The 72,089-nt window shown below is 39.7% G+C and overlaps 1 protein-coding gene and 1 pseudogene across 1 annotated transcript; both read left to right on the top strand.

Annotated features, from left to right (window-relative positions):
* Window positions 1-30,836: 30,836 nt before the first annotated feature.
* Window positions 30,837-33,745, top strand: LOC107829168 (uncharacterized). Its single transcript, XM_016656631.2, has 3 exons — window positions 30,837-31,056; window positions 31,197-31,302; window positions 33,420-33,745. Exons 1-3 carry the CDS (start codon window positions 31,024-31,026, stop codon window positions 33,590-33,592), a joined length of 312 nt encoding a protein of 103 aa, XP_016512117.1. The 5' UTR covers window positions 30,837-31,023; the 3' UTR covers window positions 33,593-33,745.
* Window positions 33,746-39,939: 6,194 nt separating this feature from the next.
* On the top strand, window positions 39,940-40,974 carry LOC142180645 (uncharacterized; annotated as a pseudogene).
* Window positions 40,975-72,089: the final 31,115 nt, after the last annotated feature.

The following is a 72,089-nucleotide window of genomic DNA, read 5'->3' as shown; positions in this document are numbered from 1 at the left end:
TTAGCGGAGTGGATCCATGGTCGACCCAACAGTAAATTATAGGAAACAGCTATATCCAGCACCTGAAACTCCATTGTGAACTCAACTGGCCCTATCGTCAGCTCCAGCACTATGTCCCCAACTGAATCTTTACTTCTGCCATCAAATCCCCGCACACAAATATTGTTCTTATGGATCCTCTCATCTTCTATTTTCAACTTGCTTAAAGTGGAGAGAGGACAGATGTTTGCGCTTGACCCGTTGTCAATCAATACCCGGGTCACCACAGAGTTTTCACATTTTAATGTGAGGTAAAGAGCTGTGTTGTGCTCAGTACCTTCTACAGGCAATTCATCATCATAAAATGTGACTCTGTTTGCTTCGAAAATTTTGTTGGCTATTTTTTCCAAGTGATTCACGAAGATCTTATCGGGAACGTGTGCCTCATTCAAGATCTTCATTAAAGCTTGACGGTGCTCGTCCGAATGGATCAGTAATGACAATAGTGAAATTTGAGCGGGCGTCTTTCTTAATTGTTCCACGATAGAGTAGTCATACAGCTTCATCTTCCTCAAGAATTCTTCTTCTTCTTCTTCAGTTACGGCTTTCTTCATTGGTGCTGGATTATTTTTAGCTATTCTTAACTCCTCGGGAGTAAAACACCTTCCCGAGCGAGTCAAACCCTATACTTCACAGATTTTTTCTTTGACTTCCTTCCCTTTGTGCATCACCGTTACCTGCTCGTAATTCCATGGAATAGCCTTGCTGTTGATTATTGGTAATTGGGTTACTGGCTTGATAATAACCCGATATGTGCGGGCTCCTTCCACGATTATGATGGGTTTGCTGGCCGCTCCCGGTACAATCACCCTTACCCCTTCCTGTTTCATTGCAACTTTGCTTAAAGACCCCTTCTCAATTGCCACAGATGGCTCAACACTTTTTTTTGCTCTGCTTGAGCACCAACTTCTCATCTGCTAATTGTTCATCTGTCTTGACTCCACTAGACCGAATCATCATGATGGTTTGTGATGGCTTCTTGGGTTCCCCCTCCGCATGCATTATTTCGATCATATTCGCCTCCTGATGGGCTGGCATCGGATTCCTTTTGATATTGGGTGCTTCGGGAGCTTGAACTTCAATTCTATTGGTATCAATCAGCTCCTGTATCGCACTTTTCAAGTGCTAGCACCTTTCTGTATCATGACACGGAGTACCAGAACAATATTCACAGCTGACAGTATAGTCAAGATTCTTTGGAGGAGGATTTGGCAGTTTAGACTGTATCGGCCTTAGCATATCTAGCTGTTTTAGCCTGTGGAACAGACTAGTGTAAGATTCTCCCAGTGGAGTAAATGTGTTCTTTTTCTGCAACCTTTCACCCTTGAGTGCTTGACTCGGCCTGAAATTTGGTCCGGGAGTGTTTTGGTAGGCTCGTGGATGTGGATAAGTATTTGGTAGGAAAGGAGCACGCCATTGAGCTTGGGCAGGAGGTTGGTTGTAGGCTTGTGCATGGTGGACGGAAAAATGAGGTTTTGGTGGGGGATAGTAGTGTTGGGGTGGATTATGGTGATAGGTTTATTGGTGGGGTCGAGGTTGATTGTAGTGGTAAGGTGAACCTCTGGATCCGGACCATGAATCAACCATTGTCGCTTCCTCTCTTTTCTTCTTCCCAATCCCTCCTATGCCGCCTTGAATAGCCTTAGTAGTTGCTTTGATATCCGAATAGCTCATGATTTTATTCGACTTGAGGCCTTTTTCTACCATGCCCCCCATCTTTACTACTTCGTTGAATGACTTTCCCACAACTGAGACCAAATGTCCATAGTAAGTAGGTTCCAAAGCCTGTAGGAAGTAATCTACTATCTCACTTTCCTTCATTGGGGGATCTACCCTTGCTGCTTGTTCCCTCCACCGAAAACCATATTCTCTAAAGCTTTCACTGTGCTTCTTCTCAAATTTAGTCAGGGATAGTCGATCTAGAATGATCTCAAGATTGTATTGGAAGTGACAAGCAAATGCTTGCGCCAGATCATCTCATGTGTACCATCTCCCATGGTCTTGGTGGGTATACCTTTCCAATGCTGATCCACTCAAACTCTGACTGAAGTAAGCCATTAACAATTCGTCTTTTCCTCCAGCTCCCCTCATCTTGCTGCAAAAACCCCTCAAGTGGGCTACTGGATCGCCGTGCCCGTTGTATAGATCGAACTTGGGCATCTTGAAACCGGCCGGTAATTGCACATTTGGGAACAAACATAGGTCCTTGTAGGCCACACTGACTTGCCCTCCTAACCCCCGCATGTCTCGGAACAATTGTTCTAAGCTTTTAACTTTCCTGAACATCTCCTCATGTTCGGTATTTTTGACTGGTTTATCAGCTTCTATTGGGAGGTCAAAGCGAGGAGTATATGAATGGGTTTCTGAAGCTTTGAAAGTGGGCTCCGAGGGGTAGTATTGGTTGTCCTGGTCCGGGAATATAGGCTCGCTAGGAGATTTGTGGAGTGTATCTGGTGGAGGTTCTATGAAGACATGAGTTACTGGTGGAGGAGGGTATGGAATTGGTTTAGGGGGTGGAGATTGTGGTGTATGAGAAGTGGTGCCCCGGTAGTGCTGGTAAATGGGAAACCTCGGGGATAGATCGGTGGCAGGATGATCCTGAGTTTGAGCCGGTGGTGGGGTGGAAGCAGGGTTAGCAGGGTAAGCTGGGGGTGATTGTCCTTTAGACCAAGCCTGATATATCTCGACCATCTGTTGCTTAAGTTTAAGCATCTTCTCTTTCATTTTACTGACGTCCAGCTCCTCTACCTCAACACTTGTGTCGACATCCGGGATAAACATGATTTCTGGTATTGGTCCTTTTGATCTGGTTTGGTAATGATAATGTGCCAGTATACTCTATATAAACTAACTGCTTGAATTCTGGAAAACAACAAACTTGTTAGTTTTTAGAGTTTAACACATATGCAATTACATGTTGGGATGCAATGCACCTAGACAATTAACCATTTTCTATCATGTATTTGCTCGGTTGCTTGTGTCATCCCAGCTTTTCTTGATCTTTCCTTTTATTGTCACCCACGCCTATCTTTATTTTCCTCCCTTTTTTCATTTTATTCCTTTCTTTTGGTTGTGGTCGAATCTTATAGAGATTGCCTACGTATCATGTCCCCGCATGAATCAGATCGTGCGTAGTTCTGGCGAAAACAATTATTAATACTCTTATTTATTTTTTAACAAACGAAACAGTACAAAGACATAAATGACATTACATCTGGACAACACTTTAAGAAAATGGTTTAAAAGACTTGACACGGACTCAAACTAAAACATGACTATTATATAAAAAGTTCCAACAACTATGACTACGCTCCACTCCACAATCTTTTGCTTTCAATTAATGGAACATCTGCTCACGGTGGGGCTTGACCCGGCTAACCTCCTAGTGTACGGTACATTCTTTCTAACTCCATTGCAAGATGACGGGCAAAAGCAGGTGCATGCTCTAGAAACCTTTCATAATCCATCCCTTGGCAGTTTACATAACTTTGAGAGGTATAAACAGCCAAATCATGGATTTGTGCTCTGAAATCTTGGAGATTTTGGTCTTGGTTTTGCAATTGCCATTGGCGAGTGGTGGCTATATCTCTTATGCGGTCTTCGCGATATAAAGCTGACTCCAATTGAGCTCGAAGTCTAGCCTGATCGAGTCTTGCCTGTGCTCTTTCCCTATCAATATCTGCGTGCTGATGTTCTCTATTGTACCTTCTTATTTCTTCCAACTGTGCATGGAGTTGAGCTTCCGAATGTATCCAATGGTCCTTCTCTCTCTTGAATTGAGCCATGTCTTCTTCGAATCTTATTACTTGGCGTTCCTTACTAGATTTGGCCTCCTCATTTAACTGTATGATTTTTTCCTTAGCTTTATCTAACGCCTTTTCAGTCTTTGTCAAGATGGAGTCATAATCTTGCATTTTTTCCATCAGATTGGCAATGATTTTCTGATCTTTCCAACTTCTCACTGGCACTTTAGAGGTTTTCTTCATATGTTGAAACTGAGCGCGGAGAGTTTTATTCTCGCTAATCAGACTCTTCTTTTCATCTTCTGCTTCTTGTGCTTGTAAGTCTTTCTCCAAATTGAGTTTCCTCAGGCTTTCTTCTAAGGCATGAATAGTTGCTTTGTACCCCTTTTTCTTTTCACCCCAAACCAACCTTTCTTGGATTTTGTCATCAAAGGTTTGAACATGCGGTCCTTTTATGGGCCTTCTAAGATCAGGTTCTGGTGCATCATCCACGCGGGATATTTTCTCAAACCACCTAGCATATCCCATATTTATCTCGCCTTTCGCAGGATCTGGAACTTGAGTATCATCTTTCAAGTATCGACAACCATTCCAAATCTGCTGGATTAAAGCCTCAGGGAGGGTGGCTTCGGGGTGTAGCTCGATCACTTGCACACTCAAATCTTCATCATCAGGCACCACTTGGTATCTCCCTAGCTGTCTTAGAACTCTCTGTGACGCATACGACTAGACGCTTCTTAAACCCAACAGCAGCAAATAACTCTTCAAGGTTGACATGTGTATCACCTCTCTTACCGGGATCCATCCCAAAGTCCACTCAATTTGACTTGCCATTAAAGATCTTAAATGGGATATTCAGGCTTCCACCCCTTCTGGAGATTTATAATTTTATTCTTTCTTCATAACTCTCGATGAAATTGTCCTTGCTTGGACCATACTGCATGAACTTGGGGTGATGTCGGAGATGTTCAGTCAACCACATTTGCAATAAAATATTGCACCCTTCGAAGAATTTTGCCCCGGATTTACATAAAGTCAACGCCCGATAAATGTCTGAGAGAATGATCGGGGCAAGGGTGTGACGTTCCTTGGTAGTGAGGACTTGTACGACTCTGGCTATGTGAATATCAATCGTCCGCTCTTTGTTTGGGAAAACCATGATTCCCAGAAAAGCCACCATGAAAGCAAAGTGTCGGTGAATCTGCCAGATGTCCTTGTTTTGTTTGTTGGTAAGGCCCTTTTCATGAATTTCAAATCCATCCGGCTTTCCGAACCTTGAATATAGGAAGTTGAAAGAACAACACGCTTTGACAGTGTTGGTTTTTCTGATTTGATTACTGATATTCAGAAGACTAAAGAATCGGTGTACTGAGGGAGCCTTTGGAAATATAAGATTCTGGTTTCTCAAATCTCTGTCAAAACTGGAATATCCATCTATTTCTTCCAATGTGGGAGTAAGCTCGAAATCAGAGAAGCAAAAGACATTGTGAACAGGGTCCCAAAAAGTCACTAGCATCGTAATCAAATCATCGCGTAGTTTAACGTTCATAATATCTGTGAGAGCTCCCAAATACTTAATGACTCATTTCTGATCATCTCCTCCGAACTCATGCCACCACATCTGAAGCCGAAATAGAAACTCATCTACATCTGTGAACGGTGAGTTTTGGATGGTGCTCATTTTGTACCTATAAGCGATGTTAATTTTAAAACCCAAAATCAAGACCCATTTTGAAAAAAATCATTAATATTAAAAAAACACTTCGATGAAGAAGGTTTAAAGGCTGTGTTTGCTGACCGGCAAAATATGTTTTGAAGAAAAACGACCAAAGGCGACTGTTCTTGCAAAAACAGCTTTCCGGCGCCCTTTTGGGGACATTCGGCATATTTTGGAAAAGAATGGCATCTCCTTACTTATGACAACACAATGACATTTATGTACCCACACTTTTAATTATTTATTATCTATTTTTTAAAAAAAAAATAGTTGGGCCCGATGTGGGTTGCCTACGTATCTCCCATCTGGCGAGAATCAAACTTACGTAGTTTGAAATAATAAAACTATTTTTAAAAGAAACACAACATTTCCTTTTCTTTTCAAAATTTCGACAGAATTTCAAAATATTTTGGAAATTGTTTTTTTTTTTCGAAAACAACCAATTTTCTTTCTCGGTTCTCACCTTGATTTTCCTTTTCTAACTTTTCCTATAAGCTAGTCAACATGCAAATCCGAAACAAATAAATGCACAAGTAGCAAGTAAGATGCATCAGGATGTCTTTTCATTTCGGGTACACCTGTCCTAGACAGACCCAACCCTTGTGTTGAGTCTCCGAAGTCAAATGCACATGATGCAAACAAACGTTCCTACTAGGGATCCGGCATGAAGCTGAGTTATTCTAAATGTAAAACCTGGGGTATACTGTTTTAGACCTAGCTTACCCAAGCGGACAGCTTGAGCCGAAATGGGGGCAACGTACCGGGAGCACGAAAGTCTACCCGGCCTAGTTACTTGGCCCAACTTCGCTCTATTTGGTATGTCTTCTAACAAAAAGGTGGGTCACGCGCACGTGTGCACCATAAACTCAGAAGACTCAGAAAGAAGAAGGGTTTCGTAACAGTTTATATATACAGTTTAGATAATATCAAAGCGGTAAAAAGCAAAATTTCGCATATTAAGCACAAACATGTGAAAAAAACTAGATAAAAATAAAGCCAAATATAACAATTATTCTAAGCTAAAATTTTTGAACCCTGAACCAGAGATTCTGGGTTCGTGTCCCCAGCAGAGTCGCCAGAGCTGTCACACCTCCTTTTTTTCTACACCCAAAGGTAGGGGTGTAAGTGGAGTTTTTCCAATTAAAGGACAATCGAAACGGGATTCGTTTATTTAAAGATTCAGAGTCGCCACTTGGGATAATTTATGGTGTCCCAAGTCACCGGTTCGAATCCCAAATCAAGGAAAAGATTGACTCTGTATTGTAGCCTGCGAACCAGAAATCCGGGTAAGGAATTCTGTTAACCCGGGAAAAGGTGTTAGGCACTCCCGAATTTCATGGTTCTAGCACGGTCGCTTAACAATTTATACTTGGCCTAATTATCTGACTTATTACACATTTTAAACTTATTGTGTATTTTTAGCTTTTATTAACGCTTTTAGCTTGATTATTTGTAATTATAGAATTGTCTTGAAACGAATCCCGCGTACGTATATTCGTTTTATTTTTTGTATGTAAGGAATCATGTCACGCGTACGTGTACATAATTAAATTAATAATATTTTTTATTATATAAAAAACGAATTTGGCCGAAGTTGCGCGTGCTTAAAACAAACTACGAATATTTGTCATTTTTTGTATGATTAAATGGTAGGCGGAGCACCTCGGACTATATGAGATAATTTAATTTAATAACCTCCGCAAAACCATTTTTTATTGAGAAGATTTGCTCGAAGTTGCGCGAATGCATACTCCGATTTTTTCTTTCAAGAAATCGTAGCCGTGTCACGTGGATATGTCCACAATCACGATAATATTTTAAACGGCCCTAAAGGTTTCTCTACGAATGTTTATTATTTTTATATCTACATTAATACGAGAGCTAAGGGAATTCGCTGAATGGCGCGCCTCGGTTTCCAAAGAATCAAGATTCATTAAGTGATGGTCATAGGTTATATGATTTAAATGTGTGAATGGCACGCCTCAAAACTATTCAACTAGAAGAATTAAGGAGATAATTAAAACTACTTTGAAATTAAAAATCACAACCACACCGCGAAAACAGTACCCGTGATTTAATTATGTGCCTAGAGCTTGATCACCATATTCATAAGTTGTTTGTTCTTTTCCTATGCTTAAGACCAATTGTATGTGTTTAAAACTTGCAAAATGGTTTACGTGTAAAGTTGAGAGAAATTTTAGCTGATATGCATACTATTTGTTTTATGAAATAACCGTCACTCCACCCGGAGCAAACTCAACTTTGTATATCCTCTACTTAAAATGCCGAAATCAGTACTCATAAACCCAATCCTCTTCTACGCATTTTATTTTTAGTACAAGTCCTAATTATTCTGTTAATTTGCTTATGACGATTGGGTTTTAGACGAACAAAATCAAACCAATTATTGTCCAAACTTATGAAAACTATCTACAACTACCAAATCTATACCTTGTAATAATGTTGACATTATTTTTGTTATAAGAAATGGGCTAATTGCACTCCTAAGTTAAAATAGGCAATTTATCGTTAAGAAAGAAAACTAGTTTACAAATTGATTTGATAGACAAATTCACACTACATATACCATGAATACACAACTGAACCTTTCAGAATACTCCAATACTTTAAGCATAATGGATTATATCAATTTACCTCTAACTTCTGGTTATCCCAATAGTTGTTTATCATACAAGATTACATACAAACAAGGACACTTATCTCAACTAGAATTAAAACAAAACTCCGATGTTTGACGAAATATACTATTGTGGTTCCTTGATATTTCCATACTACCATGCACTTAGCTAACAGGGCTTAAACACAAAATTTAACTAATGGTCAACATTCTACCAAGTTCCCCATCTCAGCAGTTCAAAAGCAGCTATAACCAGTGAGCTTCAGAAATAAGTAAAATTACTGTAGAGCTTACACTAACTTCAACAGAGGCAAGTTGACTAATAGCTCCCATGTTGAGCATATGATATGTTAATTAACTAAAAAAACAAAACTTAAACTTAAACTAAAAGATTTAAATGGGCAGAAGACATATTTGGAACTCCGGATTTCATTTCATGGCGATATCGAAACCTTGTGTGAGATAAGTCTAAAAACATATACTTCGAAATGGGAGTAAAAAGGGGTAAGATTCAGCAGTAGCAACAGCAAGACCCACCAGCAGAAATACACCAAGGAAAACCAATTTTTGAGCCAAATTCAAACCAGTAGAAAGATCAAATGATGATCAGTAATAAAAAATGCAGCCAACACTTGAACCAAACACTTGAAAACCGACAAGTTCAAATCATTTTTTAACATTTGATTATTCAGGAATTATTTCAGAAATGAAAAGCCTTAAGAATTTCAGAAATTTTAATGGAACAGTAATATTTTGTATTTTTTCCCGTATTTTCCTGAATGTTTTTCTTTGTCTTTTCCCAGTACCCCCTTTCTAACTCTTAAGCTCTATCTCTGTATCTTTTTTCTATCTCCCTCCCTCTCAGAATGTTCCATTAGAATGTCCTAGCCTTTTCCAATGTTTTTTTTTTCAGAATGCTCCACTCTCTCTCTCTCTCTATCCCCCTTAGAATGTCCTGATTCTCCCCTCTTATACAGACCTGCCTTACCTTTCAAACCTACTGCCCGACCCCTTTTTCCCACTAAAAATCTGAATTTTTCCCCTTAAAACCCACTAAAGAAAACTTTTCCTTATTTTCAGCCCTCATTCCCTTTTGTTCTCCATTACCATATTAATTTAAAGACACTAATATCCCACTAACAAAACGCTAACATTAAAATATTATCCTAACTGTTTCATTCCCAAATCACCCCTGAAACCCCTTAATATTACTGTCCCAATACGAACCATTCATCTGCATTAAAACCTTTAACTCTAAAATCTTGTTCAAACTAACAATTATCTAAAACTAATTCTGATTAATAGCTATAGCAAATTCTCCTAACAACTGAATGACTAAGGTTGAGTTCCCATTGAATCCCATGGACTGAATTTAAATCACAACACAGAACTCGACAGAATCATTATAACTGAAACTGAAAATTGAAACAAAATGAACATGAATGCAGGTAACATGAATGCAGGTTCATTGTCAGCCTATTGACAATGCCCTGAAGCTAAGTGTCCACAGATCAAGCATACACAATAACCATTTGACGAACTTATTGGTCTACAAACAAGAACGAATTAATCGACGAAAACTAATTAACCGATTGTCTACAACAATTGACAGTAATTACTCAAAAAGAGATAATCAGGCCATTCAAGTAACAATGACAAGAACATGGATTTTTAATAAAGCTTAACTAATCGACAAACTTATTTGAATTGATTATACAACCTATAATTATACACAATAAAGAACAGAAACAAATTCGACCAAATAAAAAGGTCTGAGGGAGAAGAACAGAACAATCGACAAAACTGAAAAATTAATATAACAATACTAAACACATAAACAGACACTTAAAACATCAGAAAATAGAATAAAAGAAAAAAGGAAAAATACCTTAAATGGAAAACAGAACAGACGGACTCGAATCGACTCGAATTTGAACTTTTTTGAGGTCAAATGGACCTTAATCGAGTGTTCTCAACTGAGAACACTTCGACTAAGGTCAGTTAAACACCCAAATCGCCTTAAACTTCAGACAGAAACCAGTTTTGGTTTTCTAGGGTTCTTACGTTTCGATTCGGGTTCGAGTGTTTCTAGCCAGATTCGAACCAAACCAACGGTGGTTTGGTCATGAGGGAGGTCAAGGGGTGCCAGGGTGTGAGTTCAAGGTGGATTGGGGTAGGTCCAGGTTTTGCTCGAATCTTCGATTGAAGATTCGAGAAGTTGTAGGTTGATTCGAGCAAAACGGGTAAGGGATTTGGATTGGGGGTGGTTAGGAGGTTCAGGGGTGTTATTTTGGTGGTCGGCGGCATTTTTGCCGCCGGGTTTCAGGCGGAGGGATGCTATAGCGGCTAGGGTTTGGGGGAAGGGCTTCGTCTCTGAGAGACGATGATGAACAGGGGTTTGGACTGGGGGGACTGGGTATGAGGTTTCGTTTATATAGTGGGGGGTGGTTTGATCTTGGCCGTTCGATCAAGAGATATCGAGGGTCCGTATTAGTTCACTTAACTCAAACGGTGTCATTTGGAGTAGTACTGGGGCGATCCGGGTATTGGAGTGACGAGTCGGGGGTCGGGTTTGGTCAAGGCTTTGGGACCGTTTGATCAGTTGAGATCAACGGTCCAGATTGAGACGCTTGAAACGACGTCGTTTGGTTGAGTCGCAGGTGGACTAGATTTGGGGCTGGTATGGGCTGGTTTTTGGCCTGGTTTGGCTGTAAGGGTTTGGGCTTGGCCAAATTGGCCTAACTGAATTTAACTCTTCTTATTATTATATTTCAATTTTTTTTTCAACAATGAAACTAAAAATCCTAATTAAATTGTAAAGTTGGCAATTAACTAAAAATATTGACACTTAATAATAACTATTACACGAAATTAAACATCAATAACGATAAAAATCACACAATTCGGACACTAAATGCAAAAGATGCAAAGTAAATATTTTTTGTGACTTTCCCATTTTGTAAAACACCTAATTATTAATTAATTCCCAAAATATAAAAATCCAATCCTAAATGCAAATGCTATATTTTTTTTGTATTTTTAATGCATTAATAAAATGAAACATGCACACAGATCTATGCAAACAAATAGGAAAATCGCACAATGTTTCCTAAAAATAACACATAATTAAAGAAAAGACCTAATTTTGGGAATTATTTTGGAGTAATTCGTATGAGGCAAAAATCACGTGCTCACAGTTGGTACCTCCGGAGCAATTCAAATACCATCCTCAAGTCCTTCAAGTGGTTGCCCTTCTCTCTTGATTTTACCACCAAGTCATCAACATAGCATTCGATATTCTTGTGGAGAAGATCATCAAAAATATTCTGCATAGCCCTTTGGTAAGTAGAATTAGCGTTCTTCAAGCCAAAAGGCATTACCTTGTAGCAATAAATACCCTTTGGGGTACGGAATGCAGTAAGCTCTTCATCTTTTGGTGACATATGTATTTGATTATAGCCCAATGAACCGTCCATAAATGACATTTCCTCGTACCCAGTAGTAGCATCGATCATCAGTTCTGAAATGGTAAGCGGGAACTCATCTTTCGTACACATATTGTTAAGATCCCTAAAGTCAACGCACACTTGAATCTGGCCATTTTTCTTCCTTACAGGAACACTACTTGAAACCCATGTTGGGTATTTAACTTCACGAATCAAGCGAGCTTCGATGAGTTTGTTAACTTCTATTTTAATCAAGGGAACCAAGTCCGTCCTAAAACGCCTTTGAGCTTGTTTAACAGGGCGAGCACCATTTTTGACTGCAAGGTGATGGACTGCTACTTTCGGGTCCAAGCCAGGCATCTCTTTGTAACTCCAAGCGAAGATGTCCCTGAACTCCTTGAGTAACTCAATATAAGTGCTCTCTTCATCAGCTTCTAGTAAAGTACTTAGGTAGGTGGGTCTTTGCTCTTCATCGGTGCCAAGGTTGACTTCTTTTAAGGCATCAACTATCGTCTTCACTCCTTCTTCAAGTTCAGGTGGAGCATCTTTCGCATCTTCATCTTCTTGAGTGTCCTCATCATTGAAGGATATGTGATAACACAGTGAAACATGCTCCAATTCTGCATTATCCTCCATCGAAGATGGAATACCATTCTCGCCTTATACAGTGACATGATACGAAGAAAGTACACTTTCTTCATCTTCGTCACGTCCCTTAGAATATACCACAGTATATGACTTTACCTTTAGTACTTCTTTACATGAAACCACAAGTTTTGTTTGTCGCCTCATTCTTGAAGGAACCAAACTTTGGAAATCATTAGAGATCTTTCTGATTTTGGGTGGAGCGGGTGTTCTTATGCTTTGAAAATTTCTCTGGAACTTGTTCTCCTTCTTTAATGGACCCAATCTCTCAAATACGGAAGTTCTCATAGTTGATTTTCCAAGTTGGTCAAAGACAGAAGGCCTGTTAGAAGCGGTAGATTCGTCTTCTACAGTGATGTAATTGCTACTCACCCTTCTTATTGAGATGCGCACTTGTGACGGTTGCTTGTATCCTAAACCTTCATGTGGTTGTCTCGTTGCAGCTTCTGATGGTAGCTTCCCTAACTTTGATAGCTCATTAGGATAAGTAACTATTAGTAAAGCCAAAGCTATTACTGAGGAGGTACACGCACATGTGAATAAATCTCATAAAGGGGGTATTGCATCTTATGGAAAGAAAGTAAGTTGTGAGCTCCAATATGTCCCTAAAAGGAATAAAGATGAAGGTGAATCATCTAATCTCCAAGCTAACATACTAAAGGAGTTAACTCTTCCAGTCAAACGAATTGAGGCAGTAAAGTCATCCTCAATGTTGTTTGCAGGGTTTGTGGCCCAAAATCGTTTGCAGAATGTGGCACTCCCTACAAAGTGAACAGATGAAGGTTTTGATCCTAATGCTTACAGGCTATTTGCAAAATAACAACTTTGTTCTCATGTATCCAAGGCCTTCCAAGCAAGACGTTGTATGAAGTTTTTTCATCGATCATATGTAGCAATGCACTTGATTGCATATCTTCAATGGTGATTTCTAGCCTGATCGCGCCTATGGCTCTTTGACCCCTTGGTTGAATCCTTGGATCATCACACGACTTTCTAAGAGTTCATTCATGGGAATACCAAGTTCTTTCTCATTGCGAATTGGTAAAATGTTCATCGAGGATCCTCCATCAACCAAAATTCGATTTACCTTTTCATCACGCATATAGCCAATCAGGTACAATGGGCGGTTATGAAAAGTGTCACCTAGCAGAAGATCGTCATTTGTGAACGTGACTTTTTACTCACAAGCATTAACTTCTTGAGGAGTAGACTCGATGAGATTTTCCAAAGATGGTGCCAACGGTAGGACACCACTCGTTTCTTCCCCTTTATCAGCATTGCAACAAGAGGCCTCAATACCCTCATGGGAAATCTTCGTGTGGAACCAACTTGGTAAGAACTCCTCCAAGGTCACTGGATGTCGTGGCTTTTGAGGATGGTGCACCTCCATATTTGCTTTCTTCAAATATTTAACTAGATTCCATCTCCTTGGTATTTTCACCATCATTTTCCTTGCTGGTTGTTCTATTGATTCTTTTCATGGGCTCATTTTGTGGTGCCTACGATGAGTCACCAATGTCCAACCTTCATCATCATCAGGTTGATTGACTTCGGCTTTGTCGCTCTCCAGTAATTCTTCATCTTTACTTTCTTTAAAACCACATAATTTATTCAGACTGAATGAGCCAAAGGTGATAGAGACTTGGTTTGTGCTTTCTTTCTCATCTTCAAGCACGATCTTCTTTTCGCTAGCCAAGTCCATGACTTTGTCCTTGAAGACAAAGCACTTCTCTAGAGGGTGACTTACAAGTCGGTGATATTTGCAGTAATTTGGGTCATTTGTTTTCCCAGCTTCAGTTGGTCGTTTCATCTCTGGAAGCTCAATAAGATTTAACTCGAGGAGTTCTTCGAAAATGGCTGGCATATCAGAATCCAGAAATGGGAACTCCTTCTCTTGCATTTCTTTTAGAGTCAACTTTCCACTTGGCTTATCTTTAAAAGAAGTGGATTTCATACTCTGCTTCTTGCTCACCTTCGTTGTGAACTTCACAGGTGACGTGTTGACATTCATAGCTTCTTTGCTTTCAGACATGGGTATGAACTTGCCCCACTTCCTGACTTCTTTCTTGTCATTCCCTTTGCGAGGTTCATAGATGGGCAGACTTTCATTTCCAACGGAGGCCATGCTCAATTCCATGTCATGGGCACAAGTTGTAAGTTCTTCAAATGTGCCAGGCTTGATACCTTGCAAGATGTAGCGCAATCCCCAATGCATGCCTTGGATGCACATCTCTATACCTGAAGCTTCACTAAGCCTGTCTTTGCAGTTGAGGCTTGCATTCCTCCAATGATTGATAAAGTCGATAACTGGTTCCCCCTTTCGTTGATGAGTATTTGTAAGTTCTATCATACTTACAGTACGTCTCGTACTATAAAAGCGATTGAGGAACTCTTGCTCTAGTTGATCCCATCTATCGATAGATCCAGCCTCGAGGTCCGTGTACTAGTCAAAAGCATTTCCTTTTAGCGAGCGGACAAACTGCTTGATGAGGTAATCTCCATAAGTCCCAGCATTGTTGCACATCTCCACGAAGTGTGCAACATGTTGCTTTAGGTTACCTTTACCATGAAACTATTGAAACTTTGGAGGTTGATAGCCAACAGGCATCTTCAACATATCAACCCTTGCAGTGTACGACTTTGCATATGTAAGGGAGGATTTGGCAGCAACTTCATATTTGTTCTTAATGGTTCCTTCAATGAACTCCTTCAGTTGATCGATTGGAATCATCCCTTCAGATGAGACAGGGATAGCCTTAGTGGATGCCGCTTGTCTTGGGGGAGAGTCACTCTATAGAACTTCTGGGATCTTGCCGGGTGCATGGGTGGATTCTTCTTCCATCAAGATTCCTACCCTGTGTGTTAGCTTGTCAATTCTAGCCTCTTGATTTTGCATGCATTTGGTCAAGCCAGCGATTGCTTCTATCAAGTTTGCTAACTGCTCCTCCACCGATGAAGTGTTTGTCACCATGACTTGCATGATTGTCGTAGACGACGGAGAGTAGCATGGATTTTTACACAGATTGATCCTTGATTGGCTCACGCTATGTGGTGTAAGTGGGGAGGATCCATCACTTGAAGTATCATCATCTTCCTTCACAGCTAAGTGCTTGGATCTGGAGAGGTCAAGCAGAGCAAGAGTTTTCTTGATCTTTTCAGCAACATCGCTTCCTCCTTCTGATGCGTTTGTGGAAGATCTTGCTCCTTCTGAAGATGAAGATCCAAAAACAGCCGTTGACGCGGACGGCACTTGGGGTGCTTGTTGTCCTAAAGAGCTTGATTTGCTCCTCATAACTAGTCTGAAGCTTCCAAAGGTAACAACAAGGATGCTTTCCACATTAGCATAGAACTTGGAGTTAGCAGCCTTGGTGGAAGTGGAACCGGAGTTGATTTTCTTTGAAGCCATTTCAATGTTCTTGGACTTTGATGATTGAAAGGTTGAGATGAGAGGTAGAGATTGTCCCACTGGGTGTGCCAAAATTTGTAGACAATAAATTTGCATCTAGAAAATAAAATCAAGACCGAACAATATTGCAACAATCGTAGTATTTTATTTCGAATGTTTGAGTGTTACAATCTCTATGAATCCTCTGATTCTTCTTTTCAATAGTAAAAAAATTCAAGGGCCTTTGAGCTTGATCTTGAATCTATATTTGTCGTTACGAACGATGATCTTTAACTCAACTAGCATGAACTTTGATTTGAACTCGCACTCCTTGGACCTTGATTTGTTCTTCGTTCTTGAGCTTGAACTTGATTGCTTGAAACTTGAAACTTGTGGAGAAATTTGCAGCGTTTGATCCGCAAGCTCTTTATTTCTTCTTGTTATAACTTCTGGTGTCTTTTCTGGGTTATGAAGACCCCTATTTATAGTTGTGGAAGTGAGGAGTTATGATAAGAACAAACTCTTTCCGACCAATCAAATTGAAGTGTGACATGGTCGCATTTGACTGGCCAGAACATGTCACTTGCACACGTGGCGTGATTTCATTGGCCTTTTAGTGTGACTTCACATGCCTTGTCATTTTGACACGTGGAATGACCCTATTGGCTTTTCCGTTTGACTTGGCGCGCCATATCATTTGACACGTGGCGCCAAAATGGGCCTCTAGGAAGATGACATCTTGGGCTTAATGAAGTGGGCTCATCATTTTAGCCCAATTAAATGGGCTAGCCCAATGGATTAAGACTTATTTATTTAATCCATATATATTGGACTTATATAATTAATCCAATTATATTAGCCCATAATATTTATTTGGACAAGTATATTTAAAGTATAGTCCAAATTATTTATTGAATTTAAATTTAATAAATTTTACATGCCTACAATACTTCTTAAAAATTCCTATTACTAATTTAATTTGAAAATATTGTATTGTCCTATCGCTAATTTAATTTAAGAATGTATTATATTGTTCAAATCCATTAAGAAAAAATAGATCCTATATATTATAAAAGCACAAATACATATTGATAGACAAAAATAGCCCTAAATATTAAACAGAAGAACTCATAGGAAAAGGAGTAACAATAATAACCTATTTTTTGGACTAATTACCTTTTACGCTAATTTTTTTATTATTTAATATTTGAAATTAATAAAATTTTATCTATTAAATTCTTATTAAAATATGTAGGAAGGTTTAATAAAATCAATTTCATAAGAATCATCTGTATTAGCAATACATAACCACTCTATAATGTCTAATCAAAGAAAAAATAAAAGTAATGTTAAATAGACGGCATAAACCGTTGAAATTGAGAAAAAAAATCACCACGATAATATATTTTAATATTATATTTGAACTACTTTTTTACTCAAATAATATTTTTTTAATCAATTTTTTTTGTGTAATATTGAAAAATATACCGAATATTTAAAGAACAAGTAAGAAAATATTTAAAAATATAAATGTGTTAGAAAGAAAATGTCACAACCCAAGTTCTCCCTCTGTGAATTGTCGTGACGGCACCTAGTCTCTACGACTAGGTAAGCCTAACAATTTGCGGAAAAAAGGAATTAAAGATACAAAACTAGCCAACTAACAGATAAGTATGATAAATAAGTTTAAAATGTCGCTTGGTATATACAATAATAACACTCTCGACTGAACATAACACTCCCAAAACCCGGAATCTCATGAATCACAAGCTAAATAAATACATAGTGTTCTAACTCCAAAAGTCTAAACAAAAGAAAAATACAAGAAGTCTATAACTGAAGGGAGAATAGAGAGGGACTTCTAGGTCCGCGGACGCGACATATATACCTTGAAGTCTCTGAATTGCCTCGCCTCACGGATAATATGGCTGAGCAGAAGAACCTGGATCGAAAAATATGTGCAGGAAAGGGCATGAATACACCACAGCGGTACCCAGAAAGTGCCAAGCCTAACCTCGGTCGAGTAGTGACGAGATCAGGTCAGGGCCCTTCTGGTTATACATACATACATATATATATATATATATATATATATATATATAACAAGGTAAAACAGTATGAGATATGGCAGTATAGTTAAAAATACTAACAAGCAATGAAGAATGAAATCATAGAAAGAAATAACTCAGTACACAGAGATAACATCAAGGGATCTCCCAGGATAATGTCCCGTAGTCCCAAAGATAAATGTACAGAGGATCTCCCAGGATACCGTTCCGTAGTCCAAACCGTAAATGTGCAGGGGGATCTCCCGGGATACCGTCCCGTAGTCCTAAATATAAATGTGCAGGGCGATCTCCCGGAAGTTCTGTAGTCCCAAAGTAAACAAGCAGGGGGATCTCCCGAAATACCATTCCGTAGTTCCAAAATAAATACACAGCATTCTCAGCAAGACGATCTACAGTTCTATTCAAGTTCGTATAAAAAGGCAGGTAATTCCTACTCTAAACATGCCACACAGAATTCAGTTAAAGCAAATAAGACAGTTAAGTCACATAAGCATGCTTTACTAAACTAAACATGAGGCTTCACATACTAGCATTTGCTCAATTAAAAGAAAACCATAGATATTTACTTGATGAAAACGGGGATTTTCTAACAAATAGCACGTGTACGCACTCGTCACCTCACATACATGGCATTCATATAACAACATTACCAAAATCCTAAGGGGAGTTCCGCCACACAGGGTTAGGCAAGCCACTTACCTCGAACCAGCTCAAAATCAATCTGATATCACGCTCTTGCCGCGAGTATCCAACTCCAAGTGGCCCAACTCTAATCAAATCAATTACATAACGTAAATATAGCTACAAGCAACTAATTTAGCTAATAAAATAAAAGCTAAGGCAAGAAAATAGAAAACGCCCAAAAATTCTTCCCGGGCCCACATCTAGAAATCCGACCATAGTCACAAAATCCGATAATCAACTTGATTACGAGACTAACCATACTAGTTTAACTCAAATCCGACTTCACTTCGGCATTCAAAACTCAAAAATCCATTTTATGAACTTCTACAATTTTCCCCAATTTTTCATCCCAATTCTCTAATCAAATGACAAATCCAACGATATATTTGTGTATTTTAGCCAAAACTGAGTTAGAATCACTTACCCCGATGAATTTCTTGAAAATCCCTCGAAAACTCGCCAAGTCCCGAGCTCTCTAGGTCAAAATATAAAATAAAACCCTAAATCTCGTATTTAAAGTGCACCCTCGGATTCAAATCTCGCTGACCACCAAAAACCAACGTCGTCGCGCCCCTATCCCCACGGTCTGCGGAATTCCCACCACGGCCGCGAAAACCTCCGGATCTTGGGGTCGCGTCCCTTCTTCCGTTGTCCACGCCAGCCTTCCCCACTGACCACGAAATTTCTGCCGCCCCGCGAACTTCCTCCGCTGACCGCGAGATTCTGCCGCGGTCCGCACTCCAAACTTCAGAGACCAACATCTGAACACCAGCAACACCAGTAGTTGTTTTTAACAGCTATACCCATCCGATAACTTCTTGAAAATCACCCGAGGCCCTCGAGACCTCAACCAAACATACCAGCACATCCCATAACATCATTCAAACTTAATCGAGCTCTCAAATCACATCAAACAACGCTAAAACTACAAAACACCCCTCAATCCAAAACTAATGAACTTGAATTTTCAAAGTTCTACATCCGATGCCGAAACCAACCAAGTTATGTCCGATTGACCCCAAATTTTGCACACAAGCCATATTCAACACTATGGACCTATTCAACTTCCGGAATCGGATTTTAACCCCAATATCAAAATTTCCACTATCGGCCCGAAACTTCAAAAATTCAACTTTCTCCATTTCAAGCCTAAATGGGCTACGGATCTCCAAAACACAATCTGGACATGCCCCTAAGCCCGAAATCACCCAACGGAGCTAATAGAATTGACAGAATTTTATTCCAAAGCCGTCTTTACACTGCTCTAACTATGGTCCAAATTCTAAGACTTAAACTCTCATTTAGAGACTAAGTGTCCCAAAACACTCCGAAATTCAAGACGCACCACCCCGACAAACCATAATAGCAGGAAAAGGCACGGGAAAAGCAGTTAATAGGGGATCGAGGCGTTAATTCTCAAAATGACCGGCCAGGTCATTACATCCTCCCCCTCTTATAACATTCGTTTGTCCTCGGATGATCATAGAGACATACTTGAAGTGGTGAAAAGATGAGGGTAATGGCTGTGCATATCCGGCTCGGTCTCTCAAGTCACCTCCTCGACCGACTGACCCCGCCACTGAACCTTTACTAATGCAATATTCTTTGACCTCAGCTTTCAAACCTGCCTGTCCAATATAGCCACTAGCTCCGCAACATAAGATAGATCCTTGTCTAACTGGACTGAACTGAAATCCAACACGTGAGACGGATCGTCGTGATACCTCCGGAGCATCGAAACTTGAAATACTGGGTGAACTCCTACCAAGCCGGGAGGTAAGGCAAGCTCATAAGTAAACTCTCCAACACGCCGCAAAACCTCAAAGGGACCAGTAAACCTTGGGCTCAACTTGCCCTTCTTCCCAAATCTCATAACGCCCTTTATAGGCGAAACCCGAAGCAAGACCCGCTCTCCAACCATAAATGAAACATCGCGAACCTTCCGGTCCGCATAACTCTTCTGTCTGGACTGGGCTGTGCGGAGTCTATCCAGAATTACCTTAACTTTCTCCAAATCATCCTGAATCAAGTTTGTGCCCAATAATCTAGCCTCACCGGCTCGAAACAACCCATCGGGGATCTACACCGTTTACCATACAGAGCCTCATACGGCGCCATCTGAATGTTGGATTGGTAATTGTTGTTGTAGGAAAACTCCGCAAGTGGCAAAAACTTATCCCAAGAACCTCCAAACTCTATCACACATGCACGGAGCATATCCTCAAGAATCTGAATAGTGCGCTTGGACTATCCGTCAGTCTGGGGGTGAAATGTTGTGCTCAAATCCGCCCGAGTACCTAACTCATGCAATACGACCCTCCAGAACCGTGATGTGAACTGAGTACCTCTATTTGAAATGATTGAAACTGGAATACCATGCAGGCGAACAATCTCCCGGATATAAATTTCAACCAACCTCTTTGAAGAATAAGTGGTACACACAGGAATGAAGTGTGCGGACTTGGTTAGCCGATCCACAATCACCCAGATGGCATCGAACTTCCTCAAAGTCCGTGGAAGTCCAACTATGAAGTCCATGGTGATCTGCTACCACTTCCACTCCAGAATCTCTATCTGTTGTAGCAAGCCACCCAGTCTCTGGTGCTCATATTTCACCTGCTGACAATTGAGGCACCGAGCTACAAACCCAACTATATCTTTCTTCATCCATCTCCATCAATAGTGCTGCCTCAAATCCTGGTACATTTTCACGACACCCGGATGGATGGAATACTGCAAACTGTGGGCCTCCTCCAAAATCAACTCTTGAAGCCCATCAGCATTGGGTACAAAAATCCGACCCTACATCCTCAATACCCCATCATCACTAATGGTCACATTTCTGGCATCACCATGCAGAACCTTGTCCTTAAGGACAAGTAAATGAGGGTCATCATACTAACGCTCTCTGATACAATCAAACAAGAAAGACCGAGAATCCACACAAGCTAGGACCCGACTAGGCTCCAAAATATCCAATCTCACAAACTGGCTAGCTAAGGCCTGAACATCCATTGCCATAGGCCTCTCCGCTGCTGGTAGGTAAGCCAAACTCCCCAAACTCTCCGCCCAACGACTTAAAGCATCGGCCACCACATTGGCCTTCCACGGGTGGTATAAAATAGTGATATCATAATCCTTAAGTAGCTTTAACCACCTCCTCTAACGCAAATTAAGGTCCTTCTGCTTGAATAGATGTTGTAAACTTCGGTGACTAGTGTAGATCTCACAAGGCACACCGTACAAATAATGACTCCAGAACTTTAAGGCGTGAACAATAGCAGCTAACTCGAGATCATGGACAGGATAATTCTTCTCATGCACCTTCAGTTGTCTGGATGCGTAGGCAATCACCCTACTATCCTGCGTCAATATCGCTCCAAGACCAATCCTCAAGGCATCACAATAGACAGTATAAGACCCCGAACCTATAGGCAATATCAATTTTGGGGCTGTAGTCAAAGTTGTCTTGAGCTTCTGAAAGCTCTCCTCACACTCTTCCATCCATCTGAACGGAGCACCTTTCTGGGTCAGCCTGGTCATAGGTGCTGCAATAGATGAAAATCCCTTAACGAATCGACGGTAATAACCTACAAAGACAAGAAAACTATAGATCTCGGTAGTTGAGGATGGTCTGGGCCAACTTTGCACTGCTTCTACTTTCTTCGGATCCACCCTGATCGCTTCACTCGATACTACGTGACCCAACAATGCCACTGAATCTAACTAGAACTCGCATTTTAAGAACTTCGCATATAATTTCTTTTCTCTCAAAGTCTGAAGCACTGTCCTCAGGTGCTGTTCATGATCCTCCCGACTCCGGGAGTATACCAAAATGTCATCAATAAAGACAATGATGAATGAGTCAAGATATGGCCAGAATACACTGTGCATCAAATGCATAAATGTTGTTGGGGCATTGGTCAGCCCAAATGACATAACACGGAACTCGTAATGACCATACGGAGTCCTGAAAGCAGTTTTCGGGATGTCTGGCTCCCAAATTTTCAACTGATGATAACCTGAACGCAAATCAATCTTTGAAAAACACTCAAGCACCTTATAGCTGATCAAACAGGTCATCAATACGAGGCAAAGGATACCTTTTTTCACTGTAACTTTGTTCAACTGGCGATAATCAATGCACATACGCATAGAACCATCATTTTTCTTCATAAACAAGACATGAGCACCTCAATGTGACACACTAGGCCGAATAAAGACCTTATCAAGCAATTCCTGTACTTGCTCCTTCAACTCATTCAACTCTGGAGGAGCCATACGATAAGAAGGAATATAAATAGGTTGAGTGCCCGACAACAAATTAATGCCGAAATCAATATCTCTATCGGGCGGCATGCCCAGGAGATTAGCTAGAAACACATCAGATAAATCCCACACTACTGGGACTGAATCAACTGTAGGGGTATCAATACTGACATCTCTCGCGCAAGCTAGATACACATCACACCCTTTCTCAACCATTCGCTGAGCTTTAAAAAATGAAATAACTCTACTGGGGGTGTGATCTAAAGTACCCCTCTACTCTACTCGCGGCACACCTGGCATAGCCAGCGTCACGGTTTTGGCGTGACAATTAAGAATAGCATAATGGGGCGACAACCGATCCATGCCCAAGATAACATCAAAATCTACCATGCTGAGCAATAATAAATTGGCTCTAGTCTCAAAACCACTAAGAGCAACCAAACATGACTGGTAAACGCGGTCCACAATAAGGAAATCTCCCACAGGAGTAGAAACATAAACATAGGAACTCAAAAAATCCCGAGATACGCCCATATGTGGGGCAAAATTAGTGGACACATAAGAATAAGTGGAGCCTAGATCGAATAGAACCTATGCATCTCTATGACATACCGGAACAATACATGTGATGATGAAATCGAAGGTGACAGCCTCAGCACTGGTAGGAAGGGCATAGTATCTGGCCTAGTCTCCCCCTCTAGGGCGACCACTACCTCCCCGACCTCTACCTCTAGCTGGTTGAGCAGGTGGGGTAGCGACTGGTGTTGTAATCATAGCCTGGGAACTCTACGGAGCACGCTGTGGCTGAGAAGGCTATGGAGGTGCACCCCTCATGAGTCAAGCGAATCCCTCACCATATGGCGTGTGTCTCCACACTCAAAACAAGCTATGCGAGGGTATGGCGGCTATGACTGGCTCGGGCCAGGTCTGCTGGATTGACCACTGATGGCACCTCGTGCAGGAGGCACACTAGATATTAGAGGTGCATAATAAGGCTCCTGAGGTCTAGGTGGAGCTGGAATACCACTGGCTGCTGGAAGAGCTGAATGAACGGGGTGACTCACATAACCCCTACTATGGCGAACTACAGCTAGGGCAAGGGCACAGAATAATGACTCAACTCTCGAGACCTCTTGGCCTCTCTCGCCTCTCTATCCCGAGCAAGCATGCCCTCTACTCTCCTAGCAATGCTCACCGCCTGCTGATAAGTAATATACATCTCCAACTCCCAGGCCATGCTAGACTTGATGCTGGGAATGAGCCCTTCAATAAACCAGCGAACTCTCTCATGAATTGTAGAAACCAAGGCCGGTGCATGTCTATCCAAGTCAGTGAAATGGACAACATACTTCGAAACAGTCATAGTTCCCTGGCGCAAATTCTCAAACTCCACGCGCTATGCATCCCTGAGGCTCTAAGGGACATACTCCCTCAAAAACATATCCGAAAATAGGGTCCATGTAAGGGAAGCTGCCTCAGCCGGACTATCCAACTTAAAGGCACGCCACCACCGATAGGCTGCTCCTCGAAGCTAGAAGGCAGTGAAAGAAACCCCACTCGAGCCTGATATACCCAGAGTGCGGAGGATACAGTGGCACTCCTCTAAAAATCCTTGAGCATCCTCTGATGCTAGACCACTGAATGTAGGAGGCTTTTACTTCTTGAACCTCTCAAGCTTCCGCTGCTCACCCTCTGAAGCTGATGCCCTATCTTCGGGCTGAACTGAAGCTACAGGCGGTACTAGTATAACCTCTAGGATTTGATAAACCTAAATCCGTTGCTCTGGGGTGTGGGTGGCGGGAGTCTGTGCTCCTTCCCCCCCCCCCCGAGATGTGGCTGCAGCAAGGGGAATCAACCCTATCTGAACTAAAGTGGAGTACATGCTCATGAACTGTGCAAGGGTCTCTTGGAGAGCTGGAGTAGTAGTAGCAGTAGGCGTATCAGGTGTCTGGGCTCCGGCTGGAGCTACTGTGTCTTCGTTGTAGCAGCTCGCGTGGGTGATCTAGCTGCACCACGTGCGCGTCCTCGGCCTCTATCCTGGCCCCGGCCTCTAGCAGGGAGCGCGGGTGCCTGGTCATCTCCGATAGCACGTGTCCTCACCATCTGTGAGAGAATAGAAGACAAAGGTTTAGAATTTCGAACTCAATAATCTCGCAAGAAAGGAATCAAATGAAGTGGAGTTTTCCTAACAGTTACATAGCCTCTCGAAGATAAGTACAAACGTCTCCGTACCGATCCGCGTGACTCTAATAAACCGGCTTGTGATTCATGACTCATATGAACCTAGAGCTCTGATACCAACTTGTCACAATCCAAGTTCTCCCTCCGTGAACTGTCATGATGGCACCTAGTCTCTACGACTAGGTAAGCCAAACAATTTGCGGAAAAAGGAATTAAAGATACAAAACTAGCCAACTAACAAATAAGTATGATAAATGAGTTTAAAATGCCGCTCGGAATATACAATAATAACACTCTCGATTGAACATAGCACTCCCAAAACCCGAAATCTCATGAATCACAAGCTAAATAAATACATAATGTTCTAACTCCAGAAGACTAAACAAAGGAAAAAATACAAGAGGTCTATAACTGACGGGAGAATAGAGAGGGACTTCTAGGTTTGCGGACGCGGTAGATATACCTCAAAGTCTCCGGATCGCTTCGCCTCACGGATAATATGGCTGAGCAGAAGAACCTAGATCTGCACACGAAAAATATGGGCAGGAAAGGGCATGAGTACACCACAACGGTACCTAGTAAGTGTCAAGCCTAACCTCGATCGAGTAGTGACGAGATCAGGTCAGGGCCCTACTGGTTATATATATATATATATATAACAAGGTAAAATAGTATGAGTATGGCAGTATAGTTAAAAATACTAACAGGCAATGAAGAATGAAATCACATAAAGAAATAACTCAGTACACAGAGATAGCAACAGGGGATCTCCCAGGATAACCTCTCGTAGTCCCAAACGTAAATGTACAGAGGATCTCCCAGGATACCGTCCCGTAGTCCAAATCGTAAATATGTAGGGGGATCTCCCAGAATACCGTTCTGTAGTCCCAAAATAAATATCCACTACATGGGGGATCTCCCGGAGTACCGTCCCGTAATCCCAAAAATATAAATGTATAGGGGGATCTCCCGGAATACCATTCCGTAGTCCCAAAGTAAATACACAACAGTCTTAACAAGAAGATCTACAGTTCTATTCAAGTTCGTATAAATAGGCAGGTAATTCCTACTCTAAACATGCTACACAGAATCCAGTTAAAGCAGATAAGATAGTTAAGTCACATAAGCATGCTTTCTTAAACTAAACATGAGGCTTCACATACTAGCATTTGCTCAATTAAAAGAAAAACATAGATATTTACTTAATGAAAACGGGATTTTTAAACAATTAGCACGTGAACGCACTCGTCACCTCATGTACACGGCATTCATCTAACAACAGTACCAAAATCCTAAGGGGAGTTTTCCGACACAGGGTTAGGTAGGCCACTTACCTCAAACTAGCTCCAAATCAATTTGATATCACGCTCTTGCTACGAGTATCCAACTCTGAGTGGCCCAACTCTAATCAAATCAATTACATAACGTAAATATAGCTACAATCAACTAATTTAGCTAATAAAATAAAAGCTAAGTCAAGAAAATAGGAAACACCCAAAAATCTTCCCTAGGCCCACATCTCGAAATCCGACCATAGTCACAAAATCCGATAACCCACTCGATTAAAGACTAACCATATCAGTTTCACTCAAATCCGACTTCGATTCGGCATTCAAAACTCAAAAATCCATTTTATGAAGTTTCTACAATTTTCCCCAATTTTTCATCCCAATTCTCTAATCAAATGATAAATCCAACGATATATTTGTGTATTTTAGCCAAAACTGAGTTAGAATCACTTACCCCCAATGAATTTCTTTAAAATCCCTCAAAAAATCGCCAAGTCTCAAGCTCTCTAGGTCAAAATATGAAATAAACCCCTGAATCACGTATTTATAGTGCACCCCTCGGATTCGAATCTCGTTGACCGCCAAAAACCAACGCCGTCGCGCCCCTCTCTCCGCGAAATTTCCACCGCGGCCTCGAAAGCCTCCGGCTCCTGGGGTCGCGTCCCTTTTTCTGCTGTCCGTGCCAGCCATCCCCGCTGACCGCGGAAATTCTGCCGCCCTCGCGAACTTCCTCCACTGACCGCGAGATTTTTCCGCGGTTCGCACTCCAAACTTCATATACCAACATCTGAACACCAGCAACACCAATAGTTGATTTCAACAGCTATACCCATCCAATAACTACTTGAAACTCACCCGAAGACCTCAGAACCTCAACCAAACATGCCAACACATACCATAAAATCATTCAAACTTAGTTGAGCCCTCAAATCACATCAAACAACGCTAAAACCACGAATCACCCTCCAATCCAAAACTAATGAACTTGAATTTTCAAAGTTTTACATCTGATGCCGAAACTAACCAAATCATGTCCGATTGACCCCAAATTTTGCGCACAAGCCATATTTAACACTATGGACCTATTCCAACTTCCAGAATCGGATTCCGATCCTGATATCAAAATTTTCACTATTGACCTGAAACTCCAAAAATTCAACTTTCGTCATTTCAAGCCTAAATGAGCTACGGACCTCCAAAACACAATCCGCACATACCCTAAGCCCAAAATCACACAATGGAGCTAACGAAATCGACGGAATATTATTTCGAAACCGTTTTGACACTGCTTCGACTATGGTCCAAATTCTAAGACTTAAACTCTTATTTAGGGACTAAGTGTCCCAAAACACTCCGAAACTCAAGACGCACCACCCCGGCAAACCGCAATAGCAGAAAAAGGCACGGGAAAAGCAGTTAATAGGGGATCGGGGTGTTAATTCTCAAAACAACCGGTCGGGTCGTTACAAAGAAAAAAAGTTGGTAAGAGTCAATACCACTAATGATTCTGCAAGCATAAATTATCTAAAAGTGGAATGTCAGATCGATCTTTTTACTCTTTAAAAATAAAAATTCGGTGGATAAAATTATATTACGATTAAATATTCAAAACAAGAGTTGAACTAATATTGAGAATCTGAATCAACATAAATTAAATTATTTTTGTTAAGATCAAACAATTGAATCTTTCAATTAATTATTTAGCAAGATAATCCAATTCAATTATTTTTTAAATTTATTATATGAGCAAAATTATTTTTCAAGTTAAAATAAAATCTAAGATTACATAAATTTATTCCATAAAAAGAGCGTTAATAATTACAAAAATTAGAACACAAAGTAAAAAGGGTTAGTATAATATTAAGAATCAAAAGGTCATACAAGTGTTTGAGGAAGCACAATCAAAGCTAAATTCTAAACATGAATAAGCTTTTAAGACCATATTATAAAGAGGCGACTCTGGTATAACGAGATTATCCTGTGCAGATTCTTCTGGCAGAATCGAAATAATATTGTTATGTTATGCATTACTTGAAAATGTCAGATCAAGATGCATGATATTGTTAGCAATTATAACAAGTGGTGTATCACCAACGATTTTATTTTGAGGCCGTAAAACTCACTTTAGATTTGATATACCTCTTCAAACAACTGAAATAACCATCACAAATATATTAAAACATAGAAGCGGTGCTAAATTTATACGGAGAGTAAAAATTTTAATATGGAATTAAGCGCTTATGGCTAAGCGTCAAATGATCGAAATAATTGCTCGGAATTTTAGAGATATATTATCAATGAATATTTGGTGGAAAAGTAATGTTTTAGGAAGTGATTTCTATCAAGTACTACCAGTAGTTCCAAAATTGATGAAAGCAGAGACTGTAAGAGCTAGCTTGCAAAAATTATGCTTATGGCCTCAAATGAAAATGATTCAATTGACAAAAAATATAAAAGTAAGAATGGATCCAATATTCAGTGGCTTCTTGCTTCGCCTCCAAAACGAAGTAAACCATCTAATAAAAGATTATTTGATTCTTCCAGAACATTTGGTTATCAACCCCAATGGTAATCGTAGTGAATTTAATCAGGGGGATATTTCCATCATTAGATTAAAATACAATTTGCGCAAATTACATGATAGTAATTAAAGAGCTATCTTAGCTAGAAGAAATGAATATGTTGATCAACTAAATAAAAGGTTGATTACTAAGTTTTATGGTAAAAATAAATTATTTTTTAATTTTTGACTCAGCAGAATATGATACCAATAATTACTACCTCGAAGAATACTTAAATACGTTAACACCAAATGGCCTTCTACCATACAAGTTTGTTGTTAAGTTCATTTCTTACGCATGTTAGTATCATCGTATATATAATAGACTAAGTTAAAAATTAATTTTTCGTTGCAAATAGTTTGATTTTGAAGAAAAATATGCCCGTCATACTACTGAAAAACTTAGATATGCCGAATAGCTTATGTAATAGCACACAGATGATATATAAAAATTTGACAATAATGTCATACATGCAGAAATTATGATACTGGTCAATGTGCTTCTGAGTATGTGTTTATCCTCGAATTCAACTTTCGTCTTTCGAAACTAAAGAATATCCTTTTAAATTTGTATGAAAATAATTTTCAGTATGTTTATGTGTTGCAATTATAATAAATAAAGTACAAGGACAAACATCCTAAATATTGGATTATATTTACTGCAATATATTTTTTTTCACGAACAACTGTATGTTGCACTTTCGAGAGGGATATCAATATCGACAACAAGAATTCTGGTCATGGCAGAGTAACCAAAGCATTAAAAAAAATATATACACAAAAAACATCGTCTACAAAGAAGTGTTCGACAAGATAGCATAACATTAAATGTTATTAAACTATAATACATAATTATCTAATTAATATGACCAAATTGATCATTTATGTAAGTTCTGGTGATATTCTTTTATTTTAAATTTATGTATTATGTTACTGTATAATATTTTTTGGTATTTAGATGGTTGTTATATTATTATATACAAAAAAACTATTTAAATTTTAATATTCTCATTTACCATCCATATAAATGAACAAAATTAAATATAGAACTCTACGGAAACTCAATTAAAAGGGTAATTTTAGTGCTTTATACATATTCTTTTTATATTTGACTAGCGGTATTATTATTTTGTCCGAACTGCCAAATGTGTAACGTGCCTGAGACAATTCCACGTGCCCTTGTGTGGGCTTTCTGGCGGGCCCAATCAGAGGCTGGGCAGATCCTTGTGGACCAACCTTGTCACGTGGTCTTTGGTACACATGGCCGAAAAATACGTAGAATAATCATTCCTAATCTCCATTCAACCAATCGTTTCTCTCTTCCCACGTGGGACTTAATACCCCATCCACAACCTAATGACATCACCTCACCACTAACTCTTGAAAATAAATAAATTATTCATTTCTAGTATTTATCTTAGAATAATATATAATTTTCCTAACTTTCTTTTGTCTTTACAAAAACCTACCCAACTTTGACCATAATCTTAGTCGGCGTTTGGACATAAGAATTGTAAAATTTCAAAGAAGTAAAAAGGAAATTTGAGTAAAAATGATATTTGAAAATTAATATTGTATTTGATTATGAATATAATTTTGGATCTTTTTTAAATTTTTGTTTGTAATATGAGTGTATTAAAAAATAACTTTTTGGAGTTTTTCAAATTTTTGAAAAATTCCAAAAGTTCGGTCAAACACTAATTTCGAAAAAAAAAATTATTATGTCCAAACAGGCTCTTAGACTCAAATATAGCATTTGTTCGAACCATTTCAAGGTACGAGGGTCAAATTGATAAGTTTCTTATGTGAATTTGGATACAGATTAGTTAAATTTTTTAAAATAAAATTACATATTTAAAAATAATATAAAAATTCTATAAGTCACAATAATTAACAATTCAAAATATTTAAATTCTATTTACGAAAAATATGATCGAAGAAATTTTTTTTGTTTGAGAATCACTAAATAATAATAAGTTCATACTTTTTTAAATAGATGAATGAGTCAGTAGGAGATGGATGGAAATTTTTATCTTAATTAGAGATTTCATATTAAAATCCTAAAAATGAATAAGTTCTGATAGTGACAGCTTTAATTTCGTAATTAATCAAGTCAGTGGGTTCCTGATATCAAATATCTATATTAAAAATAAAAGGAAATATATACTAGTCATAACTCTTCACCAAAAACCCTACTCTTCTTACAATTTTCTTTGATCCTCTCTTTCTTCAACTTTCTCCTATACCCTTAAGCTTCTTTTTCAATTCTTCTTCTCCTTCCTTGTCTAGTTTCTTCTCATTTTTATAAAACAAAAAGGTAGTCTTCCCTTTTAAAGATCTTTCTTTAAAGTCTATACAATGAGTGATTCTTCTTCTCAATACATCCACATGGTAAGAGTATTAATATTATTAGTAATATCTTCTTCTTTTAGTATTTCTTTTTTAATATTTATTCTTGGTTTTCCCCCTTATACATTAGTAGGTTTAGATGATTGATAATCTCAATTAGTAAAGAGGATTAATGGATGCAGGTGCATCACTTAATTGAGGAGTGTCTGTTATTCAACATGAGCAGAGAGGAATGCATGAAAGCACTCTCCAAACATGCAAATATACAGCCAGTTATCACTTCCACGGGTAAATCCGATCCAACCTTCACTTCTCTTACTTTTTTTTTCTCTTTCTTTTGCTTATTTTTACCTATGTTACTAGCTCGGACTCTTTAAAAATATTATCGAATGTGTGTCGGATCTTTTAAGAATAATGTATTTTTTGAAGGATCTGTAGAGATACGACAGTAGTTTGGAGAGTCCATGCAACATAGATTCTCACTATCTGATTTTCAGTATCGTACTCAAGTAGATTGACATGGAACATGAACATGAAATGAACAATGAAAATGCAGACTAAAACAGATGAAATTAAACAGTAAAAATCCATCTAGACGCTAGTTTGTTTTTTCCAACATATAGCTAGACTTACATCTTCAGCAATTATTCGATCTGTAAGTTTTTATTTTCTTGATGAGCTAAGAACATTTATGACTTATAAAAAACGCAGAAAAAGGTTAGTCTACACGCTTTAATTATGAGTTTTTCGTATTTTTAATTTACTAATCGGGTAGGTTATGCGAGATTAATTTTATATTAAATCATCACTTTCTTATTCTCAAATAGTAGAGTGAAACACATATGCGAGTGCATGCATCATGTATGAAACGTGGATAGAAACATAATTGTCAATTCAAGTGGGCTTAGCAGATATTCTCCCCACTTTTTCCTATTAAATTCCCAACTTTCTTCTTTCCCTTACCATCTAGATGGAGTAGTATATTTTTATAATTTAATTTTAAATTTTGCATTTCATCTAAGGTTTTATAACACTATAAACGTTAAGTTAAGACATATACGAAATTACAAAATTTAAAAGTATTATAACCCCACACACAAGGTGTTATTAATTATATCTATACTTATTTTTCACCTACATCCATAGTTTAATTTTGAATAGAAGTCATGAATATTCTGAACCCGTGACTTTTTTATTAAATCGGCTTACTGCCAAAACAACAACCGCCCTCGCAACCAATTATGTTTTACAGTACACAGCTTTTTATAGCAGTGTCCTCCACGTAAGTACAAAGTAGAAACATAACAATGATTCTAAATTTTCTACTATTCTTTTAAAAGTACTAGAATAGTGAACTTGTTATGTTAGGCTAGACCAGTGTTAGCAAAATGGTTAAAAAGAAATTATCTTTATTATTCATTAAAAATTGGTTGAATACTGAATTTTTTTAAAACTGATCAAATATGAATAAGAATTATATTATCCATTTAGTAAATTGGATAACTAATGAGTTTAACTTTTACATTTCTAAAGGCTCAAATTGGGGGTTTCTAAGTTTGAGGGACTAGGAATTCTTTTAAAAGTTTATCTATGTTTTTTGTATTACCATTTTGACATGCTCATATCCGACCCAATCTGACCCGACCTAACCGTTTGCCACCCCTAGGCTAGACTAATTCTTATTCACATCGCGTAAATTCCATTAAAAGAGGAGCACTTTCAAGGGCATATTTAGGGGGTTTTATGGGGCACGCGCACTCATGCTTTGGATGATGATATATATATATATATATATATATAGTATGTACACATATGTGCACCCTAGCTCAAAGTATCATAGGATGCAATATTATTTGGTGCACCTCTGTGATTTTTATCTTGTTGTTTTTCTAGAACTAGGTGCCTATAGGAGATAAGCATGTCTCGTGTAGCTTTTTCATATTAATTAAGTACTTTTTCTTTTTTTGGCTTATTCTTTCATAATTTTCACATATTGGAACTCCTAAACTTTTTTTGTCATTGTAAAATCTTATATAATTAAATGAAATGTATATATTAAAATTAATAGCAGTGGATGATATAGCATATAATTAATGGCTTCAACTGATCCCAATATTTTCTGCATAGAGTATAAATATAAATATAAGAAAATTACTATTAAAAAATTGAAAAATAATTTCAAAAAAGTATAATGTGTGCGATAATAAGAACTAAATATTGAACCAGTAAAATTAATATCCTGCATAATAGTGCACCTATCTTTTCAAATTTCTAAATTCGCCTTTGAGCACTTACCTGAAACCTTTGATTAAGGGTGGAGGGATTCTCGTTACTACTTTTAGTGGTGTAATTATTTAGAAGACTTGAGTTGTGAATGTACAGTTTATTTAGTTGTTATATAACAGTGTGGAAGGAGTTGGAGAAGGAGAACAAAGAGTTCTTTGAGGCGTACAAGAAACGGAGGGAAGAAGGATCATCGACAAGTACAGAATCCCAAATGGAGATAACAACACAAAGAATTCACAATATACTGTTGGAGTCATCTTATAAAGATATCAACGAAAACCACAGCACTTAGCTGATAACTACTAATAGTATAATGAAACTTCTAAATTATTGATATATGTAATTTAATATGTTTTAGAATATTAGTATTTGTTTTTAGACTGTTAATCTCAATTATTATAAGCAGTCTTGTAATATTTTTGTATAATAATAAATTAACTTGAAAGGGTCAAGTCCCATCCTCTCTAGGACCCATGATGGTCTTTGTGATATAGCATTAGGTGAGTACTATGGAAATCTAGGTCCACTTTATTACGCCGGCTCCGGCGTGACGGACAAATCAGTGCTGATATTATTTGTTTGGTTTTTGTTATTGTTACGGATCTTTTATCTATGAGCCGATAGTCTTCCGGAAACAACCTTTCTATTCCTTTGGGGTAGGGATAAGGTCTGCTTACACTTTATTCTTCTCAGATTCCACTAATAAAATTTTTACTGGGCTGTTGTGGTTGTTGTACACCTGTATTGGGACTTCTAAACAATTTTATAGTGCAAAATTAAATATTAGCCTGAGATCAATAATGTACTTAGGATGAGAAGGAGCTTATAACCACCTCTTTTGGTAGCAGCGCAAATTGTTAGATGATTAAGGTAAAGTTATTAGTAATGCCTTTCTAACAAAAAAGAGTCTTTAGGTCAGCAGCTCCACCAACAGCTTTTGACAATTGACACCATTTGTTTTGTTTCTTGTCTGTCGTTCATTCCGATTAATTTGGATTCTAGCCGCATACGATCTATCAAAGGGATAATCGCTTTTTACTATAATTATTTTTTTCCATTTTAGAGCTCAAACTCTATGTATTTAATTAAAAATAGAAGAATCTTATCCATCCCATCATAATTCTTGGTAATGACATTTGACACTTGATAAAAGGGACAAAAAACTTTTTTTTTTTTTTTTTTTTTTCTTTTGTTCGATTGTGTCATTCTCGAGCATTAACGACTGCGCAGCAGTTGCTAAGGGGTCGATGCTAAACCTAGAGCCGTCAAAATGGTCTTGGCCCGTAAAGTCAGCTCAATCCAGTCCGCTACTTAGGTAAGGTTGGGTTAGGATTTTTTAAGCCCATTTAAAACTGAGGCTTATAAGCCCGGCCCAAGTCAGTCCGATGGCCCTTAAGGCTTGATCGAAGTTGGGCCTGGGCCGGCCCGTGGGCCAAAAATTAATTAACTATTAAATATTTAATATTCAATAAAACTAAAAAGCTATTAACTATAAATCCCATTTTCTAATCCTAGATTGCTCATCTACCCTTCTATATTAACTAGAATTTAGATTTTTGACATGCATGTAATATGACAAAATTAGTTTTTCTTTTTCTTAATTAATAACGAACTCAAAAAGTTTTAGGTGACCAATAATATTTTTTTTTCAAAAGAAAATATTACTTTAAGTGGCCAATGATTAGTTTGGATTATTTTAATATATTATTAATATTTAAACCGCTCTTCAGTATAGAAAAAAGATCAATTTTAAATACAAAAAAAAATTACCACTAGCAAATTTCAGGAGTTTTAAAAATTTTGTGGACTACAATGATGAAATCAGCAAATTGTGTTAATCCTATATTAAAAAACTTCAGCATATAAACTTATTGAATCAATCCCTGAATCAGAGGAAAATGAAAGAAGAGTATTAAGAGAATATGCATGTAACTTTAAAGAAGAAGAGCTAGAGATATAGAGAGTTTACATTTCAATAACAAGATATCTCGTCAAATATCAAGATTTTTATACGCTCTAACCAAAACAGAAGTTGTTTACATGATTAATCGACTATGTCACGATAAAATATTTAAGGATTTAAAGAAATTCTTTTTAAAAAAAAACAAATTGAAGGGTCGGCCCGCCCTAGCCCACGGCCCTCTTAGGGCTGGGTTGGACTGGCCATTTTAAGGCCCATTTATGTGGCGGGCCGATCAGTCCTAGCCCACCAAATTTAAAAGCCCGCGAGGCTTAGGTTGGGCTGGGGTGGGCTTGCCCATTTTGACAGCTCTAGCTAAACCGTAAAAATTGCACGGGGCGCCCTATTTGGTCGCCTCCATTTAACCTATACCCATTTTTTTTAAAACTTTTAACTTGTACCCACTTTTTAAACAACTTCAGCCCCCTCTCTCCTCCTTCTCCTCCTCAAAGTTATATCCGCCTCTTCTTTCTCAAACTTCTCCTTCTCTCTTTTCTGCAAAAGTAAAAGGTATCAAAGAGATCGCATGAGGTCATAGATAATCCTTAATAAAATGGACTAAGAGATAGCAACGAAGATCCTAGTTGATATACAGTGTTCTAACACTGTGGTTGCACCATTTCTAGCTAGAGAATGATACACGAGATATTTGCAGTAGTTGTGTTAGATATGAGATGAAGGAGATTACAGATTATGCTATGAAGCTTTTCTCTGGTTCAGTGACACTCTACAGTAGAACATAAAACTCTGCTATTTCTAGACCAAGGCCTTATCCTGTACCTTGTACCTGTCAGGAGATCATCCACCTCTTTCCACTGATGTTGCCACTCATACACTTTCAAGTATCCGTTAGACTCCAATTTCATATATTTAAAGCGGACGATAACATAAAAAGCTTATTTTTCCAGAAAAAAATTCAGCTCTAGAGCTGAAGTTCGACAGTTACAAAACAAAAACTTCAGCTCTAAAGCTGAAGTTCGACAGTTACAAAACAAAACTTCAGCTCTAGAGCTGAAGCTACAAACTAGAGCTGAAGCTTACAAACAAAAATTTCAGCTCTAGAGCTGAAGTTCGATAGTTAAAAACAAAAACTTCAGCTCTAGAGCTGAAGCTACAAACAAAAACTCCAGCTCTAGAGCTGAAGTTCGAACAAAAACTTAAGTTCTAGAGCTGAAGTTCGATAGTTAAAAAACAAAGAGCTGAAGTTCGATAGTTAAAAAATAAAAACTTCAGCTCTAGAGATGAAGCTTACAAACAAAAACTTCAGCTCTAGAGCTAAGTTCGATAGTTAAAAAATAAAAACTTCAGCTCTAGAGCTGAAGCTTACAAACAAAAACTTCGCCAGTTACAAACAAAAACTTTAGCTCTAGAACTGAAGTTCGACAGTTACAAAACAAAAACCTCAGCTCTAGAGCTGAACTTCAAGCCCGGCTACTAGAATGCTGAAGTTTTGCGCGATTGCCTTTGCTACTTCAGCCCCGTATGCTGAAGTTATGCGAAAAAGTGGGTATGGTTGCAATTTTTTTTCCAAAGTGGACACAAGTTAAAACGTGACACAAAAAGTGAGTATAGATGCAAATGCCCGACTAAACCTACTGCCAAGGCGGCTTTAATAAAAAACAAAAAACTATTGTGCAGCTAGCGGTACAGTAATCTAACAACTAAGAAATCACAATTCAGTTCGAATTCAATATTATTCCCTTCCAATATATACTTGTATAATCTCTTCACAGTCGCAACGCTTTTTAAAATAGTGTAATATTAATTGAATATTTGCACTTGATCAACTTTGCATTTTTTTTCCTTCAGAAAACACGACACCAGTAACAGTAATTAATTCAAAACTTTATCGTATATAATTTCTTTTTCTTATCAATTTTATTTCGTTCGAACACCCAACCAAAAATATATAACGCTTTACGCGTCTCATAGATCATATTTTGAATCGTCTTACAAATTTGTTGTTGACAGGATCGAAATATTGATCATACCCACTGATTAATATTACCATTGCACCTCATCATTACAGAACTAGTCAATTAACGTCCATTACTATATAAGTGACCACACTGCAAATTCAACTTACCATTTTTAACTATGGTAATCTATCAGTATAGAATCTTCACTTCCCTTTTAAGTTTATGTAGGGATAATTGGAAAACTGCAGAGGTTAACTTAATTAAATCAACTCGAATCACTTAATAAACTGCCTTATTTTAATAGGTTTAATTTGATTAATGCTAATAGCCTGTTTGGTAGTAAAAATTGCACGGGGCGCCCTATTTGGTTGCCCTCATTTAACCTATACCTATTTTTTTTAAAACATTTAACTTGTACCCACTTTTTAAACAACTTCAGCCCCCTTTCTCCTCCTTCTCCTCCTCAAAGTTATATCCGCCTCTTCTTTCTCAAACTTCTCCTTCTCCCTTTTTTGCAAAAGTAAGGTTCTCCCTTTTTTGCAAAAGTAAGGTATCAAACAGATCGCATGAGGTTATAGATAACCTTAATAAAAAGGACTAAGAGATAGCAACGAAGATCCAAGTTGATATACAGTGTTCTAACACTGTGGTTGCACCATTTCTAGCTAGAGAATGATACTCGCGATATTTGCAGTAGCTGTGTTAGATATGAAACGAAGGAGATTACAGATTATGCTATGAAGCTTTTCTCTGGTTCAGTGACACTCTACAGTAGAACATAAAACTCTGCTATTTTTAGACCAAGGCCTTATCCTGTACCTTGTACCTGTCAGGAGATCATCCACCTCTTTCCACTGATGTTGCCACTCATACTCTTTCAAGTAGGGGTGAGCATAAAATCCGAAAAACCGAATTCCGAACCGGACCGAATTAATTCGGTATTTCGGTTTCGATTTTTTTCTGTATTTCGGTCTAATTCGGTATTGCAATTTCGGTATTTTGGTATTTCGGTACGGTCCTCGGTATTAAAATTCTGAAATTTCAGTATACCGAAATACCGATTTATATATAAGAAAAATTTCTACACCGAGGATGAGGCGCTTATGGCTTTTAACCGTGAAATGGATGCTAATTCAATCCAAAAGGAAAGAATATCTGTTTTATTGCCATCTGAATCACTAGAGACAATGTGTACGGAGACCATGCTTCTAGCTGGAAAGAAGATGAATGAATGGATGGCTGAGTTGGATGCCATTGCAAGGGAAGTTGAAGCAGAGTTAGCTCTAAGAGAAATAGGATGCAATTTGGCTGAACTTTTGGATGCAGTTTCTTTTTAAGTCAAGGGGTTTCAAGAGGTCATCTGTTTTAGTGAATTCAACGTGTTCATACCTGCATTCACTACTTAGTTGTGGACAGTGTAGTGGTATCTGCTTTTCCTAATCCAATATTATCATCAGTTTTGGTATTTCTGCAAGTCTGAAACTTCATACTTTTATTACTTAATGTTTATGTCACAATTTGAAATAATGCTTACCTTATGTGCAGCAATTTTGCTTCAACAGCTTAATTTCAGTAGTTGACAGACGCGTATGAAAAAGCAGCTTAATATTGAAGCAGAAAATTTCTGATATTCATATTGAATTCTGTTGTGTTTGCATAAATGTTAGTTATGCTTTTTGATATCTCACTATTAATCACATGTAAGCAAGTTAACAGAATCTTGTTCTGCATATGTAAGCAAGTTAACAAGGCTTGAATGTATTACAGCAGTGATATGTTTTCATATGTAAATGAGCTTCCTAGTATATATAGGAATTTCAATAGCTTCCAGTGGGTTCCAAATGCTTCAGCGTTCCAGTATACATTCTGCCAGAAATTTCATATTGAAGCAGAAGCAGTATCGAAATTTAATATTTCTGACTTTCAGTAGTTGATGTGCCTATATTTTAAATTTTAATCATTAATGTATCAAACTGAAACCGTACCGAACCAAAATAAAAAATATCGAATCGTACCGAACTATTTTGGTACGGTATTTGATATACACAATTGATAAAGAATACCGAATTACCGAACTGAAGTACTCAAATACCGAACCGAAATACCGAACGCCCACTCCTACTTTCAAGTATCCGTTAGACTCCAATTTCATATATTTAAAGCGAACAATAACATAAAAAGCTTATTTTTCCAGAAAAAGCTTCAGCTTTTGAAGTTCGCCAGTTACAAACAAAAACTTCAGCTCTTCGCCAGTTACAAACAAAAACTTCAGCTCTAAAGCTGAAGTTCGACAGTTACAAAACAAAAACTTCAGCTCTAGTGCTGAACTTCAGGCCCGACTACTAAAATGCTGAAGTTTTGCGCGATTGCCTTTGCTACTTCAGCCCCGTATGCTGAAGTTATGCGAAAAAGCGGGTACGCTTACAATTTTTTTTGCAAAGCGAGCACAAGTTAATACGTGACACAAAAAATGGGTATAGATGCAAATGCCCCTGTTTGGTACCACTGGCCCGAAAATTAAAGTAGGAACCAAAATCAACCAAACTCCACAAATAATTAATATATATACTACTTTGTAATTATATTAAACGAATATATATATTTTTTATGTATAAAAACTGAGTGTAGATGTCCTAGATGTCTAGTAAAATCATACTTGGTGTATTTCTTCCGAACTTATAGCTTGTGTAATAGGTTACGTTTTTGGTTGCCCAATAAAGCCCAAACTCTTCTCTCAATCTCTATTTCACCAAACCTCACCTAGTGGCGGAGCCAGAGTGTCAGAAGGGAATAAATGTTAAATTTTCCTGTTTTCTGTTTTCTTCGTTTGTTAAAATTCTGGCTGTGCCACCCCGTAAATTGTAATAGACCCCGATCACCATGAACACTTTAAACCTTTTTGATGCTAAAACAATCCCACTTGACAATAAAATCACCCATGTTGCACTAGGACGTCCAATTTTGCCAAAACCCTTTCCTTCTCTCTTTTAGAACCCTACCACAGAAACTCCCATTGTTGCCTTCTTTCTTGACCATCAAAGCCTCTTCCTTATTAAACCCTAAAAACCCTAACAACCAACCTTTAACCTCATTCTCGTTTTCACTTCTATCCTCATTTATCAAACCTACAATTATTGCCACTATTACAGCTACTTCCCTTTTCCTTATTCGGTTCTGTTTTAATCCAAAACCCGCCATTGCTCCCTCGCTTTCTTCCCCACACGCTACAGAGACAAATATGAAGGATTCAGTTTTTGAAGAGAAAAAAGAAAAGGCCCTCGAAGATCTCTTGTTATCTAACCCGAAAAATGTCCGTGTTCTGACGAAATTGATGAAAATTCAGATAAAGAATAGAAAACTAGTTGAAGCTATTAGCACTGTTGACAAATTGATAGAGCTCGAGCCAGATAATACCAGATGGCTATTGTTGAAATCTCTTTTGCGTGTTTACATTGGGGCCAAATTCAAGTTCAATGAAATTTTAAAAAAGATCCTTTTCTTGAAAAGACTTAAATGTGCTGCTGATGGTAGCGTCACAAGAAGATTCAATTGAGGAGTTGAAGAAAATAAAGAAAAAGATCGAGGAAGGGATAATAAATGCTTCGTTGAGGAAGAATGTGGAAGATTTTGATGAACTGATACTTGCTTGGTACTTAATATGTTGGGGTTTGATTACTTTGGATTTTGACCTCCTTGCTTCGGTCTTCTTGTTAGGGGTAGGCATAAAAACCTAAAAATTCAAAATCCTAACAAGGAGAATAACGGGAAATGAGGACCGAGTTGGCCCGGTAAATATTACTAGCCTCTATTTTATTTTATTTTATTTTGGATTGTAATATTTATACTTAGAGTATTAAATTCAATTTTTTAATGTAAATTCTTTTACTGTTAGATCGCTGCTAGCCTTTTAAAACTAATTTTGGCAGATTTCGTAATTGTTTGGCTTATTTAATCTATGAAGTCAAAATTTGTTAACTTTTTTTTTCAAACTAATTATTATGTGCTTGTACACACTTACTTCAACGTATAACAAATTCTGCAAATAACCAATACATTGTACTTCGTTGAATATTGAGAATATCGAAGACCTAATTGAAACTGAACCGAACAAGAAAATCGTACTGTATCGAACTAACTTTGGTTAAATATTTGATTGTATTACTTTGGTTCAATATTTGACACATACAATCAAAATAACGGAACAAACTATAAGTTTTCCTACGTGTGTGGCCCAGTAGGTTTACGACCCGTGATTGATATTTAATTAATGAGCAAATCTCACCCGTCCGATTGGTTACTATTGGTTCTCCCTCTACCCATTAGGGTTACCACTTTTCATACATACAATTCTATCACTGACGACTGTGAGCACGTGATTTTTGTTTCGCTGAAACTACTCCAAAAGAAATCGAAAAAGTAAAACAAGTTACCTTCGGGTACAATTTTGAGAATTTGCGTGACATTTTGATAATTATTCTGTCCGTAAATGCTCGCCTTGCTATAGTTAAAAATACAAAAATACATGTTGCATGCATTTAGGAATAAATGGTACGTTTAGGAATTAATTAACCATAATTTGGTTTTTAAAAGCGAAAATCACAAAAATATGCATTTTTATTCTATTTTGTTGTCATGTTGATTTTATTAAATGTTTTAATTTGTGTGATAACTGTTGTTAGGTGTTAATTAATATTTGTGTAGTTTAATTTTGGTTTTTATTTGATTAGGAATTGTTGTTTAATTATAAGGAAAGAAAATACCCGATTTGGGCCAAAAATTCAACTGAAAATCAGGCCCAAACCAATTACAATGACCCAGTCCAAACCAGATCTTCCAGGGATGCCCCCCCCCCCCAAACGACACCGCATAGGGCGTTTGATCTGAGTCGTCCGTCCAATCTAATCTAACGATCCCATGGCTTTCCCCAGCACCCGACCCGTTTAAACCTTAGACCGACCCAGTCTCATTTAATGGAGACGACGCCGTTTCCTATTACAAAATAGATCCTGGCCATAGATCCAACTCCATCCAACGGCCAGGGTCTAATCTCCTACCCCATATATAAACCCCTCATCACACCCCACTCCCCCAAACCAAACCCCTCTCGCCTACTGTGCACCATCGTCTCAAACACAAACCCAGCAGCCCCCATTCAAACCCTAGCCGCCACCCTTCACTCTCACCATAAACCCAGCGACCACGATGCCGGTGACCACCAAGATAACACCTTGATGCACCCAACCACCCTGAACACGAATCCGTTAGCCTCTTGCCTCGAATCATTCCCCATCGTCTCGAATCTTCGTTTGAAGGTTCGAGCAAAACCCCGATCTACACCAACCCACCCCAGATTCACACCAGTCATTACCCTGGCCTCACTCGTGACCAAACCAAGTTTGGTTGGTTCGAATCTAACCAGAAACCGTCGAACCCCAAAAACACCCGTATGAACCCTAGAACACAAGAACTTTGGGAATCCGGCCAGTTTAAGCGGAGGGTTGGGGTCTAATAGACCTTAATCGAAGTGTTCTCGGTTGAGAACACCTCGATTAAAGTCTGTTCGACCTCAAATGGTCAAATCCAGTTCAGGCCTGGGTCGTTCATTGTTGAGCTTCCACAGTGAGTTTTCTTTTTCCTTTCTGTTCTTGTTTGAATATTGTTTGTGTTTGTTAACATGTTTAGTTAATTTGTTGATTTTACTTGTATTTTCTTTCAATTTTTTCCATCTTCGTAAGACCTTTTTATTCGGTCGACTATTCTTCTGTTTATTGTTAAATACGTATGGTGAGATACATACTCGATTTGATCAGTGTCGTCGAGTGTTTCATTCATGTTGTTCCCCTGTTTTGTGCAAAGCTGCCTAAAGCCATTTGGGGCCCTGTTCGTGTTATTTATTTATCGACTGATTGTTCTATGTTATAATTAGTATAGTCGATTAGATAAACATCGTCGATTAGTTTTACAGGGCTGAATGTTCAAATGTTCTGATTCTGATAAGCCTCACAAGATTGATCGAACCACTGTAATTTAGTTGAGTGCTTGAATTTATCTGTGAATGGTTTGTAGCTGCAGTGCAATTAGAGAAATAGCTAGAACTCAGTTTAGGGCAGTTTGAGTCTGAACTTCCATAAGTTCAAATTTCAGTTTGCTGAAGCTTAAGGTAAGACAGTAATACACAGGAGTTAAAGGGGCATACTGGGGAGCTTATAAGTCTGAAAATGGTTTTGACGAGTGACCTGACATGGAGGGTACTTAGGAACTGTTAGTTTATTATTTTATCTGTTAGTGCTGGTTTGGGAAACACAAGGGCATGGGATGTTAGTTGAGTATTATAATAGGCCCATAACATTAGAGTAATAATGAAATGAATTGATTAGTATTAGTGGGGAACAAAACATAAAAAACATGGGGGATTAGTTGGTTGTTGTCAGCTGCCCATACCATTTGGGCACAAATCACCTGATAATGGGAAATTAAGGGGTATGGGCAGAGTTAAGGTCTGAAGGGATCAAGGCAGCCTGGGGCTTGCCTACTTTGCCTATAAATAGGCTCATTTAGAACAAAGCAAGGGGTTGGACCTAAGAAATTCAGAGAGATAGAGTGTTAAAGCTGAACTTCCACATTAAAGAGTTTCAGACTGCTTTTCTTGAGTGTTTGACAAATCAGAAACTACTACTTTCGTGCACCAGTCTGTTGTGCTGAGATGCTGCTGGGTTTCAGTTTAGTCTTTCCTGGGTTCTCTACTTGTTGAACACTGTTTCAATTGAGTGTCTTGGTTTTCTGTTGGTTTGAAAGTTCACTGGTTTTCTGCTTGGTTTAAATCTGTCGCTGGTTCCTCCTACTGGTTATTATTGGATTTTTCTGCTGGGTTTGCTGTTGGTAACAAAAATCTGACTGTTGAGGGTTGTGTTGCTGCTTTCCTGTTTGTTGTTGCTGTGTATGCTACTGCTTCCACTGATCATTCCTCTTCTTCTTTTGCTTTCCTATACCAGGTACACAACTGATACACTGGTCAATATAGGCTGAAATTTGAAGCATGAATACAAAAATGAAGAGTTGAAGTTATTTTGAATTCACTTTAGAAATATACTGAACATTAGTTGTATGTATGATAGTTCATTTTCTCTACTAGAACCATGTAGTTAGCTGTGATGTAACTGAACCTTTATACATATCATTCAGTTGGATAACTCTATGTTTTGCTTATAATTAAAGGGACTAATGTTATAGTAGCCATGTTCTATTAGTTCATTATTGTTTGTCAAGAAGCATGTTAGGTACCCAATAGTTACTTCTTTAAACAAATGGCCTGTTTTCAAATTGGTAGGAATATTGCTTGATTAGACAAGCAGTACTTTACATTTCAGCCCCCTTATAAATGTCAAGCATATACAAAATAAGTTAACTAGGCCCAATTGGAATAAGGATGGCCCAGGTCCAGTCCATACAATATGCGCTGGGCCTGGGCCCATAATATCTAAACGACTGCCCATATACGCATTCATGTTTCGGATTTTGCAAATCACATTCGGAACCCGACTATAACTAACTTGTAAGCATGTAAATAAAGTTGGACCGTTCTTCTTCTTTCATTATTAGAGACAAACTCAATAGAAAACATAGCCACTATAGGACGACCTTTTAAATAAAAATGAGACGAGCCTCGCCAAATAAATCACACATCGCTGGGGCCCTCAATAAATACATAACCATTGACTAGACTTTGGATTTGGCCGTTTAGTGAATTTTTCACGGCCTTTTTCTAAAACAACAATACGTAGTTTCTTTAGGACGCGTCTTAATTAATCTTACCTTCTTAAATATGGGTGTGCATTTATGTGACCCAAATTCAAATCTCAACGGAGTCGAAATGTGTCTCTAATCACGGGTAAATTGATTGTGACGTGGCTTGAGATGCATTTTCACAACGTTGCAAATTCCCCCAATAATAATAATAATAATAATAAATAACGAATGAGACGAGCCTCGACAAACAAGAATACCCAAAGTGCGGGGCCCTCAACGGATAGTTATTTCGAGTACTTAGATTCCGGGACGGGCCGTTTAGCAAATTTCACGGCCCTACCCAATATAATGATACACTAGTCGCTTTAGGCGCGGATTTAATAATGGTATCTTCTTAAACTCGGGTGCACATTTATGTGACCCAAATCCAAATCTCAATAGAGTTGAAACGTGCCAACAACCACGGGTGCATTGATGTGACGTGGTTCGAGACGTATTTTCATGATGTTGCAATTCTTGATAAAAATAATAGTAATGATAAAAGCGGTTAAAAGTTAAAATTCGCACATAGGTTCAACATGTATTAAATCAGATAATCAAGCCAAATATGACAGTTGAGCGACCGTGCTAGAACCACGGAACTCGGGAATGCCTAACACCTTCTCCCGGGTTAACAAAATTCCTTATCCGGATTCGGGTTCGCGGACTGTTAAACATAGTCATTCTTTTCCTCGATTCAGGATTAAATTGGTGACTTAGGACACCCTAAATCTCCCAAGTGGCGACTCTGAGATAAATAAACAAATCCCGTTTCGATCGTCCTTTAATTGGAAAAACTCCTTCACTCTTGCGGGGGCGGAAAAAGAAGGTGTGACAGCTCTGGCGACTCTGCTGGGGATCGAACACAGAATCTCTGGTTCAGGGTTCAAGAATTCGAGCTTAGAATAATTGTTATTATTCGACATTGTCTATTATCTGATCTTATTTTATGATTGGGCTTAAAATGTGCAAAATGATGTTTTTTACCGCTTTGATATTATTTGGACTGTATATACAAACTGTGCCGAAACCCCTCTCTTCTCTCTCTTGAGGAGTGCACGCTGGTCGTGACTTCTTTCTGTTAGTGTCATATACCAAAATAGAACGAGGATTTGGAGGAGTTGCAAAACTGGATGGCCCTTTGGTTACCGGTACACAGCTCCCATCCTCGGCTCGAGTTGTCCGCTCGGGTAAGCCAGGTCTAGAATAATCACCTAGGTTTTGAAACTTAGTATAACAAAGCCTCATGTCGGATCCCTAGTAGGAACGCTTATTTGTATCATGTGCATTTGACTTAGGGGACTCAACACAGGGGTTGAGTCCGCCTAGGAGTAGCAACCTGAAATGAAAAGATCATCCTGCTGCATCCTATTTGCTTTATGCATTTATTTGCTTCAGACTGGCATGCTGACCGGCTTCGAAAAATCTGGAATATTGGAAAATTGTGAAAAAAAGAGTGAAGTAACAATGTAGGGAGTTAATTGCCTATTTTAGAAAAGCCAATGCCGAAATACGGTCGAAATTCTGTCGAAATTTTGGGAAAATGGAAAAAGAAAAATGTTTTATTTTTTTTAATAATTTGTTTCACTCAAAAAAAAAGAGCAAAAAAAAATATATATAAAAAGAGTCTCTTATTTTGGTTTGGAAAATAGGTGGGTCATTGTTTGTTACAAAAAAAAAATCTTTGTTTTGTCTTATTTTCAAAATAGAAGAGGAAAAATAGTTTGTCGTGTCATGGAAAATGAAAAAAAAAGTATTGTTTCCAAAATTTGGATTATGTTCTCTGCCCGAACTACGCCAGTTTGATTCTCGCAGGGTGTGAGATACGTAGGCAACCCCCCATCGGGTCCAACTTTCCCTTTTGCAAAAATAGGCAAAAAAATATCAAAACCTCAATTTTTCGTCATAAAGAAGTCAGGCGACTCCATTCTTGAAAAATGGCCGAATGTCCCTAAAAAGACGCCGGAAGGCTGTTTTTGCAAGAACGCCGCTCTTGCTCATTTTTCTCAAGGGTTTCGTCCGGTTGGTAAAACACAGCCTTTAAATCTGCTTTGAAATGCTGAAAGGCCGTATTGACAAGACCGGAGTTTTATTTAAATGTGCGTCAATTTTGGTTTATTCTTTCTTTGAGTCCCACGAGTCCTAATCACCCCAAACCAACATGCAGAATGAGCACAGGTCCAAGTTTGCCGATAACAATTAGGAGCAAGATCCCTTTGGAGTTGCGCTTGTGGTGGGAGGATTTGGAAAAGTTAGAGCAGGACAAGATCAAACTGCATCTTGGAGGTCTGACCAGTTTGTTGAATGTCAGACCCAGATGCGACATCATAAAGGCTTTGGTTACATTTTGGGACCCGACCCACAATGTATTCCACTTCTCGGATTTTGAACTCACCCCAACCTTAGAAGAGGTAGCAGGCTACATGGACGTTACTGAGGGGTTAAGGCACAAATATCTGATCGCTCCGAGAGCCGTAAATTCGCACAAGTTCATGGATCTACTGAAGATAAGCAAGGGAGTCCCGTACTCTGAGTTGGATAGGGGTTTTTCTACTATGCAATTCACATACCAGAGGTACGGGCATGTAGGAGGGTTCGATGATCCGGAAAGCGGTGTTTGCAGCAGAGGGAATCGGACAAAGTGGGATGAACATAGGCGGTTCGCCTTCATGGTAGCGTTCTTGGGCATTGTGGTGTTTCCTCGGAAAGATAGAAATATTGATTTAAAGGTAGCTGGAATCGTCAAGGTCCTGATTACCAACAACAAAAGCACGCTTGCTCCTATGATAGTGTCCGAGATATACCGAGCTCTCACAGCCTGTAAAGCCGGGGCAGATTTCTTCGAAGGATGCAATTTGTTATTGCAGATGTGGATGATCGAGTACTTTGTCATCATCCTCAGTGTATGCGCTATATATCTACGAATGAAGGCTGCATTGAAGGATATAACCTGAGGGTTTCAGGGCTCAGATTACCGGAGGGGTTTGAAGACTGGGTATCCTATCTCTGTGCCATCACCGCAGTACAAATAGATTGGACATTGGGTTGGCTTCCTGTTGAAGAAATTGTGTATATGCCCGCCACTGGTCCTTACTTCCTCTTAATGGGACTCAGAGGTATTCAACCTTATGCACCTTACCGGGTGATGAGACAATTGGGAAGATGTCAGGTGGTACACCCAGACAAAGATCTTTATATTTATGCAGTCGAGGTTAGCAACGACGACCAATTTCATGAAAAGACAGTTCGTTATATATGGAGCGAATGCCAGTATTTGCCGGCAAATACTCGAGTGTGTGACCTATCCAGAGGTGAAGTCTCATCTGCTTATCTCGCTTGGCATAGAAAGAAGAGCACTGCGAGAGATGAACCAGAACGGCCAACCAAAAGACCTCACCTCCAAGATTTTGTTGAGTCATCGCAAGAACAATGGGGCTGGCTTGCAAAAGAAGAAAACTACAGGGTAGAAATATGCAAGCTGAAACAACAGGTTAGGGACCTGGAATTTGAAAACAATGTGCAAGTTGCTGCCGACAAAAGGGAAAAGAACAAGTTGGCCCAAGAAAATGGGGTGCTGAAGGCCCGAATCCGACAAATAAGAAAAGAGGCTGACAACTAACAGAAAAATCGGTCCAACGAGAGGTTGATAGCAGGGCTGAGGAGTCAGGTCAGCAAAAGCCGAGAGGACTTGGAGAGATCTGAAGCTTGCATAGCGAGAATGCGGGTCAGATGGGCAAAAGGTAAAATGGCACGGAGAAAGCATCTGAAACAAGTCATAAGGGATTCTGAAATAAGCATCGGACTATTAAGAGAAACAAACTCCACTCTTCAGGAGGGGATCTTTAAACAAGCCCGAGATGCCCAAGCTAACAGAAGGCGTTGTTATGATGTGATGGCCAGAATGGAAAAACAAATGGAGAGGTTCCAGGATCGACTCGCCGACAATGCTCAAGCACTGGGATTGAAAAACCAGCGAATAGAGCAATTATTCAGGGAAAGGGACAACATCCGAGGTAGGATTGACGAGATTGGGCACTACATTTACATGAGATGCTTAGCATGTGAGCAAATGCCTCGTGATACCCTACTCGCCTCCGTCATGGGCTACGTTCACCGGATCATGAATGAGTTGAAAAGCTTACAAAGGGGTCTTACACCAAAGCCAGCGGAAAGGCCGAACGATGCCTCGCGAGCACCTAAATCCTTAATGTATCCCTAGTTCGAGTCTTGTTTGTTGACTTTATGGGTCCATTATCTCCCCTTATGTTGTTTTTTCTTTTTTCATCGAGTCAGGTTAAGAATTTTGGAATCTGTATGTTGATTTTCTTTATTTAAAATAAGTAGTTTGTAATAGCAAATTTTGGTGATGAATTGAATGATTCCAAAAGAATTTTGTGTCTTTACTTTGTGACAGAACTACGCCCGGTCTGATTCACGCGGGGACATGATACGTAGGCAATCCACATAAGATTCGACCACCACTGAAAAGAAAGAAAAAAAAAAGAGGAAAGAAAAAGAGAGAAGAAAAGAAAGAAGAATAATAGAGAGGAAAGCAGAGGGTTCCCAAATTACTTTAAAGGCACAAATAAAGCAAGTCGGGATGACGCATGTGGTTGAAGCAAAAACATGTTAGAAATGGTTAACTGCTTAGGAGCATTGCATCCCCAACGTGCGATTACCAAATCTGTTAAACTCTAACGCTAACAAGTTTGTTGTTTTCCCAGTACCAGACAGTTAAGTGTTAAAGCGTTCTGGCAACACATCCTTATCAAACCAGATCCAAGGGACCTGTACCAATAATCATGACTACTTCAGAAAATAGTGCCGAGGAAGAAAGGCCAGTAAGCCAGTTGCTGAAAGAGGCAATGGAGAAGATAGAGAGGATGGGATTGGAGATGAATGCGATGCAGTTAGCCTTGGCTAAAGTACAAAAGAGCCCTGAACCACTAGGGCATATGCCGAAATACCCTCACTCTGGCCCTTCAACAAGCCTCCCGAATCACCCCTATTATCAGGGAAGAAGCCCCTATGATTCCCAGGCTCCACCACCCCATCAACCTTTCCCACCACCAAACGTTCCCACTTTTCTGGGACCCACACCAGACACGCTAGAAAGATCAACTAGTGAGCCGTTGTTTCAGGCTCACGATGCGCAGTACTATCCCCCTAAACCCACATTCAATGCACCAGAACCCCATACCTATAATCCATACTTGGAGGTCCCGGCGGAGATTGAAAAGCCGGTTAAGGTTCCAGAGCAGGATGAGGTAATGAGGAAGTTCAAAAGCTTGGAGCAATCCTTCAGGAGCATGCATGGATTGGGCAACCAGGTCAGCATGGCCTACAAGGATCTATGCCCTTTCCCGGACGTCCAACTCCCGACAGGGTTCAAAATACCCAAGTTTGACTTATACGAAGGGCACGGTGATCCTATGGCACATTTGCGGGGCTTTTGTAGCAAAATGAGAGGAGCAGGCGGCAAAGATGAGCTACTGATAGCTTATTTTGGCCAAAGCTTAAGTGGATCGGCATGGGAATGGTATACCAGACAAGATCCCAGCAGATGGTACACTTGGGATGATCTAGAGTAGGCTTTCACGGGTCACTTTCAATACAATCTCGAGATAGTCCCTGACCGTCTCACATTACTGAGGACCGGAAAGAAGCCTGGGGAAAGCTTTCGTGAGTTTGGTTTCCGCTGGAGAGAACAAGCAGCCAGGGTTGATCCTCCCATGAGAGAGGGGGAAATGGTGGACTACTTCCTGCAAACGCTGGATCCAACTTACTTTGGTCACTTGGTGACGACGGTTGGAAAATCCTTCAATGAAGTAGTAAAGATAGGGGTTATGATAGAGGAGGGACTGAGGTCCGATAAAATCCTGAATTACTCAGCGCTCAAGGCAACGACCCAGGCTATTCAGAGCGGCACGGGAGGTGCGCTGGGGAGGAAGAAGAAATAAGAAGTCGCCACGGTTGATACAAGCGGTTGGTCCAGGTCCGGCAAACCATACTACAACCAACCCAGACCCCACAATCCAAATTATCCATACAGCCCGCCACAACACTACTATCCACCTCAAGAACCACACTTCTCCGTGCACCAAGCCCAAACATACACTCAGCCTTCGGTTCGCCCGCAATGGCGCGCGCTGGCTCCCCAAAACACATATGCACCTCAACAGAACACATACCCTCCACCCCAAAACACATATGCACCTCTACAGAACACATACCCTCCACCCCAAAACGCCTACCCTCCACCAAGGGCATACAGAAACCCTCCAGGGGCGGGCTTTCGAGGAAATCAAGCTGCTAGAAATGACAGGTTACAGAGACAAAGAGCTTTTACTGAGTTGGGAGAGACCTATACCGCCTTGTTCCACAAATTGAGGCAGCTAGGTTTGGTGAGTCCTGTCGAGCCTAGGGGGCCAAACCCCCCACCCCAAAATTTGGACTGATCGATAAGCTGTGAGTACTGCTCAGGAATGCTAGGGCATGATACCGAAAAATGTTGGAGGTTGAGGCATGCAATACAAGATCTTATTGATGCCAACAAGATCGAGGTCCAGACGCCGGAGGCACCCAACATCAACCAGAACCCATTGCCAGTACACCACGAAGCTCACATGATCGAGTTGGTGTACAAGGGAGGAGAGCCAAGGAAACCCTCACCGACGGTGATGATGATCCATGCCGCTCCGAAAGAAGAATCGACCGGTGGGGAAGCAGGGGTACAGTTGAAGGGGGAAGATGTCAAGCCAGTGGTGATATTAGGGAAGAATCCATCCACCGCAACAAAGAAACCAGAGCCAGCCAAATTGGTGGTATCAGGAACGTCATCCACACCCGTAGTTGTTGTGAAAGGGGTCTACAGGGAACCGGCCATCATAAAGCCGGTAGTCCAATTGCCAGTGATTGATAGCAAGGCCATGCTTGGAAGTACGAAAAGGCAGTGGTAATGTACAAGGGAAAGCAAGTGGAGGAGGATAGTTGAGAGGCGCATGGACTGACTCGATCGGGACTGTGTTTTGCTCCAGTGGAGTTGAGAAGGTCCAACCCAGCAGTAACAAAGAAACCCATGTCGGAAGAAGAGGCGGAGGAATTCTTAAAAAAGATGAAAGTGCAGGATTACTCCGTGGTCGAACAATTGAAGAAAACACCGGCCTAGATCTCGTTGTTATCACTATTGATCCATTCGGATGAACATCGCCGGGCCCTGATGAAGATACTGAATGAAGCTCATGTGCCCAAGGAAATTTCAGTAAACCACCTTGAAACGATTGCCAACAAAATTTTTGAGGTAAATAGGGTAACGTTCTCTGATGACGATCTGCCAGTGGAGGGCACGGAACATAATAAAGCTCTCTACTTGACTGTCAAATGTGAAGATTCGGCAGTTACTCGGGCGTTGGTGGATAACGGCTCAAGTGCCAATATTTGTCCATTATCCACCATGAACCAGTTGAAGATTGACCATGGTAGAATCCATAAGAACAGCATTTGCATCCGAGGATTTGACGAAAGTGGAACGGACACCGTGAGGGATATTATACTTGAGTTAACCATCGGCCCGGTTAAGTTTACTATGGAGTTCCAGGTATTGGATGTCGCGGTATCTTATAACCTGTTGTTAGGACGACCATGGATCCACGCGGTCAAAGCAGTGCCATCCACCTTGCATCAAATGGTCAAGTTCGAATGGGACAGACAAGATGTCGTGCTGCATGGGGAAGACACTGCGTGCACCATGGGAGGCGCCATTGTGCCCTTCATAGAAACCAATGATGACAAAGGTCCCTGGGTTTACCAGATTTTCGATGCAGTGTCAGTAAACAAGATTCCCGAGGGTGAAAGTATTCCACACCCCAGGGTAGCTTCCGCAACCGTCATGATGGTTTCAGAGATGCTGGGTAATGGGTTTGTGCCAGGAAAAGGCCTAGGGGCTGAGCTTCAGGGGATTGTTCAACCTGTCTCCTTGACCAAGAATTTAGAGACTTTTGGATTAGGGTTCAAACCTACTGCGGCAGAGGTAAAGCGAGCGCGGAAAATGAAGAAGAGAGTTTGGGTTCTTCCCAAACCAATTCCGCGTCTCTCCAGATCCTTTATTAGAGCAAGTGCCAAGGGATCACCGGTCCCGAAAATTCTGGGGCCGTTGATTGGGATGGATGGGGATTTGAATCAGAGCTTCGAAAGGCTGTTCGCTGATGTCCATGTAATAGAAGTTGGAGAGGGTTCCAACAGAGCAGACATACAGTTTGTGGGGCCTGAGGCCAATACCAACAATTGGACGGTTACTCCTCTTCCTACCCGGGGGGAGTCCTAGTAGTAGGCTTTGATTTTTCTTTCTTGTTTTTTCGGATTATTCCAGGGTGTAATCCAAATCTCATTTTATTTTGTAAAGTGTGAACCCTGTTATCCCGCGTTTTTAATAAAATTCTCTTTTCTTGTCTCATTTTAATTTTGTTTTGTTATTTTCTCTTTCTGAACAGTTCTCTTTTTACTGGTTCTAATGACATGGCATGCACAACGGATCTTCGACCTAGTCTAATAAATCAATCTGACTCCGACTTAATTATACAAGAGATCGGTTATGATAATGAGTCTGAATATGATGAGGATGAAGCCTTCGAAGAAATAAATCGAGAATTGTGCCAGTTCGAAGAGAAACCCAAGCCTAATCTGAATGACACCGAAGTTGTCAATCTAGGGGATGCAGATAATGTCAGAGAAACCAAAATCAGCATCCACATTGAGCCAAACATCAGGGAGGAATTAATCAAAGCCCTCATTGAGTTCAAAGATGTTTTTGCATGGTCATATGATGATATGCCGAGATTAAGCACCGATCTAGTGGTTCACAAATTGCCCACTGACCCGGCATACCCTTCGGTCAAGCAAAATCTGAGGAAGTTTAAGACGGATATGAGTGTGAAGATCAAAGAAGAAGTGACCAAGCAGCTGCAGGCGAAAGTCATTCAGGTCACTCGATATCCCGATTGGTTGGCCAATGTGGTACCAGTGCTGAAGAAGGACGGGAAAATCAGGGTATGTGTCGACTACCGCAATCTCAACAAGGCAAGTCCTAAGGATAATTTTCCATTGCCCAACATCTATATCTTGATCGATAATTGCGCTAGGCGCGAGATCGGATCCTTTGTGGACTGCTATGCACGATATCATAAGATCTTAATGGACGAAGAAGATGCGGAAAAGACGGCTTTCATTACGCCATGGGGAACTTACTGCTACCGGGTAATGCCATTTGGATTGAAGAATGTTGGGGAAACGTACATGCGAGCAATGACTACTGTGTTTCATGACATTATACACAAAGAAATTGAAGTGTACGTAGATGATGTGATCATAAAGTCTTGGCGTCAGGAAGACCATGTAGAAGACCTAAGGAAGTTTTTTCAAAGACTGCGAAGGTATGATATTAAGCTCAACCCGGCCAAATGCGCCTTCGGGGTTCCATCAGGAAAGTTGTTAGGATTCATCGTCAGTCGACGGGGTATTGAGTTGGACCCATCCAAGATCAAATCCATCCAGGATTTGCCACCGCCAAAGAACAAGACGGAGGTAATGAGTCTGTTGGGAAGACTAAATTATATCAGCAGGTTCATCGCTCAACTCACGGCGACTTGTCAACCCATATTTCGACTGCTGAAGAAAGATGATGCGGTAAACTGGACGGCGGAGTGTCAAGAAGCCTTCAACCAGATCAAAGGGTATCTGTCAAATCCACCTGTGTTGGTCCCACCTGAGCCGGGGAGACCATTAATTCTTTATCTGACGGTCCTGGAGAATTCGTTTGGCTGCATGTTGGGGCAACACAACATTACAGGAAGGAAAGAGCAGGCCATTTATTATCTTAGCAAGAAGTTTATAGTATATGAGGTCAAGTACACTCAACTCGAGAGGACATGTTGCGCCCTAACTTGGGTGGCTCAGAAGTTGAAGCACTATTTGTCCTCATATACTACTTATCTCATTTCCCGTTTGGATCCATTAAAGTACATCTTCCAGAAACCTATGCCTACAGGGAGGTTAGCAAAATGGCAAATTTTGATCATAGAGTTTGATATTGTCTATGTGACAAGGACGGCCATGAAAGCCCAAGCGCTGGCCGATCACTTGGCTGAGAATCATGTTGATGAAGAATATGAGCCATTGAGGACGTATTTTCCGGACGAGGAAGTAATGCATATAGGTGAGTTGGAATTACCCGAGGAACCAAGTTGGAAGCTTTTCTTTGATGGAGCCGCAAATGGGAAAGGGGTTGGAATAGGAGCAGTACTCATTTCTGAAACAGGACGTCACTATCCTATTACAGCTCAGCTACGTTTCTATTGTACCAACAACATGGTCGAGTATAAAGCATGCATTTTGGGTCTGCGACTAGCTGCAGACATGGATGTCGAGGACGTTTTGGTCTTGGGAGACTCGGACATCCTGGTGCATCAGATTCAGGGTGAATGGGAAACACGGGATTTGAAACTCATACCATATCGACAATGTTTGCACGATCTGAGCAAGCGATTTTGATCAGTGCAATTCAGACACATCCCAAGAGTTCACAATGAGGTCGCTGATGCATTGGCCACCTTAGCATCAATGCTACACCACCCCGATAAAATTCATGTTGACCCATTGCACATTTAGGTTCGTGATCAGCATGCTTATTGCAACATGGTAGAGGATGAAGTGGATGGCGAGCCATGGTTTTATGACATAAAGGAGTACCTCAAGATGGGGATATACCCGGAGCAGGCCACCGGAGACCAAAAAAGAGCCATTCGGCGTTTGTCAAATGGTTTCTTCCTCAGTGGAGGAGTGTTGTACAGAAGAACCCCAGATTTGGGATTGCTAAGATGTATAGACGTCGGTCAAGCCACAACAGTTATAGCAGAGGTGCATGCTGGAGTTTGTGGGCCACATATGAGCGGATATGTATTGGCAAAGAAGATTCTTCGAGCAGGGTACTATTGGCTCACTATGGAGCATGATTGTATCAATTTTGTGCGGAAATGCCATCAATGTCAAATACACGGAGATCTGATTCATTCTCCGCCGGCGGAATTGCATACAATGTCAGCGCCATGGCCATTTGTCGCATGGGGCATGGATGTCATTGGGCCTATTGAGATGGCAACGACCAATGGCCATAGGTTCATTCTGGTGACCATCGACTACTTCACCAAGTGGGTTGAAGCTAAAACTTTCAAGTCGGTAACCAAGAAGGCAGTGGTGGATTTTGTCCACTCCCATATCATCTGCAGATTTGGGGTCCCAAAAGTGATCATCACGGATAATGGTGCAAATCTTAACAGCAATTTGATGAGGGAGGTATGTCAACAGTTTAAGATTGCACACCGCAATTCCACCCCATATCTTCCCAAGGCGAATGGAGCAGTTGAAGCAGCCAATAAGAACATCAAGAAGATACTGAGGAAGATGGCAGAAGGATCTAGACAATGGCATGAGAAATTACCCTTTGCCTTGTTGGGTTATCGCACTACAGTCCGGACATCCGTAGGTGCAATTCCTTATTTATTGGTATACGGAACTGAAGCAGTAATACCAGCAGGGGTCGAAATTTCATCCCTCCGAATTGTCGTTGAAGCCGGGATTGACGACGATGAATGGGTCAAAACTCGACTGGAACAGTTGAAATTAATAGATGAAAAAAGATTGGCAGCAGTGTGTCATGGCCAGTTGTATCAGAAGAGAATGGCAAGGACATACAATAAGAAGGTGCGCCCCAGAAAATTTGAAGTAGGGCAGCAAGTATTGAAACAGATCCTCCCACATCAGATCGAAGCAAAATGCAAGTTCGCCCCAAATTGGCAAGGGCCTTATATTGTGACCAGAGTGTTATCCAACGGCGCTTTATGTCTAACAGATATTGAAGGAAGATGCGTCGACATGGCTATCAATTCTGATGCAGTCAAAAGATATTATGCGTAATTTCTTTGATTATGATAGTTATTGGTTCGTTTGTTTGTACTTGGTACTTATTGGATAATGAAATGACGGAGGCAATTCTTTCTTCTATCCAAACACTTTTAACCTTTGCTTTCCCCTTTGAGCCTTATTTATTCTTTCATACCCCTCTTTTGGAGTCACTAATGGGAAAAATATATGGAAAAAGAAAAAAAAAATGAAAACAAGATAAAGGTCATAAGAAAAACAAAGGAATCATGGGAACTACGTTTGACCTGATTCCTCAAAGAAGGATACGTAGGCGCCTCACGGCTCGGTCATAGTGTAACAAAAAATAAAAATCCCCCAAGCAAGAAAATTGGGGCAGAAGTTATGTTTTAAAGTTTCAAAAGAGGTTTGATTCCAAGAGTTGTAATGTTTCACCCATCAAAGTTATTTCTGAATTTTTGCTAGTCTTTTCTTTTAATCCCACACAAAAACCTACATGTGATGTCCAAAAAGACCTCCCGATCAGTATCCGAGAGGTGCCAAGTCAGGCAAATGAAAGCCGAGAATAATACACTGATCCCCAACAAAGAAGAGGATCATAAACTGGAAATGAATTGATAGCCGAAAAGAATCTCCAGAAGAGAGAGTCATATCGGCAGCACTCCAATCCCCCGCTAAAAAATAAAATAAAATGAGAGAGTTTTATCGGTGAAAACCTTCACGGGCACCATAAGGCGACGAAAGATGAGAGAAATAAAACGAGAGAGTCTTATAGGTGAAAACCTTCACAGGAACCATAAGGCGATGGGAGCTGAGAGAAACGAGAGAGTCTTATTAGTGAAAACCCCTCGAAGGGAACTATGAGGCGACAAGCTAAGATCGGCAGAAAGAATCCGCATATGGCAAAAATTGGGCGTCTGGTCATTCCCAGCAAATGAGGCCATCAGGAAGATTGATTGATACAAATAGACTGGGTTGATTAATCCGTAATGCACGACATAATAGTTGGGACCAGTCATACCGCCTAGATAAGTTCTTTCCTTTTCTTCTCCCCCAGCGTTTGTTCAGAAAGATTTTTCTCTCTTTCTATCTTTTTATTCTAGTCTAAAAAGATTTTTCCAGAAATTTGTTTTGAGAAGGATTCTTCAGAGTTTACTACCTGTGGCCAAAATGGTACAAAGCAAAATGCGAAGGGGACAGGCCAAAGTCAAGGCAATAAGACAAAAGGCGTTTATTGCAAGAGAAAATGACAAACCGGCCTAGAAAGTTAAGGAGAACATGGAAAAAAGCTGGAAAGCAACAGTTGAGAAACTTAAGGATCATGTTCCAAGAGGATCCCCAGCAGAATTTCGATAGATCACTAACCAAGTTCCAGGGTGGTCAGACATCACAGAAGGGGAGAAGGAGAAAGAGAGGACTGATCCGTAGCAAGATAACCCCAACAGTCCTATCCTCAATAACGTTATCCCCAGATGATAATATTTTTTGCCCTGCAGTGCTGAGAGAAAATAAACTTTTAAGGGAGTAGTTTTGGAGTTGAAGAGGACTCCCCTAGCATGTTTTGAAACAAAAGAGCAGGGAAGGGATAAATGGAAAAACCATCCTTAACAGACATATCATCCCCATCAAGCAACTTTATCCCCAACCGGTTTTGGGAGCCCAAAGCAAGGGAAAGGGAAAGGAAAAATCATCCCACAGCAGGAGTGACACGATCACTCACCATGTTAAAACTAACAAAATTTTCTTTGATTTATACAGGAAAATAAAGGTTGATGATGGCAGAAAGACACTCCACAAGGAAGGTCACCAAAACCGGGGCAAAAAATTTTCTACCGTCGTCAAAAAATTTCTCGGAGGAACGAGGAAACAAATTCAAATACTTTTCATAGTTTTAGATAAATAGACGCCCACCTGTATAATGAGAGGAATATTTTCATGTCTTAGATAAATAGGCGCTCACCGGTATAATGAGAGGAATATTTTTATGTCTTAGATAAGTAGGCGCCCACCTGTATAATGAGAGGAATACTTTTATGTCTTAGATGAATAGGCGCCCACCTGTATAACAAGAGGAATATTTTCATGTCTTAGATAAATAGGCGCCCACCTGTATAATGAGAGGAATACTTTTATGTCTTAGATGAATAGGCGCCCACCTGTATAACGAGAGGAATACTTTTATGCTTTAGATAGATAGGCGCCCACCTGTATAATGAGAGGAATACTTTTATGTCTTAGATAAATAGGCGCCCACCTGTATAACGAGAGGAATACTTTTATGCTTTAGATAGATAGGCGCCCACCTGTATAATGAGAGGAATACTTTTATGTCTTAGATAAATAGGCGCCCACCTGTATAACGAGAGGAATACTTTTATGCTTTAGATAGATAGGCGCCCACCTGTATAATGAGAGGAAATACTTTTATGTCTTAGATAAATAGGCGCCCACCTGTATAACGAGAGGAAGACTTTTATGCTTTAGATAGCTAGGCGCCCACCTGTATAACGAGAGGAATATTTTTACGCTTTAGATAAATAGGCAACCACCTGTATAATGAGAGGAATATTTTTATGTCTTAGATAAATAGGTGCCCACCTATATAATGAGAGGAATACTTTTATGTCTTAGATGAATAGGCGCCCACCTGTATAACGAGAGGAATATTTTCATGTCTTAGATAAATAGGCGCCCACCTGTATAACGAGAGGAATACCTTTATGCTTTAGATAGATAGGCGCCCACCTGTAGAATGAGAGGAATACTTTTATGTCTTAGATGAATAAGTGTCCACCTGTATAACGAGAGAAATACTTTTATGCTTTAGATAAATTGGCGCCCACCTGTATAATGAGAGGAATACTTTTATGTCTTAGATAAATAGGCGCCCACCTGTATAACGAGAGGAATACTTTTATGCTTTAGATAGATAGGCGTCCACCTGTATAATGAGAGGAATACTTTTATGTCTTAGATAAATAGGCGCCCACCTGTATAACGAGAGGAATACTTTTATGCTTTAGATAGCTAGGCGCCCACCTGTATAACGAGAGGAATATTTTTATGCTTTAGATAGATAGGCGCTCACCTGTATAACGAGAGGAATACTTTTATGTCTTAGATAGATAGGCGCCCACCTGTATAACGAGAGGAATACTTTTATGTCTTAGATAGATAGGCGCCCACCTGTATAACGAGAGGAATATTTTTATGCTTTAGATACATAGGCGCCCACCTGTATAACGAGAGGAATACTTTTATGTCTTAGATAGATAGGCGCCCACCTGTATAACGAGAGAAATACTTTTATGCTTTAGATAAATAGGCGTCCACTTGTATAACGAGAGGAATATTTTCATGTCTTAGATAAATAGGCGCCCACCTGTATAACAAGAGGAATATTTTTCAGTCTTTGCATTTTCAGGTTTTGAAACCAGCAACTCACCAGCAAACAGAAGGTTGCAACAAGAGATCCCAGCGCAAATTCAAGCGCATGAGCCAAAAGGGAGATAAGACAAATCTCGAGAAGAGTGGCTTTTGAACATCAAATTATTCCCAGCATAACAAAAGTCTAATGAAGGAAGCCATATCCCCAGCGGACAGAACCGGGCAATAAGAATTAGTATTCAGAGAAGCAAAAGGCCGGCATCATCCCCGTCAGTTCTCGGAAGAAAGAAGCATTGGAATAGACACAAGCCGACAAGAAAGCAAGGCATCAAGAACAAATGAAAGATAGATGGGATCTTGTAATCCGGGTCTAGCCTAGATTCTTGATTTTTCTTTTAAGCACGGCGTAATAAGGAGATCGGTAAGTAGTAGTAACAGCATGCAGTAGCAGTAACAACAAATTGCAGTCTCATGGTAGTCCCAGCTACCAAAACTTGTCGAACTACATTAACCTGATTCCCTTTTTGCCAGGGATATGTAGGAAACCGTTGAAGCAAAGGTTCGGTTAAATCTTTTCAAAAAATGCTTCACACGGAGTCTTCCAACGAGCAAAGTCGCTCGTGTATGCTCACTTTATCTTTGCACGAAAGCTCTTTGTGCTTTCGGACAAAGAGGGGCAGCTGTGAGCACGTGATTTTTGCTTCGCGGAAACTACTCCAAAAGAAATCGAAAAAGTAAAACAAGTTACCTTCGGGTACAATTTTGAGAATTTGCGTGATGTTTTGATAATTATTCTGTCTGTAAATGTTCGCCTTGCTATAGTTAAAAATACAAAAATACATGTTGCATGCATTTAGGAATAAATGGTAGGTTTAGGAATTAATTAACCATAATTTGGTTTATAAAAGCGAAAATCACAAAAATATGCATTTTTATTCTATTTTGTTGTCATGTTGTTAAATGTTTTAATTCGTGTGATAACTGTTGTTAGGTGTTAATTAATATTTTTGTAGTTTAATTTTGGTTTTTATTTGATTAGGAATTGTTGTTTAATTATAAGGAAAGAAAATACCCGATTTGGGCCAAAATTTCAACTAAAAATCAGGCCCAAACCAATTACAATGACCTAGTCCAAACCAGATCTTCCAGGGACGCCCCCCAAACGACGCCGCATAGGGCGTTTGATCTGAGCCGTCCGTCCAATCTAATCTAATGATCCCATGGCTTTCCCCAGCACTCGACCCGTTTAAACCTTAGACCGACCCAGTCTCATTTAATGGAGACGACGCCGTTTCTATTACAAAATAGATCCTGGCCATAGATCCAACTCGATCCAACGGCCAGGGTCTAATCTCCTACCCCATATATAAACCCCTCATCACACCCCACGCCCCCAAACCAAACCCCCCCTCGCCTACTGTGCACCATCGTCTCAGACACAAACCCAGCAGCCCCCATTCAAACCCTAGCCGCCACCCTTCACTCTCACTATAAACCCGGCGAACACGATGCCGGTGACCACCAAGATAACACCCCTGATGCACCCAACCACCCTGAACACGAATCCGTTAGCCTCTTGCCTCGAATCATTCCCCATCGTCTCGAATCTTTGTTTGAAGGTTCGAGCAAAACCCCGATCTACACCAACCCACCCCAGATTCACACCGGTCATTACCCTGGCCTCACACGTGACCAAACCAAGTTTGGTTTGGTTCGAATCTAACCAGAAACCATCGAACCCCAAAAACACCCGTATGAACCCTAGAACACAAGAACTTTGGGAATCCGGCCAGTTTAAGCGGAGGGTTGGGGTCTAATAGACCTTAATCGAAGTGTTCTCGGTTGAGAACACCTATATTAAAGTCCGTTCGACCTCAAATGGTCAAATCCAGTTCAGGCCTGGGTCGTTCGTTGTTGAGCTTCCACAGTGAGTTTTCTTTTTCCTTTCTGTTCTTGTTTGAATGTTGTTTGTGTTTGTTAACATGTTTAGTTAATTTGTTGATTTTACTGGTATTTTCTTTCAATTTTTTCCATCTTCGTAAGACCTTTTTATTCGGTCGACTATTCTTCTGTTTATTGTTAAATACGTATGGTGAGATACATATTCGATTTGATCAGTGTCGTTGAGTCTTTCATTCATGTTGTTCCCCTATTTTGTGCAAAGCTGCCTGAAGCCATTTGGGGCCCTATTTGTGTTATTTATTTATCGACTGATTGTTCTATGTTATAATTAGTATAGTCGATTAGATAAACGTCGTCGATTAGTTTTACAGGGCTGAATGTTCAAATGTTCTGATTCTGATAAGCCTCACATGATTGATCGAACCACTGTAATTTAGCTGAGTGCTTGAATTTATCTGTGAATGGTTTGTAGCTGTAGTGCAATTAGAGAAATAGCTAGAACTCAGTTTAGGGCAGTTTGAGTCTGAATTTCCATAAGTTCAAATTTCAGTTTGCTGAAGCTTAGGGTAAGACAGTAATACACAGGGGTTAAAGGGGCATACTGGGGAGCTTATAAGTCTGAAAATGGTTTTGACGAGTGACCTGACAGGGAGGGTACTTAGGAACTGTTAGTTTATTATTTTATCTGTTAGTGCTGGTTTGGGAAACACAAGGGCATGGGATGTTAGTTGAGTATTATAATAGGCCCATAACATTAGAGTAATAATGAAATGAATTGATTAGTATTAGTGGGGAACAAAACATAAAAAGCATGGGGGATTAGTTGGTTGTTGTCAGCTGCCCATACCATTTGGGCACAAAACACCTGATAATGGGAAATTAAGGGGTATGGGCAGAGTTAAGGTCTGAAGGGATCAAGGCAGCTTGGGGCTTGCCTACTTTGCCTATAAATAGGCTCATTTAGAACAAAGCAAGGGGTTGGACCTCAGAAATTCAGAGAGATAGAGTGTTAAAGCCGAACTTCCACATTAAAGAGTTTCAGGCTGCTTTTCTTAAGTGTTTGACAAATCAGAAACTACTACTTTTGTGCACCAGTCTGTTGTGTTGGGATACTGCTGGGTTTCAGTTTAGTCTTTCCTGGGTTCTCTACTTGTTGAACACTATTTCAGTTGAGTGTCTTGGTTTTCTGTTGGTTTGAAAGTTCACTGGTCTTCTGCTTGGTTTAAATCTGTCGCTGGTTCCTCCTACTGGTTATTATTGGATTTTTCTGCTGGGTTTGTTGTTGGTAAAAAAATCTGACTGCTGGGGGTTGTGTTGCTGCTTTCCTGTTTGCTGTTGATGTGTATGCTACTGCTTCCACTGATCATTCCTCTTCTTCTTTTGCTTTCCTATACCAGGTACACAACTGATACACTGGTCAATGTAGGCTGAAATTTGAAGCATGAATACAAAAATGAAGAGTTGAAGTTATTTTGAATTCACTTTAGAAATATACTGAACATTAGTTGTATGTATGATAGTTCATTTTCTCTACTAGAACCATGTAGTTAGCTGTGATGTAACTGAACCTTTATACATATCATTCAGTTGGAGAACTATATGTTTTTCTTATAATTAAAGGGACTAATGTTATAGTAGTCATGTTCTATTAGTTCATTATTGTTTGTCAAGAAACATGTTAGGTACCCAATAGTTACTTCTTTAAACAAATGGCCTGTTTTCAAATTGGTAGGAATATTGCTTGATTAGACAAGCAGTACTTTACATTTCAGCCCCCTTATAAATGTCAAGCATATACAAAATAAGTTAACTAGGCCCAATTGGAATAAGGATGGCCCAGGTCCAGTCCATACAATATGCGCTGGGCCTGGGCCCATAATATCTAAATGACTGCCCATATACGCGTTCATGTTTCGGATTTTGCAAATCACATTCGAAACCCGACTATAACTAACTTGTAAGCATGTAAATAAAGTTGGACCGTTCTTCTTCTTTCATTATTAGAGACAAACTCAATAGAAAACATAGCCACTATAGGACGACCTTTTAAATAAAAATGAGACGAGCCTCGCGAAATAAATCACACATTGCTGGGGCCCTCAATAAATACATAACCATTGACTAGACTTTGGATTTGGCCGTTTAGTGAATTTTTCACGGCCTTTTTCTAAAACAACAATACGTAGTTTCTTTAGGACGCGTCTTAATTAATCTTACCTTCTTAAATACGGGTGTGCATTTATGTGACCCAAATCCAAATCTCAACAGAGCCGAAATGTGTCTCTAATCACGGGTACATTGATTGTGACGTGGCTCGAGATGCGTTTTCACAACGTTGCAAATTCCCCCAATAATAATAATAATAATAATAATAATAATAAATAACGAATGAGACGAGCCTCGACAAACAAGAATACCCAAAGTGCGGGGCCCTCAACGGATAGTTATTTTGAGTACTTAGATTCTGGGATGGGCCGTTTAGCAAATTTCACGGCCCTACCCAAAATAATGATACGCTAGTCGCTTTAGGCGCGGATTTAATAATGATATCTTCTTAAACTCGGGTGCACATTTATGTGACCCAAATCCAAATCTCAACAGAGTTGAAACGTGCCAACAACCACGAGTGCATTGATGTGACGTGGTTCGAGACGTGTTTCCATGATGTTGCAATTCTTGATAAAAATAATAGTAATGATAAAAGCGGTTAAAAGTTAAAATTCTCACATAGGTTCAACATGTGTTAAATCAGATAATCAAGCCAAATATGACAGTTGAGCGACCGTGCTAGAACCACGGAACTCGGGAATGCCTAACACCTTCTCCCGGGTTAACAGAATTCCTTATCCGGATTTCGGGTTCGCAGACTGTAATATGGAGTCATTCTTTTCCTCAATTCGGGATTAAAATTGGTGACTTGGGACACCCTAAATCTCCCAAGTGGCGACTCTGAAATAAATAAACAAATCCCGTTTCGATTGTCCTTTAATTGGAAAAAACTCCTACGCCCCCCGCGGGGGCGGAAAAAGGAGGTGTGACAGCTCTGGCGACTCCGCTGGGGATATTAACCCAGAACCACTGGTTCAGGGTTAGAAATTCGAGCTTAGATAAATTGTTATATTTGGCTTTATCTGATTTTTACATGTTTTGAGCTCAATGTGCTAAATGATGCTTTTACCGCTTTGATATTATCTGAACTGTATATAAACTGTGCCGAAACCTTTCTCTTCTTACCTCCGGGGATGTGCTTACTGGTTGAGACTCCCTATTCTGTTAGTGTCATACCTTGAAATAAAAGAGGCTCGGAAAGTTTCTAAGCCGGCTGGCCTTTTGGTTCCCGGAAAGGAGCTCCTTCCTCAACTCGAGTTGTCCGCTCGGGTACACTGTCTAGAACACTGACCCAGGTTTTGAACATAGAATAACGTGACTTCATGCCGGATCCCTAGTAGGAACGCTTATTTGCATCACGTTGCATTTGACTTAGGGGACTCAACACAGGGGTTGGGTCTGTCTAGGACTAGCAACCTGATATGAAAAGACCATCCTGATGCATCCTATTTGTTTTCCGTGCATTTATTTGTCTCGCGCCCGCATGCTGACCGGTGTTTGAATATTATGAATATCGTGAAATTGAAAAAAAAGAAAAGGAAATAGCGGTTAGGGAATTGATTGTTTATTTTTGAAAAAAAACCAATGCCCAAATACTGTCAAAACTCTGCCAAAATTTTGAGAAAATGAAAAAAAAATGTCTTATTAGTTTGTTTTATTAAAAGCAAAGGAAAAATAGAAAAAAAAAGAGTCGTTGTTCAGTCTCGTTTTTCAAAAAAAAAATAGTTTGTCTTGCCATAAAAATGAAAATGAAAAAGAGTCTTGTTTTTAAAATGGTTTTTTTATTTATTTATTTGTTTATGAAAATGCCAAAATAAAAAAATAATAATAAAAAGAGTCGGGCGTTGAAAGTGGTTTTATTATTTGTTGCATATATATATAAATCCAAAAAGTTTTTCTTTATTTCCAAAAAATGTATATATATCTTTATTTGTTGCAAAAATATTTGTCTTGCCAAAAAGTCTAGAAAAGTTTTTTAGACCTCCAATTTTTAAAAACAAAAAATTCAAAAATATTTTCCATTATTGTCTTCTTTAGAAAGTCTTTTTAATTATTAAAATATATATATATATATAATAAAATAAAAAATCCGAAAATATTTTCCTTCTTCTTTCAAAATTGAAAAGAAAATTCAAAATTCAAAAAAAAAAATACTTTTAGAAGCATTTCTTTCATTGAATATAAAATTCCAAAAACATTTTCTTAGAAATCCTTCTTTGCAATAATGCTCCCTTTCTTCTTTATAAGTCTTTCCTTCAAAAAATAAAATAAAATATATAAGGGGTTAGTTCATTTACTTATTCTTGATCTGCCCGAACTACGCAGGTTTGATTCTCACCGGATGTGAGATACGTAGGCAACCCTCATCGGGTCCAACCCCACCTTTTGCTAAAATAGCCAAAAATAAATAAATAAATAAAAACATTTAATTCTGTCATAAATAAGTCGGGTGATGCTGTTTTGTCAAAAATAGCCGAATGTTCCCGAAAGGGACGCCGGAAGGCTGACTTTGCATAAATGGCCACTTTTGGGTCATGTTTAAGATTTGGTCCTGTTGACCCCCACAGCCTTAAAAATCTTCGTCCCCGAGATGTTGAAATGTTGTGTTTGCAATATTGAGTTTTCTAATTTGAAAAACGATAAAAAGAGTCGTAAATAAGTCAGGTGGTGTTATTTTGTCATAAATAGCCGAATGTTCTCGAAAGGGACGCCGGAAGGCTGACTCTGCATAAACAGCCACCTTTGGGTCATTTCTTAAGGTTTGGTCCAGTTGACCCACACAGCCTTGAAAATCTTCGTCCCCGAGACGCCGAAGGGCCGTGTTTGCAACACCAGGTTTTCACTGTAATTTGAAAAAAAAAAAGAGCAGCGATCAGGTGAACACCGTTCGGGCTTTTGGTCAAAATAAGCCGAGCCAGCTTCGGCCGCGTCTTAATCTGTTCTTGCCGAAATAGCCTTAGAGTATCTTTCAGTTGTCGAAAGGCCATTTTCGTAAAAGAATGGACAAGTTTGTAAAGTGTCATAAATAATCCTCCCGGCCTCAAAATTCATGTGAAATTTGGAAGGGGCCACATTTGCAAAAATAACCGTTTGGTTGCATTTGTCAAACAGAGAAGGGGAGCTGGTCGTTTGTGAATCTTTGGATTAGATTATGTGGTTTGTTTGATTTTCGAGTTTGTAGGTCATCTTCAAACCTTTGAAACCCGGTTTGTTTTAATATGAAAGTTGAAAAAAAATGTTTATTATTGTTTATCTTTTATCGGTCCGAACTACGCGAGGTCTAATTCATGTGGGGTCATGATACGTAGGCAATCTCCATAAGATTCGACCACAACAAAAAAAAGGGAAAAGAAAAATGAAAAAAAAAGAAAAGAAAAAAATGAAAAAAAAATCGAAAAAAAAAGAAAGAAAAAAGAAAGAAAAAGAAAAAAAGATGTTGTTAATAATGAGGACCGACTGAGTCCATTCTAACCTGTTTGTTTCGCAAAGAAAGTTAAGGTGGTTGGTTTGTGGTAAGCCGGACAATGACACCCAGAATCCTTTACTTGTACCTCATGATACACACTCTGCGGGGATCAAGCCTGATAACAGAAGCACTGAAATCCTATTGGGAACTTGTTGACGGAGGTTGATGATATTGAAGCTGGTAATGGTCTAGGCAATGCTGATGCGAGGCTCACTGGCTAAGATGCCAGTTTTGATAAAGTGGGAGGACGCCCCGTTCCTTGGTTAGCAAGAGAGAAGCATTTGGTGCCTTATTTTGTTGTCATTTCTGTTGTCCGGATTATTAGGGTTGTAATTCGGATATTGTCTTGTGTCAAACCTTCTTATCTTTCCATTTCGTCATAGCGTTCTGTTTAAGTTTTGTCCAGTCTGTTTTAGGATTTTATTCTGGTTTGTTTTGTTTGTCTTGTTATTCAAACCATTTCACCGGTAATCTAATGCAAAATCCAATCTTTTATTATTTCCAGTTTTCTTTTGTTTAGTCCTTTTATCATTTTTATTCAACGCCGATTCCAGTGACATGACATGCACACACAGTTTGGGCCTACTCTTTAAAGTTAATCATAAAATCCCGGAAAGGTGATCAGAACATTTAAAGAAAATAAGGACGGTTTGAGATTATTCGGAGCTCGAGTCATATGGAACTGGGGCAAGTAAAACACAAAGAAAACCGTTAAAAGCAAGATTCGCCAAATTGGCATGAGGGTCGTTCATGATAACGAGAGTGAGAGTGTCGCCCAATGGTGCTTTATAAATGACAAATGAAAAAGCAAATGTTGAATATAATTGTCAAGTCCAGCACCATCAGAAGAGACTGCGAATCTTTGTTTAATTATGTTGTTTGCACTGGGCATGTTTTGAAGACTGGAATGACGAAGGCATTTTGTTTTCCTACCTAAACACTTTATCCTTCGTTAACCCCTTTTGAGCCTTATTGTTTTTCTTTCGTACCCCTCGTTCGGAATCAGTAGAAACGAATAGAAAACGCAAGCATGGCAGGTAAAGAAAAAAAAAAGAAAAGAAAACAGCAAAACGAAAAAAAAAGGAAAAAAAAAAGAGAAAAAGAGAAAAGAAAAGAGAAATGATAACAAAAAACAAAAAGAAAAAAGAGTCAAATGAAAAAGAGGAATTGGGAACTACGTTTGACCTGAATCCTCAAAGAGGATACGTAGGCGCTTCACGGCTCGGTCATAGTTTTGAAAAATGAAAAAAAAATCAATCAATTAAGATATCCCCAAGCAAGAAACTGGAGCAAAGGTTGCGTTTGTTGTAAATAAATCTAGTTCCGAAGGTTGTAATTAATAACCAAAAATCGATGCATTTTTTAGCCTTTAATACCCTTTCTTTCTAGCCCTATCCAAAACCCACATTACGGTCCAAAGAAAGACCTTTTGATCAGTCTTCAAAAGATGCCAAGTCAGACAAATGAGAGTCTTACCGGTGAACATAACACTCTGTTCCACAATAGAAAGGACTCTAATCTCCAGCAGAGAGAGTCATACCGGCAACACTCCAAATCCCCAGCTGGAAAGTGATACAAATGAGAGAGTCTTATCGGTGAAAATCTTTACGGACACCATAAGGCGATGAAAGCTGAGAGAAAAACCAGAATGAGAGAGGCTTGATAGTGAAAACCCTTCGGGCACTACAAGTCGAATAAGATTGAGAATCAGATGGGGAATTGCCAATTGAAGGTCTTGAAAGAAGATTGACGGCGGAGGATAGGCCACATGTGCATGTCATGACCATTAGAGTCGGTATCTGCGTTTGATAGGTTTTTATTTATAGTTTCTTTCATTAAAGAGTCATCTTTTTCCTTTGTCTTTTTATTTTGTTCCCTTTTTTCCTTTCATAGAAAAATCCCCCAGTAGAGTCTGTTTGGTCAGAACAAGTGAGAATTGACTTCAAAATATGCCATCAACTTTACAATTATGCAAGATGAGATCTGGCTAGTACATCCAAGTGGTATAGTCAGCAAGGAACAAGCACGAGGCTAGTGTAAAGAAAGATATCCCTAGCAAAAGGGAATTGACAAAAGGATTGACGAGTGTCAAGAGGGATATCCCCAGCAGAAAGGGATTATCCCCAGCAAATAATATCATCCCCAACAAGTCGTGGAACGCAGAGCAAGGAAGGAGAAAGGGAAAACCATCCCAGTAGGAGTATCACAGCCAACCACCGCGTTTTAAACTAACAAATTTTGTTTGATTTGAAACAGGTAAAGGAAATGGCATTGATAACGGAAATGCATGCCACAAGAAAGATTATCAAACTGGGGCAGAAAATTTTCCTTCCATTTAGAAAATTTTCTGGAAGTCAGGTACCCATTCGGGGAAGAATAAAGATAACACCAGTCTCAAGGGAAGTGGTCTTAGAACCAGTGTTGCCCCCAACATAATAAGTTTCAATGGAGGAAGTTGTTCCCCAGCGGACAGAACAAAGGGATGAAACTTGAGCTCAGAAAAAGCTGAAGGCCAGTATCATTCCCAAAAGCCTTCCGAAGAGTGAAGCACTAGTCCTGAAGGAATCAGAATCCCCCAGCAGTGTTATCCTCGACGGCATTATCCCCAGCTGATAACATTTTATCCCCCAACAGGTAAGTAAATAATTCCCCAACAGTATTATCCCCAGCAGTTTCGAGGAGTCCAACACAAGTTTGGTGAAAATCGGTATCCTCAGCGGTTCCTTTCGGGGAAAGGCAAAACGAGTCTTAAGGGAGGTAGCCTTCGAAGGAAGAAGCTAGCAAAAGAAAAAAGGGGGGGGGGAAGTAGTTTGCAGAGGAATGAAACATCTTACTTAAAAGGAAGTAGTTTTGGAAGGAGTAAGATAACATATTTACTCAGCAGAGTTATCCTCAGCAGTGTTATCCCCAGTAGGGTTACTCAGCAGTTCGCAGTGTTATCACCAGCGGATCATCGAGATGTAGAAGCATCCTCGACAGAGTTTCGACCAAGTTTCAAGAGGGTCGGACAACCCAGAGTGGGTAAGGAAGAAAAGGAAAATTCACCCCCAGCAAGTTTGGAGGTAAAACATTTTCAAGTTTTGAGGATATGTCGGGTTCATCCGCCCTCGAATAGGATATGTCGGGTTCATCCGCCCTCGAATAGGATATGTCGGGTTCATCCGCCCTCGAATAGGATATGTCGGGTTCATCCGCCCTCGAATAGGATATGCCGGGTTCATCCGCCCTCGAATAGGATATGTCGGGTTCATCCGCCCTCGAATAGGATATGTCGGGTTCATCCACCCTCGAATAGGATATGTCATGTTCATCTGCCCTCGAATAGGATATGTCGGGTTCATCCGCCCTCGAATAGGATATGTCGGGTTCATCCGCCCTCGAATAGGATATGTTGGGTTCATCCGCCCTCGAATAGGATATGTCGGGTTCATCTGCCCTCGAATAGGATATGTTGGGTTCATCCGCCCTCAAATAGGATTTTATTTTCAAAGTTGTTGTTGAAGACAGGCGCCCACCTGTATAACGAGAGGAATACTTTTCTGTTTTTCATTTCATGTTCTAGGTCGCCCACCAGTATAATGCGGGAATACATTTCTGTTCTAGGACGCCCACCAGTATAATGCGGGAATATATTTCTGTCTTTTCATTTCATGTTCTAGGTCACCCACCAGTATAATGCGGGAATACTTTTCTGTTCTAGGTCGCCCACCAGTATAATGCGGGAATACATTTCGGTCTTTTCATTTCATGTTCTAGGTCGCCCACCAGTATAATGCGGGAATACTTTTCTGTTCTAGGTCGCCCACCAGTATAATGCGGGAATACATTTTGTTCTAGGTCGCCCACCAGTATAATGCGGGAATACATTTCTGTTCTAGGTCGCCCACCAGTATAATGCGGGAATACATTTCATGTTCTAGGTTGCCCACCAGTATAATGCGGGAATACATTTCTGTTCTAGGTCGCCCACCAGTATAATGCGGGAATACATTTCTATCTTTACATTTTGTTCTAGGTCGCCCACCAGTATAATGCGGGAATACATTTCTGTTCTAGGTCGCCCACCAGTATAATGCGGGAATACATTTCTGTTCTAGGTCACCCACCAGTATAATGCGGGAATACATTTCTGTTCTAGGTCGCCCACCAGTATAATGCGGGAATACATTTCATGTTCTAGGTCGCCCACCAGTATAATGCGGGAATACTTTTCTGTTCTAGGTCGCCCACCAGTATAATGCGGGAATACATTTTGTTCTAGGTCGCCCACCAGTATAATGCGGGAATACATTTCTGTTCTAGGTCGCCCACCAGTATAATGCGGGAATAC

This window comes from Nicotiana tabacum, chromosome 5 (assembly GCF_000715075.1).
Source record: "Nicotiana tabacum cultivar K326 chromosome 5, ASM71507v2, whole genome shotgun sequence".
NCBI classification, from domain to species: Eukaryota; Viridiplantae; Streptophyta; class Magnoliopsida; order Solanales; family Solanaceae; genus Nicotiana; species Nicotiana tabacum.
Note: the sequence above shows the minus strand (reverse complement) of the source record. Positions and strands in the feature narration are given on the sequence as shown.

Excerpts from the sequence above, each read along its gene's own strand:
- LOC107829168 (XM_016656631.2), top strand. The coding sequence starts at position 31,024 with ATGAGTGATTCTTCTTCTCAATACATCCACATG. Across the intron at positions 31,057-31,196 it reads CTTCTCAATACATCCACATG|GTGCATCACTTAATTGAGGA; the intron begins GTAAGAGTATTA and ends TAATGGATGCAG. Across the intron at positions 31,303-33,419 it reads GCCAGTTATCACTTCCACGG|TGTGGAAGGAGTTGGAGAAG; the intron begins GTAAATCCGATC and ends GTTATATAACAG.